Below are 72,089 nucleotides of genomic sequence, written 5' to 3' on the forward strand. Positions count from 1 at the left end.
ACTAAATGAATGAAGTGGAACTTGTGGAAATATCTTAGAAGCGTTCTTCAGTGTGTTCAGATTCGAGCTGTCAATTTGGAACGGGCGCTTGAAGTGGGCGTCCAACGTAACTTGAAGAGATGGTTCAAAAATACTTAGTGTCTAAGGATACTATCGATGTACCCAGTTCACTCTCATTGAAGGAAGGTATGGCGGACTTCACTAAAGGTTCAGGGTTAAAGTTACCTTCAGGGTATGCGCGTCATGCTGCTTTGTATACGCTCGTTCCCGCGAAGCGTGTGAAAGTTTTACACGCCACATTGTGCAAATGTGCAAAGCGAAGTTTGCCCATTCTTACATTTCGGCCTGTTCCTGAATCAATGCGTCGACGACGGAGCATGTCTAGCTCGTTCTATCGTCAGGCGAGGCGATCGAAGCTTTCGCATATATCAATTAGCTTTAAGCGGTAACATATTCGATAATATTCTTAATTGAAAAACAGCACAAAATAAATAAATTAATTAAAAATCCCTCGTGTCCCTTGGTTTCTGTGGCTGTTGGCTTCTCTCATATTTATAACGAGCCCCTCATCCTCCCTCTCTTGTTTGCTTAATTGCTTAGCGAGGGCCTCGGTTCTGGCAGCCTTGATGCCATAGGAAGCATAAGAGGGTTCTCACACAGCTTCCACTCTCGCCGTTCGATGACGTTCTACGTCACATCAACGGTAACTCAGGACGTGCTACGTCAGCCGTTTAAGAGCGTGGGTGGCGCTGGTGAACACTCTGAAGGTTAGGTTATTTGTAAACATAAATACCCCCGAAAGCAGAAGAATTGACAGCCGTCGCCGTAGCTCAGCGGTAGAGCACCGGACGCGTAATTCGGAGGTCGTGGGTTCGGATCCCACCGGCGGCATGTGGTTGTTTGCTTTTCGAATCAATTAGCTTTAAGCGGTAACATATTCGATAGTATTCTTAATCGCAAAACAGCACAAAATAAATAAATTAATTAAAAATCCCTCGTGTCCCTTGGTTTCTGTGGCTGTTGGCTTCTCATATATATATATATATATATATATATATAGGTTTGCGTTGCGAAAGCATGAAGTGCTTCACTGCTTACAAGAGTATATAGCGAAGTATACGCTTCGTTAAAGGAAACATATTTATTCGACTCTCGAATAAATATGTTTCCTTTAACGAAGCGTATACTTCGCTATATATATATATATATATATATATATACATATATATATATATATATATATATATATATATATATATATATATATATATATATATATATATATATATATATATATATATATATATATATATATATATATATATATATATATATATATATATATATATATATATGAGAGAAGCCAACAGCCACAGAAACCAAGGGGCACAGGGGATTTTTAATTAATTTATTTATTTTGTGGCGTTGATCCATTTATAATATTACTGAATATGTTATCGCTCAAAGCTAATTCATTAGAAAAGCAGAAGAAAAAACAACCACATGCCGCCGGTGGGATCCGATTTTTCACCATATATATATATATATATATATATATATATATATATATATATATATATATATATATATATATATATATATATATATATATATATATATATATATGGTTGGTTTATGGTTTATGGGGTTTAACGTCCCAAAGCGACTAAGGCTATGAGAGACGCCGTAGTGAAGGGCTCCGGAAATTTTGACCACCTGGGGTTCTTTAACGTGCACTGACATCGCACAGTACACGGGCCTCTAGAATTTCTCCTCCAAAGAAATTCCAGCCACCGCGGCCGGGATCGAACCCGCGTCTTTTGGGTCAGCAGCCGAGCACCATAGCCACTAAGCCACCGCGGCGGCATATATATATATATATATATATATATATATATATATATATATATATATATATATATATGAGAGAAGCCAACAGCCAGAGAAACCAAGGGGCACAGGGGATTTTTAATTCATTTATTTATTTTATGGTGTTGATCAATTTATATTACTGAATATGTTATCGCTTAAAGCTAATTGATTAAAATAGCAGAAGAAAAGCGATAACATATTCAGTAATATAAATTGATCAACACCACAAAATAAATAAATGAATTAAAAATCCCCTGTGCCCCTTGGTTTCTCTGGCTGTTGGCTTCTCTCATGTTTATAACGAGCCCCTCATTCCCCTTTCCTTGTCTGCTTAATTGCTTAACGAGGGCCTCGGTTCTGGCAGCCTTGATGCCTTAGGAAGCATAAGAGGGTTCTCACACAGCTTCCACCCTCGCCGTTCGATGGCGTTCTACGTCACACCAGCGGTAACTCAGGACGTTCCACGTCCGCCGCTTACGAACGTGGGTGGCGCTGATGAACACTCTCAAGGTTAGGTTATTTGTAAACATAAATACCCCTGAAAGCAGAAGGTTTGACAGCCGTCGCCGTAGCTCAGAGGTAGAGCACCGGACGCGTAATTCGGAGGTCGTGGGTTCGGATCCCACCGGCGGCATGTGGTTGTTTTTCTTCTGCTTTTCTAATCAATTAGCTTTAAGCGATAACATATTCAGTAATATAAATTGATCAACACCACAAAATAAATAAATAAATGAATTAAAAATCCCCTGTTCCCTTTGGTTTCTCTGGCTGTTGGCTTCTCTCATATTTATAACGAGCCCCTCATTCCCCTTTCCTTGTCTGCTTATACGAGGTCTGTTAGAAAAGTATCCGACCTTTGGCCGTTAAAAAAAAAACTTGCATAACTGGAGCGTTGCAAACCTAGTCATCTTTAAAGTAGTCTACTTGGGACTCCACACACTTCTCCCAGCGGTGCTAACATTGCAGGAAGTATTCCGAAAAGGCCCTTTTCGGAATGGAGTTTAGCTCAGCTGTCGTTGCAGCCATAATGTTCTTCCTTGTCTGAAATCGCGCTCCTTTCAATGGCCTTTTGATTTTGGGAACCAGCCAGAAATTGCAGGGGCCATATCAGGACAGTAAGGAGTCTGTTGAACTACAGGAGTCTGGTTTTTCACCAAAAAATCTGATTCGAGTGCGAGGAATGTGCAGGAGCATTGGCGCGATGGGTGCGCCAATTTCCTGTTGACCTCAGCTCCGGGTTCTTGCGCCTCACAGCATCACGTAGGCAACGGAGGACATCCCTGTAGTACTCTTTGGTCATTTTTTGACCCTGTAGAGTGTGTACTCGTGGTCTGCCACACAGAGGGTGTCAAAGAAAGCAGTCAGCATCACTTTCACATTGCTGCGCAATTGGCGGGCCTTCTTAAGTCTTGGTGACGTGGAATGCTTCCACTCTGACGACTGGGATCTGGTTTCCGGGTCGTACCTGTACACCCAAGACTCGTCACTAGTGATTATGATGTTGATGAAGTCGGGGTCAGTGTTTGCGGAATACAGCATGTCCTGTGAGACTTCAACACGAAGCTGCTTTTGCTCCACCGTGAGCAGCTTCGGCACGAATTTCGCCGCAACTCTCTCCATGGCCAAATCTTCTGTGATAATGGAATGTGCGGAGAAATTGCTCATGTCCACCTCTTCCTCAATTTCTCGGATAGTCACGCGACAGTCCCGCATCACCATGGCGTTCAGTTCGGCAATGACCTGGTCATTTTGGCATGTTGATGGCCGATTGGAGCGTGGCTCGTTCTCCACCAATGTGCGGCCATCTTTAAAACAATTGTAACACTGCTTAAACTGTGTGCTGCTCATAGCATCTTCACCGAAAGCCGTCTGAATATTTCGAATGGTTTCCACTCGGCTGTCGCCAAGTTTATGGCAAAATTTGTTGCAGTAGCGCTGCTCCTTTCACTCCGCCATTTTCCTTGCAATAAAAAACCGACGAGAGCACTGCACACTGCCTCACTCAAACGCTGCTTCCCAGCGACTGACGCTATCGGCAGGCGGGAAAAAATTCATGCATGCGCATGAAGGTTCAAGGTCGCCTGATGCAAGCGCGCTTGTCTCATACCCATCAGGTGTTCGCAAAAAAAAATAAAGTCGGATACTTTTCTAACAGACCTCGTATATATATATATATATATATATATATATATATATATATATATATATATATATATATATATATATATATATATATATATATATATATATATATATATATGGTGAAAAATCACTGCCCCGCGCGCAGAATCCGTGACAACAAACGTGCTCGTTTATGTCCAGGTGGGGAGAAACTCCCATAACTCCCAGAAATGACACAGATTAGTGTCCTCACGCCCAGCTGTGCGGTGTAAGCACCGCCGTCAGGTCTCTCACAAGCGACGCCGGTAGGCGACGTGACTTACACCAGCAGAGATAAGCGTTCGCTCGGTGCCCCCACTTCGCATTTAGCAAACGGTCTCGTAATATATCAGCTCGATCTGACCTTAACTTAAACAAGCTATCACGAGCATTACTGGGAGGCCATAGCCGCAACCACACTCTGTAAAACGTAAGAAATGTCATGGTAGATGTATGGGTTATGTGCTCACACTCAGTCTTTACCTCTCGTGAACGACATTTATAAGCGGCTCATTTGAGAGCACAGACGCATGTTTTTTTTTCGTATTTCATATGCTTACTTATGCAAACGAAAAAATTAATCTCTAATACAGACAGCGGAATGAATTAATTTTTTAATTGCGCGTTTTCTAGGATGCTGTACGGCTTCTAAGTAAAGGTTGTTCGCTAAATTGACGACTCTACAATTTAAGCATTTAATTAAACCTTTCGAGCTGAGTTCCCACAGTAAGTGGTCAACAACATGATTTAGTTGCGTACTGTTGTAGCGCAACGGCGTGTTTTTAAACCGCGGTTCTAGCTATGCGGAACACTGTATGTATTGATCAGTGGTCAGAGTCATATAAAATGCTTCCGTACAATATTGGAAAACACAGCAGAAGTATGGCCAGTAACGGGGTACTCGTTGGAGTATTTGCACTATAGGGTCATTCCACGCGAAAGTTCCAAGAGCCCAAAAGCAACCACCACCAATTTTTTTCAAAAATATTGGGCTAGTTAGCGATTGTATGAACTTAGTGTCGACGAGGTATTTTTCTCGAAAAAATGTTTTTGTTCACGTGAACACTCTTTGAAGTTTTCGCGAAGAAGCAAAAGTTGGTCGAAGTTAAAAAATTTTAAACGAAATGTGAAACAGGGCACAATGACACATTATTTTAGAACACTTCTCTTCGGTTATTTTTTAATCTAACTTCATTAATGAAGCCATGCAAGTATTTTAAAGGTTTTCTTAGTTCAGTAGAAAAGCACAACATCTGGCCTTTTCGGAATTTTATTTTTCTGTTTTCACCTGTTATTGCAATTTATGCTAAAGAACCTAACACTGTTAAACGGACTACATTTTAAGAATATTATTTCGAAAGTTCGCAAAAAGTGACATTTTGCTGAGATTCAGGCCTAAATTAAGGATCAAGGATCTTTAGATGAAAGTAATTGAGATGGCTCACAATACATACCAACTTTGTTGCTTGTAATCTAGAAATTTTAATTCGAGTAAATTTTGTTTAAGGTGAAAAAATTTTTAAATCTGGAACCAGCTTCACAGGTATACGTACTGCCGAACTGTGTCTTCAAATAATAAATAATGTATGCAATGTCTCATGCAATGCCAATCTAATTAGTGCAAAATAATTTATGTGCACGCGCTGATTATTATGATCCGGGTTCGGAGCAAAAAAGGTATGTCGTTTCTACGTCAAAGAATATTTGTCTTTGTCTTAGGTACACTCTCGCTGTTGCTATCTTCACTGTGTGCAGACGCCTGGAAGCTGGCCGTAGCGCACGTGCTGATGATAACTTGAAAAGGAATCGCTTTGTAGGGTTCCACCGCCCACTGTCACACTTGTGCGAGGTTCACCTTCTTTGAAACCGAGGTCCAGGAAATCGCTTTTGCCTTTCCACTCGAAACACTCCAAGCTGATAAAGCGAGGCCATGTGGCGTCTAGCTTTAAATAAGCCTTGACAAAGTCCTGTGATCATGTGACAGCTGTTTGTTTTGCGACGCAGGTCGGAGAAGCTGGGTTAATCCGGCTACCCAGCGGCTCTCTTGTAGGCTGCAGCGCAATCGCTTTTATAGAGGACGCAGAGACCCAGCTTTGATTCACGCCAGCCGGAACATCATCCCGAGAAAAACAAATGGTATGAGGTTATGTCCTACCAGCACAAAGTCTCGCATAACCTGAAGAAAAATTGCCGCCAAGTATGACGTACAGCTGGTGTCGTCTGCGCCATGTAAGCTCTCGCAGCTGTAGAGACTTGTAGAAGGAGGGCCACCTCACCGTGTTGGCTGCGACAAGCACCAAAACGCATATGTTCGTTGCAGCACAGTTGTCGTATATCGGAGAGCACCCAGCTGCGGTTACATTGGCTGTTCCTGTTCTCTTGTCTTTCGTCGTTACCCGCGCTTCCAAAATACGACGTGTTGTTCTTTTACCTATTCATAATGCGTTCTTAGCCTGTGTGCAAACTTCTCGGAACCAACGTTTAGACGTTGCTTGAAACTGTAAGTTCCTTACGAGTGGAGCTCCGACTGAAAAACCCAACCATGCTTTACTCAATATGGCGGTGATGTTCGTAATATTCAACCCAAATTTAATGAAACCACTAAAGCTAGGTACGCATTCGAAGTTTTGTTCAACCTTACGTTATGAAATCCTCATGTTGAAAGCGGCACAGTCACTTTAGTTACGTGCAGCGATTAGTTGAAATTGGCAGGGCATAATGCTCATCATTCCAGTAAGAGTGATCATGTTTTTTTTTTCCCCCTGCGCTTAGCCTCATATTTTTTAGAGCCTCATATTATCTTAATCAGCATCATCAAAACTCAAGAATCCCGGTAGTCCTGCAATGCTTTTTTTGTTCAGGCTTTCTTTACCTTTTTACTGTCTGGTCGGTTTTGACAATGAAGCGCAGCGACCGTTTGCCGGGAAGGGAGGTGTAAATTATCGGAGGAGGCCGCGGTCCTTTTGGAATCAAGGCCAGCCGACGTCCTTGAAATATTGGCCGGCCCATTTCCTTTTGTGCTATCCCCTCACAAATTATAACTGCTGGCCACAGGTAGGAATATAAATAGGCACATATATCTCCTCCCACTCTCCCACATCCCGGTGGACTGGCGACGCCAGTTGAAAAGAAACTTGCAGGCACTATAAACTGAGGGTTAAAAAAAGAAGAACCAGAGAATAGTTCGAAAGGAAGCATTCTCACTCCGTAACCGCAGTTTTCCGCACACCCGAGGGTAGGATGGGTAGAGAGGGGGAGGCAGGGAGGAAAGAAAAAAGGCATTGTGAACCGCTGAGTGACCGCTTGGCACCGTGCTCCCTCGTTTCACGTGCGGTTATTTCTTTCTAGAGGACCCCAATGTTGCATTACAGAACGATTTTGGAGTAGCACTCGCACGGCTCTCCCGATTTCTTGGCTCGACCGCAGCAGCGGCACGCTATCTTGTGGGGAGATAGAGACGATATATATATAGAGAGAGAGACCAAGGAACGCCGCCATTACGCTCGTTTCACGCCGGTGAACTACGGGAGCAACTTTTCCTTTCTGTGGTCGTACATAAAAAGCATAGCAAAAATATATATGAAGAGCGCGGGAAGGAGGAAGGGGCGGTTGGTTTTGTGATTGGTTGTTCCGTCTTCCTACGTTCTACTTCTTCCTTCCGGCGTCTGCTGCCGGGTCACTGGCGAAAGGTGGCAGTGAAAGGAAGGCAATCAAGGAATGCGAACGGCCAGTGCGGAGAGCGCAGACCACCGATGAACGCTCACCAAAAGGGACCGGACAAAGGGAGGGCATTCATTCACACGCCCAAATGTCCTGCCCCCTATACCCCCCCCCCCCCCCCCCCCCCCCTGCCATCGCCCAGGTTTGCCAGTGACACACGCCATAACGTTGAGGCAAGCGGAAATTTCACTTTGAACAGAGCAGAGAAATTCCAGCAATCGTGAGTACAAGGAACTTCCTGACTCACCGGCCCCTTTAGACGTGAGACATTGTGCCGACCTCGTCATTACATGCGCGTAAAGAAGAAGTAATGTGGGCGTCTGTCAGAGGGTATATTACACTCCTTCCCTCAAGGGGGGTCGTTTGCCTCGCTTCCGAATAGCGCCGTTTGTATCAGGGGACAGTGATGCAGCGTGCCTAACTATATCAATACGACAATTTTTTTTAATTGAATGAATGTTTATTTTTTGCAGCGAAATGCAGGAAATGGGCCTCGGACGAAAAACAATGAGGATAGTTTGAGATGTGCCCGAGGCCAAGTTGGGCAAGTTCAAAAATAAATATAAAAAGGCAGAGCAACACATCATGTGCACTCTCACAGGCAATCACATACCTGAACGAAGTCGTGACTTACAAGAGAGCAGCAAAATTTCACTTCATCAGAAATGTAAATCAGAATAAAAAGAAAAGCAGTGAACCACCAAAGACCATCGAACAGTATACCACACTCAGTGGCTTAAACTTAAAAAAATTAAGTGCTCATGGTAATGCTCCTCTGGGCAAAAAAAGAGAACGACGCAGCTGCATGAAAGAAATACATTTTAAAGTCGTACATGGGTGCTGTAAAAATTACTGGGTTGTTTATACAATGATGAATTAGCATGTAAGGTAAAGTGAACCAAAGGCTCTGGTTGCCTTATAATGTCTTGCTAACGCGAAAGCGTAAATGCTCCCGTTCTGCAGAAAATCCGGCGTCGTCTGCGTTGTGAGCGAAAACTCCCTCGAAAAGCAACACAGCTGGGCCCCCTAGGTCACATGACCTTGTGGCATCATCACACCCTGTCCACCGGATTGCGAGCGATCTGACCACCGCGGCAGGTGGCAAACCACCTGCCACGGTGGTCAGATCGCATCGCTTAACCGCTGCTCCACTGCGCCCGGAGTGGTACGAGGACTCACACGGATCTATGAATCTAAAGCCGATGATGACCAATTTCGCATGTATGGGAATTAACCCATTAACGGTATCGCGTCATACACTCCAGACGGAGCTTTTTAAAGCATGTTATGCGTGCACTACACCGCTTCTCGTCGAAGCACCGTCGGTAAAAATCAGCACTCAGTTTCAAAGTTTCAAAGCTTATTCGATGGTAATGCCTACTTCATACATTCTGATCCTAAGCACACTGTGCTTGTTGGCTAATCAGCCAACAAGAAGGTGAAGAATCCTTGGCAATGCGAAATAAAGCACAAAATTCTTGCCTAAATATACATTTCAGCGTCGATCAATCTGACAGCACAAAACAACATATATAAAAATAATCAACCTATCGTGACGCGTAAGTCTCCTTAAAAGTAGAATTCGATAGCATTAGATTTCACATTTGTTACAGCTTCTATTGCAACTTCTGCATGAGCAGGTGTGTGTCTTTGCGTCAGTTTCTATGCCCTTGTGGGTCCATCAGCCACCATATTCGGATTACCAGCTGCAGTAGCAGGTGTCCGCTAGCTGTGACGGTGACGACATTTGCATATATCATGTTTTCTAGTTTTTGATTTCTGAGAGGGGCCTTAATTTTCTGAGAGTGGTAGACGATGTGGTCGTTGCAAGTGAGTTGTTGGTTACAGTGGATGTCTACATATTTAACAGTTTTCTCTATTTGCATCGCTTCGCAGTCACGTGGGTAACAATGAGAACTGTGTATGCCACTGTATGGGGGGTTTTAATACTTGTCAGATTACCACTGCACAATACTATTATCCTTGCAGTGGCCAGCTTTTTGTCTACACTCTGAACAGAGAAGAGTTTTAGCGCACTCCCTTTTCTAAAAGGGAGCGTTCTACAGGACAGCCTTTTGCTGCTATGTAGACATATTCATTTTTAGAGTCTATGGAATTCTATCGTTTTTTTCGACGCCAGCATTTCAGATACCACATAACGGTGTCAGGAAAAAAAGAGACCATGGACAAAGATTAATTCCACTCCCACACCACGAAATGGTGCAAGTGCTGTGCAAATTTCCCCAAGTTGTCGGTCAAAAATTCTCAATGAGGTGTGTCTAGATTTGTACGCGTAACTATTCATGCGGAAGTAGCCCACTCCGTGAACTCTTACAAGGTGTAGTGTTTAAAAAGAAAACAAATTGCAGAAATGTCCGCGCCAACACCAGACTATGCACGTGTTCTGCACCGTGTTGTGTCTTCATGCATACGCACCCACCATTCTGCGAGGGGGTAGACGTTGGGCTTTGCGCGACAGTTAGTGTACCTTTGCATTGCACTCGTTATGGGAGCTTCCGAAGCAACCCATTTTGTTTGTTTGTTATTGTTGTCGTTGGCCTCTTCTGAAATAACCCGTGCCCACAAGGGCATGAGCTATTTCGAGTGTGAGCCAGTGTTTGTTGACGAGTGACATAGCATAAGCCTACTCAATTATCCTTAATTTGCGCTTGTCGACAGTCTCGCGCAACATGTCTACACACTGCATTTTCACATTACTATATAGGCTTCAGTGGACTGAAGACCTGTCGAATTTTGTACTTATTTATGTTTTTGGTTATCGGACGTGCAGCGAGCGAACGAAGACAAAATTGTCGCCAAGCGAATGGCTCTCACTTCGACGATCGAGATATATGGGAGAACCGAGGATAGATCTGTCGCTTTGTCCCTATTTTACTCGCGAAGAAAATTTGCCTTTGCCTTAGCCTGGGTAGTAAATTTGTTCTGCGAGCAGTTTTTCATGCAACCGGCTCCGTGAAGGTATACCCAAAGAAAGAAAGAACGAAAGAAAGGAAGAAAGAAGGAAAGAAATGAAGAGCAACAAGAGGGCAAGACGGGACAAGCAACCACAGAAAGGCGTGCGGACAGGAGCAGTTAGTGCAGGCATTGTTAACAACTTGCAAATGGCGGATGGCTGCCGAGCGGCGAAGAAACGAAAGGGCGCCTGACAGCTTGATCAGGGCACATTATGTTTACCCCAGCATGTCAGCAAGGAAGTGCATGGTCTTGTTCGTCCTGCAGCGTAGTCGGCAGCAGCTCCTGGGAGATAAGCGTCACGGGAAGCAGAAGGGTGGGGCGAATAATCCTTTCTTTGCCCCCGTGCCCAGCCCCGCCGTCCCGTTTGACACGCCGCGCCGTGAGGGATGTACCGCTGAGGAGGCAAGCAAACAAGCAAAAGCACCGGCGACGACGAGCCGCCCGGACACCGGCAATGCACGCAGGAAGACCAGCCATTATACCTAGACGAAGCCTACAATGAACTAACCGCAAACTCAGAGTACGGATTTGAAGGCGGCCATGTTCAACTGTCATGGCCGAGCGTCGCACTTTTGTGCTAGTCGCAGGGGCCGTTATTTTCGTCCGCGGGCCTTTTAGCTGCTCGTACAGGTTTGATTGGCGAAGAATGGGCCACGGTGGCGGAGCGACGCCCTTTCTGGCTCGGCTCTGCAGGGAGAGCTCGTGATGCGCGTCTGCTTGACGGACAGGCTCTATAGCTCGGCGTACTACATGATTTTGCTGCTCGCTCACGCCTTGGCGAGGCGTTCTACGATGTCTGTCCTCATCTGCCCTGCGGAGCACACTTTGTGATTATTTCTGGGCGCAACCGCTGCAGAGGTGTCGAGCGGTGAATGGCCGCCCTGCAGCGTTGTGGCTTAGCTGGCAAAAAAGATTCACGATGATTGCAGAACGGTTCACGCTTTTGACTTGTCGGCCGAGGCGTGAAAAGAAATCAGACGTCGTCTTCCGATTCAGCGCCTGAACAGAGGTGTTGACAGTGAGCGCATCTTTCCACCGTCTTTGCGCAAGAATGCGACAGGATGTCACGACGACGTGCCTACCTGCGCAGTGTCAAGTGACTGTGCGAGGGCTTGCGTTCAACCCCGTATTCGTTGGTCCCGTTTTCCTCGCACCTAGTGTATACAGACTTCCGCTCACGTCAACTGGCTTTAAAAATAGAAGAATGAATTAAGATTTTATAAAAACCAGTACATTTTGTTTTTTAACAGGGACGCAAGAAAATAGTAGTGTTGCGAAAAGATCAAGGTAGCACCTGGCAGCATACTGCAGAGGCAATATATTGCGCAAAAATTCTTTCCCGGTTGATTTTTTTGCTTCCTTGCCATTGGCAAGCCCCGCCGTATATACCACAGTCGGCAAATTATATTGCTTGCTTAGCTGCCCGTAGTATCAAGTGACAGGTCGCTACTACCAATGTTGGAAGGCCAAACATATGAAGGGGGAAAATAATCTTCACAAAATACACCTGTGGCGTGGGAGATATAACTGAGAAGTTTAAATAGAAGAATTGTCAGGTTGGCTGAGCTTCACATAAGACAGAGAGGGCCAAAAATACCAGAAACAAAAACAATTTGTTTCTTTCTGAAACATATGTACGAGGGCACCAGGCTACAGTCGAAAAACGATATCGATTAGGTTCAGGGACACAAGTGCCTATGTTGTTAAAGGCTGACGCTGGAAAGGCAAAAAGAAGGCATCTCGATATGAACGTGATATGCGGGACAAAGCGGACGCTGCATCAGAGTCCTGGAGTAAATGTAAAGTTCTGCGACGCATCTCTAGACGAATAGTTCAAGGTTGAACAAAAAGCCAGCAAAAGGTGGTAAAACACAAAAGGTAGGGCGGAGTGTTCATCTGTCGGGCAGTTTCGCATGGCACATGCGTTTGGTACCAATTAACAGAGAATACTTCGATGAAGAGTACTCTAGCCTTAGTGTAGCGAGCGGCTTTAGCTAACGGGTCGCAGGCCTGGTTAAACTAGCATCACTCGCAACTTTATCGAATGCCCCGGGCCCCGCACCACCGACGCGGCCCAAACAAGGGCTCCTAGCTGCCACCGTCGATATGTTGCAGTAAAAAACAGCCTGTCGTCTCTCAGCAATCTGCTAGAAGCGCCGCACCACCCCTGTTTTTAGTGGTCTCTGAAAATGGCCCAGGAAAGCTTACATTTCTGCTTTACTTCGTTCTTTTTACTGCAGCCAGTATCTTCACCTGCCCAGTATCGCTTCTCGCTCTGCCTGCGTTTTACCCCTCTCCGTCATCATCGCTTTGGTTACCTATCTTTGTTACCTACCGGTCGACCGACCGACCAGTCACTGATGAAGTATCACATACAGGCCTGTAAAAATAAAAAGGTCGAAAAAAAGAGCTACTTGTGCATCTTTTAGAAATTGCCCAAACCAGACAAAACACAAATAAATAACACTCACTTTACAGACAAGATTTGGATAAGACTGCTGTTTGCAGCCTTGGTTCTAGCCTTATTCAAATCTTTATTTTCTGTCTTGTTCCAGTTTCTTTCGTGCAAGAGACTTATCTTCAATTTCAATTCAGTTCCATTCACCTTTATTTTCGATATTTCACAATGTTGACGGTCTCCCAGGCAAAAAGCTGTAGCAACAGCTTGACGAGGAAGCCGGCGGCATGCAACAGTGACAGCAGTACAAAAAAAAAATGTATACAAGATATCAATTGCTACACTTAAACAACAGTCACATTTTATCATAAATTTACAAAAATAAAAGGTGTAGTAAATGAATAAAAAAGATATCGAGATCTTGTAAAGATTCTATTAAGGTTCATTTCAGCCTGACGGTTAGAATAAGACTAGACTAAAGGGCTTTGCGCAAGTGGGCCAAGCTCTTTCGTGTTTTCTTTTTTATTCGCTCCAATTCTGTCGTAAAATCTTTTTCTTTTTCTCCGGACAGGATTTTTCCTTATTATCTCTGGTCATTCGTTCAATAACAAGCCATCGCTCGAATTCCACTTTTTCTATTGTAGTTTTTTTTTTAGCTGGGCGGAAGTTATTGGCAGAGACAATTGCTATTACTCATGCAGGAAGTTCCAGTAACTAGTTTTCCTATTATAGGCCCACGCATGCCCCATCGTGAGTGAACTGCACTGGAAGAAACGCGAACCTCGGCTCGAATTACGGCGCAACAGTTACTTGTCAGGGCTGATAGTGGACTGTCCAAAGGCTGAACGGTAGCCGAAAGAAAACAGACCTGATTCTTCCACATCTGGGCCTAGCCGAGGCGGTGTATTCGGGGGGCTTTGCTGCTTTTGCACTGCGCATTCAGCACTTTTCGTTAAGGACTGTCTCGACAGATATCTCCAGGTCCATGATTTCATGAGTAATGCGAGAGATTTGGTTTTGAAATGACTGCGCTAATCTCTGACACTAAACCATTAGCCTGAACTAATTATTACTTTTTAGCTCTTTGTTCTTGTTCATGTTCTTCTGACTCTTGTAATGGAATTTAATGTCTTTATTTTCTTCGGTTGCTTGTTTCTTCGAAAGGCAGGCATAGTTCGTGGTTCTGTGCTTAAACACAGAGCAAGGTCATGTCCAACGTCAGAACATTGCGTCCTAGAAGGACATGGGGTTTAAACTTCAAATGGATGCGGAAGCAACTCTGAACAGGGCGGCACTTCGTAAAAACGAATTTTCATGTGCAGGGCTGTACTTCGATAACGACCAAGGACGCACATGCGCGGACGACCGACTTTAAACCTGTCCGTGAGATGTGGATACTCTGCACAGTGTACAAAAAAAAAAAAAAACATCAAGATGCTTACAGCCATCTCTTCGCACTAATTTAAAAGGAAGAAAAAGAAGAGCAGACTGCCGATAGTGAAGGGACGAGAAGCAGGCGGCGTCTTTTGCTTCTTTTTGCTGCTAGTACCGGACGAAGCGGAAAAACGTGAGCGCGTACACGCATATTTGCTGGAGACCGTGTCGTTCACGCCCCCCGCGTTGTTCGACGGCGCCGGACCCCTCTGGATGCTGGCTGCCACCGATCGTAAATTTCGAACGGGTACGGGGCCCCACACAAAGGAAGAGTCGTTCGAAACACGGTCGTACTTTTGCCACCAGAGACGCGAAGGAGGGATGAGGGAAAAAGGGAATCGCGAACGCAAAGCGGGATGCGTTGAGGGGAGAGGATCATTCAAAAACCCCTCGCTCGCTCTATACTGCCGGACGGTATATGCGCGGCTTTTAGCCCAGTGGCAGGGCGGCGATTCAAGCTTCCTCTTATTTGTATAGGCAGTGCATCTTCTAGTACAATCTTTCGCTGTCGCTTCTTCAACACGCAAAGGCCAGGGGTACGCGGATGCGTACAACTCCGGGGGAAAGCCCGCCGTGTGATGCGAATTGTCACCTTATCTTTTTTAAAGCATGCGCGTTCTCGCCAGTGTTGCAGGAAGTCCGCCGGGCAGCACGTGTGAAGGCACGAACACGGTCGTTTCGCGCGCCCCCAGCGCGGACATTTGCTGGCGCCTTCCGGCGTTCGCGTCGCGCTGTTTTGCTTTTCGACCAGGCGAGGCCTTTTCTTAAGGGTCCGTTCTATTTTTATATTTTAACCTTAGTAAATCTTTTTTTTCCCCTTTACTGCAGTGCAGCTTGTCTGTACTGTGGGCGTAAGGCACCCTCTCTCTTTCCCTTGTAGGCACACAAGGAGCATTGACGATTGGCGCTCGCTTTCTTTCCGTTTATAGCTTGTCGTGGGTCGAATCAAGCAGTTGAAGAGCGGGCGCGAAAATTGAGATGTCCGCTGTTGTATTGAGAATGCACACAGCGCGCACTTTTTTTTTGCTTCTGTGCAATGCACTTTCTGCTCCTTTCTTTCGCTCCAGTGAATTATGTGCATGGCGCAAAAAAGTTCTCAGTTTATGGTTCGTGGAAGGCGTGCATGACTTTCGTTTTATCGGAGTTCCGTGCAGATAGCAAAAAGAGAGGAAAGCACGGGAATTTATGCGTCCTGGAGTAGAAAGCCGCAACGAAGCTGTGGTTGTATGCGTACAAGCAAACCAGGTCAAGATGCACGACCTAGGTTTCTTTCCTTTTTTTTGTTACTCGCTACTACAATAACTCTGGCACACATTTACGTAGGTGCAAGTGCTTTTGACTGCGCCTAATCTTGGCAGCTGTATTTGCTTTTTGCCGGGAATTATTATCACGAATTCAATCGTATACGCTTGCGTATGCACGTAACATAAGATACCCGTGAGATCTTCGACTGCGCTGGAAAGAAAAAAAAGTATAGCCTTGGTTTCTTCAGATAATGCGGCATCCCTTTGATGATTTTCTTTTGGCCGTTTGAAGAAGCATTCCAAGATGACTAGAAGGTTTTGTCACTGCCGGTTCAAGGCGTGAAACATAGAAGGATTCCCTGTTCACCACTCCACCCAGTCGACTCTTACACGCAATGTAATAATGGTAAGCATGATTGTAGAAGTGCATTAATCCCATATTACAACGGCAGCCCCATTTTCTAAAAGAATGTCGAAGCACTTTGCTCGAAGGGCTTATACAGGGTCTTTCGCCTTAGATTTTACGCAATTTATAAAAGTAAGCTTTTTGAGTTAGTTGATCGCTTTCTCGGTGTAGCACTGTGAGCGGTCGTAAAGAAGATAAGACGTGCTAACAAGCAGGCTTGTTAACTAAAATTGAATAGTTAACCTTTAACCATCACTGAGAGGCGTGTAGTCCTCTGGAAGTAATATCCACATCAGTTTTTAAGATATAGAAAATGCGGTTACCCTCGGCACAGTGGCCAACAAATTTTGTCTACTTCGACAAGTTAGGTGCACTGGAGGGGTTGCTTTGCCTGAAAGCTCCTCGAAAGCACTTGTATTTTGGTGCGATGTATCCAAAATTTGTTCGGCTACAGCGCGGATGGTAACCGCGTTATCAAATTCATAAAAATTGATATCAATACTACTGACAGTGGGTTACACGCCTCTGAATAATTAAGGAGCCTAACAGCAATAGCTAAAAAGTTAACCATTCAGTAGTAGTTAACCATACAGCTAGTTAGCACCTCTTAGTTGAATATTGATGGACTACACCTCTGACCATGCTATGCCGAAAAAAGCGCTCTTATAATATAAATGCCTATTTAAAAAAAATGTGTAAAGTATAAGGTGAAGCACTTTGTATGTCAGTGAAGAAACTGGTAGGCTTCTCACCCCGCAACCGAACCGAAGTCAGTGAAGTATCCACAACTGCTGTGGATTCCGTGCGACCGAAATAAACTTTTGTCTTGAAGGAGAATTTTTCGAGTCACGAGAGCAGTGTCGTCAGTAATTCGTGAAGTAGAATAGCAAGCTGTCTGCCCTGCCGCTCGACCGAGGCAGCAGAGTGTGTAAGAATACGCAGGCGATCTCACAATAAGTGGCGAAATTTTGAAGAGTCCACTACCCTGTACCTACTGTAAGTTTCATGTAACGGTAATTTACAGTAGAAATTAGTCGAAGTAGCGTAGAGAGAATACTACAGAAAAACGACGAAAATAATGCTTAATGACACTAATATCTTTGCTAAAAGGTGCACGATTCCACTGACCTGCAACCAAAGATAGTTCGCCTTCGGTTGGCGAGCCAAGATGTTGCCTGCACTATATTCAACAAGAGTCTCTTCCACGCCCAGCTTCGCCTTGGTGTTCTAACACATCTTTACTTTTCTCACGCGATGGCACTAAGGTTAGGCGGCGGTAGTGGTCTACAAGGGCACACGATCGTCACAGTGAGCTAGTTAGTCGTTGTAGTTGTGGGACCTCTGCCATTTACTAATATAAAACAATGTTTGACTATGCGCCAACAATGAGCAGCAAATGTGGCGCCTACAGCATTCTACATCCACTGTAGCAGTCCTTATTCTTGGTATTTCTGCACGTGGGCCCTACTAGGTGCAAGAAAAGTAGGCGGTACGGGACGCAGTCGAATCCCAGCAAAGAGGACATGCTGGAGGGCTAGTTGATGCACATTCGTTACGTAAAGGCGCAAAAACAGGGCAGGGCGAATGGTCGTCCTCCCAGGTCTTAGTCGGTACGCTGCGCTTACAACAGTTCAATCATTTTCAGCAAATCTAGCCTGACAACATCACACTCCATCCATAGCGCTTCAGATTCGTGTAAGTCACGCCTTTTCATTATTTTTAAAAAATCTAATTTACCCTAAAGGTATATGAGGGCAATCACCCGTCCTAGTTGAAGTTACATTCCTCTTCCAGTGTCTGGCTGCTGAAGGTGCGGAATAAGTAAGGAAACGAGCCAACAAACGCCTGTCCTGCCATGCAAGTTTGTAACATCCGTTTTGCGACCTCGGGAGCTTGCGACGAAGAGGAATACGCTGCCTGTACGGGCGAGTGTATAAGCTCCGGGGCGAACACGGTTGCCCTGTTTCGCTCTTCGGCGCATCCACCTGGAGCGCTCGCGTAGTTGCGGCCAAAGCGGAGCGAAATCCAAATCTGGCCAGTATATAAAACCGCACGTGCCTCGGAATATGCCCCATTGTTCAGGGCCCTTTCTCCGCAAACCGCTAGAGCAGCTTTACTCACCCACGCGGTGCGCTTCGCGAATCCGATTAGAGGTGTGCACCCCCTGCGTGGTCGGGCTTTCCCGCAACGCCTTGCATCGAGTACCCCGCCGCCCCGAATGCGGCGAAACGCGCTCTCGTAACGCCATAAAATTTATTGGGCCACCACCACGGCGCCGGCCCCAGCGGAACGCTTATTCGCAATTAGAGGCTTTCAACCGCGGCCTCGCTCAGATCTGCGATCCCCTGCCCACCCTCTTAACCCGGCACCGTGGCTGTTTGCAAAGGGACCGGAAGCGCCGGGAGCGCGCTCCCTGACCACGCGTACTTCGCGCTTATTCCCGATCTTAACCGAACCGGGGATTAAATCACGCCCCGTACATAACCGTGGCGATCCCTTTTTATGCAGCCGGCTCCATTGCTTCGATTTAAGCGCTGCCTGGTGCCCTCACGCCTGCTTTCGTGGTTCTCAACTGGTTTCTCTGAATGGGCAGAAAGAGTGGCGCCGTAAGATCATGCCATTTGAACTACAGCTCATAAAGTGCTTTTTCGCTTTTCTTTTTCTGAATGATTGGTGCAGATTACACCCACAAGTGGTCCTTGAGAGCGTCGTCTGGAAACTGAATGCTTCCTATGTCTACACATGAGGCAAAAGTCAGGTGTTCAGGAGGTCGGTTCACACACACACAAAAAAAAATGTGACAGGTAACTCGTGGATCTGTAATTAGGTGCACCACTTTACAACTTTACGACAAATCGCAGGAGCGCTTCCACTTTCCTGAATTTACGCATCCCTCTGACATACATTACGCATGAAATTGAGAAGCCAGGTCTTTCTCGGCGGAAAGCGCTTTCAGCTGACAAAATGTGTTGAGAGAGCAGACGTTGATGCAACTCGTTTTGCATGCGAATCGAAAAGTCTAGTGTGTGACGTGGGAGCTCTGCGTGAACTAAGAAGACAGCAAGATGACGGGGACGACTGCCGCTGGCCTGGCCTGCCGCCCGGTCCTGGCAATCTCCGACAGCTGCGCGCCCAGTCTCAGCTGTAATGCGTTCGGTGCATCCGTTTGATGCATCAGTTCTCCTGCTTAGGAAAGAGAGCTGCGGCGATTTGCTCGTAATTGGATAACCCAGTACCAAACACCTCCACCACGACTGAGGAGTGGCGTCTCACACCAGCCGATTGTTCTCACCGCGGAAAGGGTGGTCGGATGAACACGAGAAAGATATCCCCTTACCGTATAGTGTGCATTCTAGCCGGCGCGCTGACTCAGTGGTTATGGCACTCGGCTGCTGACCCGAAAGACGCGGGTTCGATCCCGGTCGCGGTGGTCGAATCTTGATGGAGGCGAAATTCTAGAGGCACATGTGCTGTGCGATGTTAGTGCACGGTAAACAACTGCAGGTGGTCGAAATTTCCGGAGGTCTTCACTACGGCGTCCCTCAGTCGCTTTGGGACGTTAAACCCCGATAAACCAGTAGTGTGCATTCTCGTGGCCTTGCGTCAGATCATGTTCGCCTTTCGCAAACGACCGAACAGAAAGGTTATTTTCAAACTTTTGCAACTCTTCTCATAGCTAAAGCCAAAGGGAGAGTTCTGGATTTTATGCTCAGGATGGTGAAGCGGGGATGAGCTGCTCGATGCGATTGCCGATGGCAGAGACATGCACCAACTTCAACTACGGGCAACAAGAGATTGCATGTCCGAAGAGGCACGCTGGGCCAACCTGTGCTTGACTGGCTCTCCGTCCCAGCAGCCTCTGGGTGACAGGCTTCGTTTTCTGATAAATCAGAACAAAGTTGAGACGGCACCGGGCTGCTCCCGTTACGGTTCAACCTGCAAACCTGCAAGGGGTGCTCTTCCCTGCGATACTAGTTCTTCAGAAAGAGTAAAGGCAGCCGCACCTTAATGTAGTAGGGCGGGTTGAATGAATAATGGTTTCGGAGTTTATCATCGATAAGATTTAATTTGTTGCTCTTTCCTTATCAAGAGAAACTCAAAACTGCAGAATCAGCGAGGCTTCCCCTTGAAGTCTGCGTTGAAAAGCGACTGAAAACCAGTTCCATGGATATTTTACCCAAATTTATGCGTTGGTACTAAACAACAAATTCCTATTAGTTACGAGTTCTCAATGACTTTCCACAGTAAAAAAAAATAAGAGCAACAAAAAATGGAGGAGTGGAATACGGAGCCCTCGAGTTCATGAAAAATTGAACGGCGGAAAGAAAGCATGTTAGAATCGAGAAAGCTGCTCTAACGCCGACCGCACAAGCACACAGAAAAAGTAAACCTGAGCTGCGGCGAGGATCGTAAACCATCTACCAGTCGGCTCGCACTGCTGCCTGCGGCAAGCCGGACGGACCACGGGGGAATTACGCGACAATGGCGTTGATGCGGATCAAAAGACTGCGTGGTGGGCACCGGGGCCAGACGCGGAGGTGCTATGACTGCATCATGGCCTCTTGCTCTCCCTGCCTCCGATCTGGGGTTTTCTTCCTACTCCGTCCCCAGCAGTACGGCACCCCGTAGTTAGTTCGCAACAAGAGCATTGTCTCCGACAAAGCGGCCCCGAACTTTGCGTTCGCTGCTATGGGGGAGCGAAACAAGCGGGAGAGGGCAGGAGACGGGCGAACGCCGGCAGGTCGTAGCCGGAGGAGAGGGAACGTTTCAGCTGTCCGGGCGAACACCATAGTTTCTGCGCCGCTGCGCTACTGTTCCAAAGCGACCGCGCTTTGTAGCTGCCGTGTGCTGGGACCCTGATGGGGAGAGCATTGGGGGATGATCGAGCCACACGTGTGGGGAGGGCTGGATGTACGAGCCCTGGTTCAAGCCGGAATCCGGGACCTCCCATCAATCTGTATCAAGCGGCTTTGGGGGTGTCCTGGACGGGGGGGAGGAGGGGGAGATGAAGTGACGGGTGGTGTTGGAAGCGAGCATTTTTTTTCGCAACATGCGTATTTTTATTCTCCTTAACGCGGCACCTGGCACTGCTTACGTCGCGCCGTTCAGCGGAAAGCTTACCGCAAATGTACTCCGCTGCACGCGGGGCCGCGTGTCAGTCCTCGAGAAGTTGTTAGCCAGCGGCCACCATTGCACTTTGGTTGGACGCGTGGATGGTAGTGGAGTGCTCTCCTAGCGCTGTCGTACTGCATCGTACGCTACACCGTGTCGGAAAGCCAAGCAACTATGTCTCGTGAATGGCATCCCAAGAGGAGTGAAAAATTGTCTTCTGCAATGTTTGGAATTGGCTTTTTTGGTAGGTTTCTGTTTTCCTGGTTAAAGATTGCGAAAGAGGTTTTGGTGTAACGTACTAGTAGTAGTTTAGAAGGAAAACAGTTTTAGTGCGAGAGCACTATTCGATGGGCAAATGCCGAGCAAGATCTTGCGATGTTTGTGAATTTGTGCCAAGTGAAATAAGCAAATAAAAGAAATCAAATAAACAACTGCGACTGGGACTCGAATCCGCGGCGGCGCGAACATATCAGCTTCGCAAGCCACTGTGCTAGAGCACTAAGCTACCACCGCTTTTTTTTCTTTCATGGTATTTATTTACATGGTTTTGTACAGACAGGATATATATATATACATATGTGTGTACACACCCACACAAAAAAAAAAACTATTTACAGAGTACCTCACGAACCGGCCTATGTTAAAACTGCAACTCACTCTCGCATTGTGCATAGCACATCGTCTTCGTCAGCAACTAATACTACTATCAAAGTAATATTCGCGCTTAGCGCTATGTGGCGGTGATGACACAGAGATGTGCGCTGCATGCGTTGGCGTGCACAGCGCTGTGGTAGAAACAGGGCACTAGATCAGTACGTGTTGGTGTCGACAAAATTGCTGCAGAAACACGGCAGTGAGGCATAGGCCGCCGGCGTACATTGGGTAAATCGGCATTGACGATGAAAAAGTTGAAGACGCGCATAACTGGCTCCCTATGTCAGTGGATATCTCAAGCACGCTTTCAGGTAGAACGTGGCGGTGCCGTCCGCTTGCAAAAACACTGCGCTTTCGAACAATAGTTCGTGCTTAGCAATGCTAAACCGCCAGAATTTTTTTCTTCAGTTCATTTAGCTGGGTTGCAGTTTAGAAGTGGGGATAGGAGCGGCCACGCTTGCCTCTGATATGCACGAAAGTTCCTCGTTTACCAACTATTTTTTCTTTAAAATCATACAACGTAGCACTCTGATGAGCGCGATATGAACTGCGGGTGAGGACCTCGTATATACATTTAGGTGATGTTACAATAGCGTTGCATTGATTGTATTTTAATGATATGACACAGAGTGTACAAACCTTATTATAAGTGGGCCTTATTATAATGTATATTTAGAAGCGTTATGCTTAAGTAATTATGAGGCGGGTATCTTTTCTTAACTTTTGCATAGATTTTTATAAGTCGCTCTTGTTAGTGTTCTACAATTTAGAATAAATAGAATGGAATGACTATTTCTATTCCGGTGTTATTGCGTTTGTGCGAAATCCGTACTGTTTTAATCGTCCAGTAGTCTTACAGAGGCTGCAAAAGGCAAAAATGAGTTAGTTAAGAAACTACTAGTGCTGACGCTCTCCAGGAAGTGGTTTGACAGATTACAGACTAAGTGTGCGAAATATGTGACTAACTATAATGCAGATAATCTGTTGATGTTCATTCAGGTACAGCCAATTTTGTTTCATCAACCGCAGTTGTTTAGAACAGAGTACTTTTTATTCTTGCAGGTCCTGCACACTACCCCTACAAGGTGAAGTTAGATGAGATAGAAAGCATGGCTTCCGAGTGGGCCTTTACTTACACACAGTGATACCGGTGACAATCAGTAGCACACATTCTCATACAGAGCTGTTAGTAAACTAAAACAATATACACACTACAGCAACAATTCTCAAGACACACATAAACAACGAAGCCTTTCCTACACTCACAACATTTTTGCGCTGTTGAACAGAGAACCCTATGCGAAATTCCACGAACAGGCTTTGCCACATATTGCTCAAACAACGTGACCGACTATCCGCTTCAAGCGTTCACAGCAATTTTTTAAGAAAATTATTATCCCTGCAAAATATGGTTCCTATATACTTGTCGTCTGCATCCATGACGCTCTCCTGTGGCCTTCACTAGCAAGAGTTCCACCCTCCTATTTTGGCCAACTGCAAAATGTGGGTAAGTTCACTTGCGGAATTTTGCACAAGACCCTCACAAAAATTAGTAATTTGTAATTTTATTATTTCATCGAATAGCACATCACAGTCTGTACTTATCCGCTTAAGCATATAGCTTGTATGCGGACATACAAGGTACCTGTATACACAAGGCACATATGCAGAAATACAGCAGATATAAATCTTTCAAAAAAACATTGGTTCATTCAAACACTTCAAACCGAAGCGCCTTTAGCATTCCCTGCAAAAGAAAGTAACAAAGCAAATAAACAAACAAAACGAGAAAAATGTACTTTCTACGTATATAACTAGTAAGAAGCTTAGGTCCTCTGCTGCTAAGCACGTAAAGAGCAATCACATCCACTCGTCGTAGAAATATCGAAAGAGAAAAAGTATGAAAACTATGTCTGACATGCATTAACTTTTTTTAACGATTGTTTTCACGATTACTATCTTTTTCTTTCATGCCAGTGGCTTTGATTCCGGGGCTGGGGGCTGCCAAAGCTTGTAAGCGGTCTGGCTTCATGCCCCAAACGGCAGCTGCCAAAGGTAAAAGAATGGATAGGTAAAAGAATTGTCGAGAAACTAAGCACTTTCTCAATTTTTCAAGAAATTTATTTTGCCAAAAGTATGTGTAAGAAATGAAAAAATAGCAGACGTAAAAAATATGAAAATCCTTTTTTTTTATAGCTGGCTTGGTTCGTACCCAACGCACGCACGACTATTTTCTCAATAAAAAACCGTTTCAATCAATTTCGTTGCAGACACCCTATGCTATTTGCAATATGCAATGTGAAGGTGGACAAGCCCAAAGCATAATTGTTCCTGAAACTCTTGCGGGAGGAATTATGACTTACGTAGTATATTATGCAAATAGATACAAAACATTTAATTTACGTCCGTTATAACATAATTTATTTCCATCGATTTTTTTGCCGTTCATACCGTTTACCGAGCTGGTGACAGCGGGGGCGTGGTGTTGGACCGGCAGCGAAGTGAAACAAAAATAAAAATGGCACAAAACTGGCATAATCGATATATTATCCCTGCTGTGAAAATGTTCACACGGTACTGCAATATCCATATGATCCACCTGACATCAGCGCACACCACCAAAATGGCAACTATGAACTTGGTCAACTTCCGAGGCATGAGATGGCAATTTGATATGATAATCTAATTTTTTGTTTGTGCGCGCAAAAGCATAATCTTTGTTTCAAAAACATTTAATTGATGTTGACTGACAACGCTCCAAGTATTTAAATGATTAAGCCGGGTGTTTGACCGCTGTTTGAATAGTTGAAGTTTAGAGTCGGCAAGGAAGACTTACCGTTGGGTTGTAACATGATTAGTTGAGAGAACGTTTGCGATACCATTATGTAAACTTTGAAAACAATGCCCCAAAATAAAATTTTGAGAGACGCAGAGATTATTCATAGTGACGTTCAATTTTAGCTCACTCATGGATCTAAAAATTCAGGGGAGCACTTCGTTGACCTAAAGTGCGGTGAGGCGGAAGCCTTAGGCGCGGGGTTGCTGCTTGTGTCACTGATGTGTGGTTAAGATGTTAAGCTTCCCCTATGAGTGGAACGCGACAGCGTCTTGCAACGCTGCCAGGGAGTCCACAGAACGCCATCACCCGTTCGGTTCTACGCCTTGCTCGTCGGTAAATTGGTTTTTGAGGAAAGGAAATGCATCTGTCTCGCGTATATCGGTGGACACCTCAACCTCGCCGTAAGAGAAGGGAGGAAGATGGGAGTGAACGAAGACACCGTATTCACTAGACGCGCCTTTGTTCATTCTGAACTATCGAGCTGGCATGGCGGAGTGGTAGCGTGCTCGTCTCGCACTGTGGAGACCCAGGTTCAATTCCCCACCTCGACCAAATTCCTACTCGATTTTATGTATTTATCTGGTCGGACTAGAAAGGTTAATTAATATAACTTGTTAATTAACTAATTAACTAAACTCAGACGCTCCAAGTAAATTGGTTGCATGGTTACTAGCCAAAGTACAATTGGCCCCGTTTGAAATTCGCGCACTGTGACGTCACGACCATTTCGACCAATTGAAAAGCGTGACATTTCTGTCGACAACTTCTGCTTACAAAGATGAGGCATTAAAGGCTTCCGCCTTAATGCATCCTCTTCGCCTAGCTAATGCAGCTACTTATTAGCGTGCCGGCACCTCTGCGGTTTTCGTAAAATTAAGTTGTTTTTTTTTTTGCTGCGCGATTACTGGCGTCTACTGATTTACAGAATCTAGAAAAATTGCGACAGCGAGAGTTCTATGTTCGAAGCTATTAAGGCATTTTTAACGTTGCACAGTGCAGTTTGAGTTTACTTCGATGATTATTATTCAGGGCATTTTTGCTTCTTGTTGAAGCAACACGGTAAGACGCGCAGTTTTTATTTTCTGGAAACACTACCGTGAGCAATGGGAGAGAGCAGATATAAATCAACCTATTTACCCACTAAAACTTGATCAATGGCGCTCTAAGCGCTTGAATCTAGCAAACGATCGTTAAATGTACCAGCGAATAAGACACCAGCATAACTGGTCCCGGTAATTTGTTCTTAAGAAGGAACGTTCCTGTCATGACATTCTATGATTGCATCAAGACCTGCCGAAAGTAATTTAGGGTTGAGTGAGATAAAAAAAAAGTGATAGGATTTTGACGTAGTTAAACCGAACAGACGTGCGAAAGCATGTGTTTAGCCTGGTTGTCCGGCACGTCTGGCGACGATGTTAGACCCAGGTTAGCCCTGATCGAGCTTAAGCTGCAATCTGATATGTTCGCGCCGCAGATAGAAGTAGATGAAGACGACGATGTGCAATGCACAGTGCGAGTGTGCGCTGCAGTTTAACAGGAGTCGTGATCGGCTGCGTCGATATATCAAAGTGTCTCGTACAGAGGCCAGCGAAGCTGATCTGCTTATTTTATTTATGCATGGGCTGTTGCTATGCTAGGTTTGCCAAGGTAACCCTCAAGGTCACCCTCCCATTGCCTACAGCTGCCTCGACGCTCCTCCGAACTAACCCGAGCTTACCCGAGTTACTCCGAGGCTTCACGCAAGATGATTGCTTGGTTGGGACCCTGTTAAGTAGTGCTTTCACACTAAAACGAATCTCAATAAGTAAAGAATTTCCTTTTAAGGTCTGTGTTCGCTTCTTAACTCTTATCGCGAATAACGTCTTCCATGCAGTTTTTGTAAAAAAAAAAAATGAAATGAGAAGGAACCATATAACGGCTACAATCGCTGTTCTTACTTAGTGCAAACATAATTTTTACACCGGACTTCAGGTCCAAACTTTGTCTAGTATTAGACGGGTAAATAAAAAACAAAAAGAAAATACGTCAGAAAATTATGTTGCAAAAGAAGGTATTTTTTACTTCGTTTTCTCTTCAAGAAGAAAAGTTCTTAAAATTTTTGAGATTGCAGCCCTTACTTACCTGGTATGTTGCGAGTTTGTAGACCATCTGTCTTTACATTTTTGTTTTGATTATGCGCCAGTGCGCCCCGACAGACATAGAGATACTCAGCCACGAAATGGCTGCTTGCACATATCTCACACCGGGGCCTGCAGAGTTAATGGTGGTACTTTGCACTCCCCTCACACAGCAGCCTTGACGTTGCCCTCTTTGTGAGGCTGTGCTGGGAATGTGAACGCGCTCAGCAATGACGCCTCTGTGTGAAAGGCAAACACTGGTTGCCGATCCTCCTGGGTTGCTGCAAATGAAAAAAAAATAAATAAAAATAATTGAACAAACACGAAACTATTATTGAAGAAAGAAAAAAACAATGTCATGTCACAACGCAAAGCATGTGGTTGAGTATCTCGAGAGGGTAAAGGGGCGCTTTATATTTCTTACAAATACCGACTACCGAGTGGCCACTTGGTCACAAGTTGACCTGTATCGTGGGAATTCGCAGCGTGTACATTCGCTGCTGCAGGCTTTCAAACGCAGCGTCACGGGCAGCGACGCTTTCAAATTGCTATAAAAGGTCGCCGTGGAGGATAAGTCTCCCATTAATTTCACTTTCGGTGTTGCAGTACGTGCTGAGGATGTTTGGTTAAGTTGTGTCGTCATCGTTTTGAGAAGGACGATGAGTTACTGGCGTTAGTAAACCGGTCTCACGTGGCCATCCTTTCAAGCAACTCAACACAAAAAGGAGCGATACGACTGCAGTTTGTGACTCCGTGGTCGGTCGTAAAGCCGTGGCTGTTGGCGACACGATGACACGTCCACCATCGCACGCTCTGCCTACCTTCAGGCTGCTTATACATACCTCATTCAATTCAACTTCAGAAGAAGCGCAAAGAACGGAGCCTTCCTTAGGCAAAACGTCGTCATTGATTTAGCGCCCCCTGTAGAGTTGAGATACACGCACTTTTACTTTGTATAAATTTTCATTCATCATCACCCTGCTCTCCGGGAGACTTGTTTGAGCAGTGTTTACGGGGCTCAGTCGGAAGTGTTTGCGTTTGATGTTTGCTTTTGTGAGGTCCATGGGAGAAGTCAGCCCCAACAGTGGCTGTATGTGTTTTAGCAGTTGGTTGCGTTGGAGTACTTGACGGGGATACGAGTGCTTGCGCATGCGTAAAGGGCTCCCTTCATGGGAAGCGCTGGAATATTGCCATTTCGAGCAATATTCTCACGCTGGCGTCAAGTTTGCCGCGAAGTAATAGATCAAGGGAGCGCGCTACGCTCCTCTTCTTTAGCGGAAGTGAATACATTCGGCTACGATAAGTAAGTTGAGGCCTTTCAGACTATCACAGCAGGTGTGCATCTCCGCCACGTTCGTGCAGTTGAAGCTAATATTTTGTATCCTTTTATATGGCGATGTGAACTAACCATCAGCGCTTGTCTCTCGTCGGTAGTACCACCATCCGTATTGTGATCGAAAGGCACAATTAAACTTCGCTCAAGGAGAAACAACCTGCCCTTAACAGCCTCCTCTCCACCTTTCCCCTTCTACTCTTGGAAATCATGCGGTCGGCCCGCTCTAGTACAGTGTTATTGACGCCGAAAATATTCATATTGGTTTTCCTTCCAGAGCGATTTTCTGTGAAATGTTTTGTATAGAGCCTGTTCAGATAAAATTGAGCGATTTACGGCCCTCATGTTTGGTACAATGTCAAATTCAGAGATGACGCCTTTTTTTTTTTTTAGAGAGTGCTTTGCACGACAAGAGGTATTCACAACGCCAGAAATGAGCGCCAAGGCGTGGCGGATTGATTTGATTAAAAACTTCTTTATTTGTTCAGTATTCTCAGAACATGTGGGTGGGCCGCCTAGTCCGGTAGTCCATTGGCTGCTGCTGCTGCGCTGGCCCTCCCCACCAGCCAGTGCTGACGGTCAGGATCATCGCTGAGCAGAATAGCCTCCCACTGCTCCTCCGAGGGGTTGGGAATGGGGTCAACTAAGGGATTAAATTGGCATGCCCAAAGGCGTGGCGGAATGACGTGGAACACAAAACGAAGAGCCTGACATAGAGAAATGTAGTTCAGTAAGATGAATTCTTGGGGTAACTTGTGAAGATAAGCGATTTTATCCCTTTTTATGTATCAATTTAGGCATACCTACAAAATGTTGATAACGCGAAGCCCTAAGCTTAAACAAAAACGATGTTCCGTCAAAAATACAAAATGTTTAATTTCCCCATAAAAAGCGCTGAGGAATTAAAAACGGCCGCAACACAAAACACAACTTGCAAAACGAGAATGCTGCTGCATTTGCTTGTTTCAAGAACAAAATGAATTTTCGTTGCGCTTATCGCGTTGCCAGGAATCTAGAAAATTTACAAAAGAAAAACCTAGCGGAAAAAGAAGGCGTATGCAAGACGAGGCTCCACACGAGTACAACTGAGGGAAGGCATAGCAAGCCACGCTTTTCTAAATTTTCGCATCGGTTGCACTCGGTGATCAGCACCTACTAAACCATACTATTTGACAAAAGCAAGAAACCACTGAGTATTGGCTTTGCTCATGGTGCTGAATACTTTTGTGGAGTGAGCGTTGCTGAGCTTTAACTTTGGAATTTCCAACATAAATCACGAAAGCTCCTAGTTATTGAAAGTACTTCAAACATAGTGAAGATAATCGACCACACACCACTGCTCAGCAGTGATGCTTCGTCCACAGAATTTTTCCTTTTCAGGAAATTTCGGGTCCGTCATTGGCCCTAAAGGTAGAAAGGTAATCATCACGAATTTTCAACGAATTTTAAGAATTCGCCGAAAAACGAGGAGAGTTTTTTTTTCGGGGGGGGGGGGGGGGGGGTGGATAAAGTAAATTTCCGCTAACGGTAACGATCTCAGCCATAGACAGTCGCAACCAGGCTACAGACACAGAAAAAAAGGAGAGAACAGCGCAATCGAAGATAGTGCGGAAAGCCTTACTTACGGCCGCCTTACAGGCCGTAATACGGCAGTTGCTAACCGCTGCCACTGTACCACGGCCGCTAGATACAAAGCGCAAACCTCGCTTTGCGCTTTGCATCAAGCGGCCGTGACTGTACATTCCCAAAAGTAGGGTTAACAAGAAGGTTTTGCACAAGGTTTCGTGATCAGCACGAAGTTCCCCCATGCCGTCACCTGGCTGGTTCCTTGGTTGTTCGATAAACTGCTGCTCTCAACGTACGGCATTACTGAAGGTTCGGGCGCCTAGGTTGCCTGCGAACAGAACGAAACGCAGGCGGCTCCATCTCGTGTATTTCCTCGTGTATGCACCCAGTGTGTTTCCTTAAGGTGCAGTTGCTTTGAAATAATTGCTCACTGGCATTGACCCAAGCACACCCACACGGCTCTGAAGGGAGGCCTTCGCAGCCTTCGCAAAAACTTCGTAATTGAAGGATCAATTCAGCCTCTCATTATCATATGGTAGCCTTCCTGGTTATCTGAGTTGATAGAGCGACTGCCTCGGACAAGTGGTGGTCCCGCTTTCGATTCCCAGAGCAGTGTGAATCTTTCAACTACGAAGTTAGCTGCATAGCCTTACTTCGTTGTCGTGTAGCTGCGCTTGGGTTGGTGATAATAAATGATTACTTCTTTGTTTCTCTCATATACCGGGTGTTCAGCGAAAACTTTCAAAAATTTTCAAAAATAGGCTTTTTGGGGTAAAAATACGGCTTAGGTGACATAGTATTACCGGTGTTGGCGGACACCAGAAAACCGATGAACCGTCTTCAGTAGCAAGATGGTTAACTAATTTTTATTAATTCACTTTTTAACTATTAGAGTTAGGCGCCTAGTTGCAGTTAGATTTTGTAGCCGGTCGTTAATAATAGCCGTATCAGTTTTTAGAATTTCGAAAACGCGATTACTCTTGCTGCTGTGGCTTGACAAAATTTGGCTCATCGTGCGAAAGATGCATGAGCATTCGAAAGCATGCAGGCAAAGCAACCCCTCCAGTGTACGTAACTAGTCGAAAAAGCCAACCTTTGTCGAGCCACAGCGCCAATGATAATCACGTTTTCGAAATCATAGAAACTGATATGGCTATTACTAACGACTGACTACAAATATCCAATTGAAACTAAATGGCTAACTCTAATAGTTAGAGAGTTCATTATTAAAAATGACTGAACCAGATTACTACTTAATACGATTCACTGGGTTTCTGGTGTCTGCCAACACTGGTATTACTATGCCACAAACGCCATATTTTTACCCTAAAAAGCCTCTTTATGATAATTTTTGAAAGTGTTTGTTGAAACACCCGGTATATTGTGTATTTACTCTCGTCTTCGCTCGGAGCGCAAATGCAGCGCTGTTTCCTGTTCACGCGCTTCTCACGATGCCATTGCATCCGAGCTCTCATTGGGCGACCTATACGACAGTCCAACTTCGATTTTTTTTTTTAAGTTCCCGAAGTTAGCGTGTCAACCTGTACAACTAATCGATAAATTTGGGAGTAAATACGGTAGTCCTGTAGGGCTGACATTAGCTTTGTAGCCAAAGTTACATGCGGGATACGAGTTAATGCTATCGCTATTCACGGGTTTGTTTCCGTTTTTTTTTTGTTTGGAATTCAGTTAAAGGCATCCTGACTGAATATAGCTTAAAACAGGATTCTCAACAACATTTCTGTTTGGTTTGGTTTGGTTTGGTTTATGGGGTTTAACGTCCCAAAGCGTCTGAGGCTATGAGAGACGCCGTAGTGAAGGGCTCCGGAAATTTCTACCACCCGGGGTTCTTTAACGTGCACTGACATCGCACAGTACACGGGCCTCTAGAATTTCTCCTCCAAAGAAATTCCAGCCGCCGCGGCCGGGATCGAACCCGCGTCTTTCGGGTCAGCAGCCGAGCACCATAACCGCTGAGCCACCGCGGCGGCATTTCTGTTTAACATGTAGCTTTACGGATGGTCATGGCGGCCTAGTCTTCTCCTTGAAATAGGTAGGGGAGCACCGAAAAGAAAACATCACGCCAGCAACTATAAAAAATTCCTGCTCTCTGGCCCTATTAATGCGTAGAGCAAGCAAGTATGAAAGAAATACTATAAAACACCTGAGGCAAAACAAAAATTCAGGGATTTTATGAAGGGATGCAGTAAAAAGGGGCCAAAACAGGAATTTTTATTTCTAATTCAGGGAATTTTCACTGACGGTATGAAGCATCTCTTTTCCTTATTTATTCATCCCAGAATGGTTATTTCAGCCTGAAGATCATTTAAATGCCTGACGAGATTCGCTCCTCACAACACAAATGATAGCCTGCTTTTTAATTGGCAAACATGTGACTGATATTCGCGTGTTTTCGATTAATGTTTCGAAGTTCAGGTTCTGGTAGTTATGCCTGCGGTTAAAACTTGTTTTTCGAACAGAAAGTAACTGCTGCTAGTAATCAATTACTAAAACACATAATTGTATTACCGAGAACTTTAGCCCTTGAAAAAAGCAATGACTACATTACAAATTCGAGGAAAATGTAATTTATCACAAGTAAACAATTGCTCGTAACGTGTTACGTACAGCTATGATATAAGCTGAAAATTGGTCTGGTTTCCTGCATGCTATTGTACTGATTTCGTGTACGTAAGAGCTCAGAGGCCCAATTTATATATCTCAAGACCAGCCCCCCCCCCCCCCCCCCCACACACACACACGCACGCACACACACTGGGGTCCGCGATCGCACTAACAAACTTGAACTTGACAAGGACTTCACAAGCACATACGATGTGAGAAAACGCGTCCGAAAGTAGAAGTGGTCATCAATGGAGAGTAGTGCGCCTTTTGAACTCCAGGCTATCAGGTCTATCAGTCTCTATTGCGTCTTCAGCAGGTAAGCACATGGGCAAATACAGCGGCTTATCCTTCCACTAGTGCGAGCCCTAAAAGGACATCTTTCTGTGAGCGCCTCGTGGCGCGCAGTACTGAGATGGTGCAGAACGCAGTCCACGTGGGCAGTTCAGCTGTGACTGCTGCTGGCACGAGAGATCGCGAAACCAGGTGTTCCCATTCGGCCGTGTCCCATGCGGGTTTCTTTTCCTTCTCAAAGAGCACACGCATAATCCCGTGTTTACATCGCTTATCCCGAGATTTCGCCCTAACAAAATTCCTTTTCTTTACATATTTGTGCTACAAGCAAGAACGACACGGCTATGGGCAAGCACGCGCTCACGGAACGCTCCCTCATTTCGGCGCGCGGGGGAGCGGTCAGCGGCCGCTGGACGATGCCGGCCCACGCAAAGGCGTTGCCAACGGGATGATCCGTCCGCGTGTCTGGCTATTGTGTCTGGGGCATGATCGATTCTCGTCTTCTCCTTTTTGCATCTATCCCGATCTCTCCCTTCTTTCGCCGTTTCTGATCGCCATCCACACCCACGCCTCGTCCCAGACAGTGAAGCTGTGCGATTACTTTTTCGAGCATGTTTTACGGCAGCGTCGGCTTACTGGCTTCGCCCGTGCAGCGGGCATTGTATGCCCGGAACCCCATTGTGCGTGATGCGCGACGGAACGTTTTTACTGACAGCCGGTCTTCATGGCGTGCCCACCAGCGTGTCTTTGCATGCACCGCGATCATCTACGGCGTTGCACGCTTTCCGCAGAGTCGTTCTCATGCGTGCACCGGTATTGAAAAGCAGACGCACCCGTCACACAAAATTTTTATGCATGAATTCTCGCAATCGGAGAACATGTGTTTCTGTTTTGTTTGTTTGCTCTTCTGTATCTTATCTGTGGATACTGAACATCGTGGGCGGACGTATGAATTCTCAGCGCTTGCCTAGAGGAATTTGTTCGCTCATTTATTTTTCACGACTGCTATGGGTTGATGCAATCAAGCAGACGACGACCAGTGCCCGTTGACAGGGAGTTTGCATTTCTCTTTTCTGTTTCGCTTTGATAATTATCGGCTTAAAATGTAGACAGATTCTTCCTTGAATCAGACGACAGGAGACGACAGAACACTTACGGCTGTTTTCTTCTCAGCTGTTTTGACTTTTGAGTCGAATAAAATTTAATTTCTTTCTCCTGTATTGGTTACGTGTCTTGTGGCTCATGCGCGATTTTTCTGCGCCTGGGCGTGCGCGAAATAAGCCTGAAAGGCGTATTAACCAATCTTTCTAAAAAAAAAAAACAAAAACAAAAAAACGAATGCATACCATGCAGTGTGGTAACTGCAGACATTTCGTATTTCTCAGCTAAGTTGAACAGGCGTTGTACGCTACGTAAAGACACGTGACTTCCGAATACTATGATAGGTTCATCGTCCTCGAAACAGGACTTTATTTCCATAAGCGTGTTTAATTTGCGACTGAAAACGCCTCTTCAGTGTACTTCAGTGTGCAGTGTACTGAAAGAAATCACGTGCACGATCAAAACATTTCATCAAAGCCGAAAAACATAACCGCGCTGGTGGCGTTGCTCTGCTTACGTAGTTCGCACAGAGCTACAAACGCGCGTTCTGTATGCGGCACAGTTTGAGCGTGGTATTATCGCTCTTCTGTTTATTATTTCACGCGCCACTGAATGACTACCAAATCAGCACCTTTCTTTAGTTTCTCGTCACAATTGGTTTGTGCAGTTGTGGTTGCGTGGGAAGAGAAGCATTTCGTTTATCTATTTCTACAGAGGCAACAATTTCTTAATATTACGCCCAGGCAAAGAAACTAACGGACGTATACAAGAAGGCGTAAACATCTCGCGAGAACAAAAATAAAAACGAGAGAAGTAACTAACTTGGTGCCCCACAGGATGTTTTGACGTATAGAGATGAGGGTATATGTTAGGTACAATACAGCCACGAGGCCACTTGCTGGGCCGTTTCGCTATGGAGATGTATGAGCTGCCGCTCCTCTGGGATCGCAAAAGCGTAAAATGAGCTCCTGTACTGGTGCATTTCCAATGACCAGGTGCAATTGAAGGTGAAATTGCAACAACTCGATATCAGTGCATTTGTCAGCGGCAGCCCCTGCACACGCGCGCACGCACACGCGCACGCACGCACGCACGCACGCGCGCACACACACAAACACACACACACACACGCACGCACACACACACACACACACACACACACACACACACACACACACACACACACACACACACACGCACGCGCACACACACACACACACACACGGACACGCACGCACGCACGCACAGACACACACACATTCTGGTGCAAACGCCCCTACAGTTTTGCGCATACACGCGCGCGCATTCCCTCGGTGATCTTTTATTAAGGCGAAAGCCTTATATAGCCCATTAGCAACGAAACCCGGTGTCATTGTTGGCGTCCTGTGAAAGTGGTCCAAAAAACTCCCAACGACGTCATCAGCAACGAAAAAAATATCTTCCCAAGGTGCGGGGGATTGAACGATTGAACATTGAGAGGCGAGCATGCAACCCAGAGGACAGAAAACCCCGTTGCCTTTTGGCGAATAAAGGTGAACCTATAGCGTATGCGTTGCCCTACGACTGTACGCTATTGAGCAGGTGTGTCATTAGAAAGGAGGGGAGAAATACAAAATTAAAAAATTAAAGCTTTTGCTTTCAAAGCACGTGAGTAGTCTTAAGTATCCTCTGTAATTTTCATTCTCTCGCATTCTCTTTCACTGCTAATCTCAGCACTGAAAGTGTAAAAAAAAATCATATGCGATGAAGAGCTTAGCGAAGACTACAAAATACAAGTCGGTTCGACGCGGAGGGTGCATGGCCCGGACAGAGAGCCTGTGACGCACCTGAGGCTTCGTTTTCGGCGGTCGCTGTTTTGATCAGTGTACTGAACAGTTAGGCTCTCTCACTTGACGGTACAAAAGGAGGCGAGAAGGCTCAAAAGCGAGGAGCGCACTTTCAACAATTGATCAAAGCCGCTGGCACCTCGAAGCAGCCCTGCTTGATGGTAGCATGCTTACAGCTTGCGCCAAAAACGGGGAGGAGAAGCCTTAGGAGGCACAGCCGGGTCACGCGGGAGGTCAAGCGTTTGTTTGGGTGCACGCCCCCGCGTCCCCAACCCCATCTTTATCCCCCCTAAACTGGGTGGACTGTTTACCTCTGTGTGCACCTTCGTCTCCGTTCTCCGCAAGGGTGGCGTAAGGCCAATACACGGAACCATGATAACTAAAAAAAGAGAAATAAAAAAGGAACGGTCGGGCTCTTGTGGAGACGCTGACTGCCCTTAGGCTATAGCGGGCATTGTCACCGGCAGACGATGCAAGGAGGGCTGATTTGTGGAGGATAAGAGAGAGGGTAGCCTGCGGGAAAAGCTGCTTAGGTAAGGTAAATAATGCGACGCCAAACAACGAACAAGCAGCGTTACGCTCAAGAACGAAAATATATGTCCAGAAGCGAGACGGGGCCCGTGGGGATTCGGGCGGGGAGAAGCGACAGAGAGATCGAGCCTTTGCCTGCCTTTGCTTAGACCGGGACAGACAGTACGGAGCCGCGGGGTCGCCCGAAGGAGTGGAGATTGCGGCCCCATCGTTTAGAGCTAAGTGACCGAAGCTTTGGCGTTGCTGGAGGCGTCTATGACGAGAATGGAGGACCCCCTGAAAAGGGAGGCCGATTTCATAGCGAGGGAGTCATGCTCTTCCGCGTGCACTTTCACCCTCTCTTATTCGCCTCCCTCTCCCATTCCTGTGTCTTCGTAGCCCCTTGGGCATTTCTTTTTGTTGTAGGCGTGTGGGTGGGTGCGGTCTCGACTCGAGAAGCCTAGGGCTTGGATGCCGGGTCAGCAGCGGCATTTAGGCGTCAAGGAGACGGCCCGCCTTAGGCTCTGTGAAAAACGAGCTTCTTTCTCCCTGGCCGAGTTCTTTGCCATTCTTTCGCGTTGTGCTGGGACGTTGCGGGCTGCCGTCGCCCCCGCTCCAGCCGATGCGTTCCGACGCCGCACCTCACGCGGCGTGAACGGAGAATAAAGCTACTGCGCCGCGACGGACGGAACAAGAAAACGGTCTCAGCGGGAAGGTAGAGGGAAAGCAAAGAAGCAGGTTCTCGGTGAAATGCTGGATGGTTTGAATTTGTTTAAAGAATTTTTGTACGTCGACGCGACGGAGACATCCTTTAAGTTTTTTGAGAAAGTTCCTGTACAGTGCTTTTATGTTTCTGCTGTTGTTTGCTGTTTTTGAATGTTTCCTTAATCTTCTAGGCGCAGGGGTCTGGAAACAAAATAAGAGAATAAGTCTTTTTTAATTTCTTTTTCTTCTCTAAACCAAATGACATTCCAGAACTCTGTAGCTTATCTAAAAAAACATGAGGCTTAGTAAAGCCTCATTCTGTCTAGAAGTCTCTAAATTTCTGCCACGTAGTCATGATGACAAGTATACCGCTGAAGCCTCTAATTCAAGTAAAGCTGCTATTACGACTGGAAAAATGAAAGGAGGAGCTGTCGCAAGTAATGCAATTAAATGCTTCGCTTGAGCCCCTGGCAGCTTCAAATCACGAACTGAAATGCGGCGCGAAGGTTGTTTTCAACAAAGTACTCAGAAATATTAACAAGTTGAACACGGTGATCTAACGACCACAACAAGCTGCAGTAAAACACTTGTTACGGCATATCATGTCCATAGTTCTTGGCGGCTGAACCATGCTGTTATGGTAAGGAAAGGAAGCATTTGACTCCTTATTGGAAAAAAGGGGGAAAAATGTATGTATTTGCTCTGGGCAGTTCTCTTTGCACACGTTTGGACTCGTTACAATGTCTGAATTGACAAAAGGCATGACAAACTGCCCTGCCAAATTTAGTGGTGGTGGTCGTGTGCAGGAGCCACAGAAGGAAGACGACATGGCGTCGTTGATGCTCCCTGTAGAGCGGCCTCATATCATTGGACTAATTCGCGTAAGGCCCGTTCCAGTTAATTGGCGAAACCATTTAATGAAAACAACTACCGTGGGCTCTTAAGCGAAGTATATTCCTGAGAGCAGACCAATGATCCTGCGCCATCGCAGTAGTGTCAGAGCGAAGCAAGCGTACTCGACGATGGTCTTAGTCTTGCTCAAGTCGATGTTGAACAAGGTACTCATGTGGGCAGCCTGTAAGCATCCGGAAGAAGGGATTAAAAAAACCTAATGTTTGAAGGGAAAACATGAGACAGAGCAGAAGAAACCTGGTGGGATTCCCATGCACGCGATTTACTATGGCGGTGCCTGTCTCTCCCAGCCAACACACAGAATGATGCTGTATAGGCATGTAAAAAAACAACAGCGAGCTCTGACAGGCTGCAAATTTCTTAATATTCTATGAGGTTTATAATGTCCTGAGTGCGTACAAGAGTCATTCCTGTAACTGTTCACCTTACGTATAATTGAACTTATGTACGCACTTTGACTAAAGTTTATAGAGCCCAGGGGTATTTGCTTCTGGGCCGTACCGTGTGGCCCCTTAAGAATTTCGAGCATTTAAAATCCCTGGAAGGTAAGATAACTACTAGTCCTTACGACTTCCACGAATGCTATACAAGGGACACATTACACGGCTTAGAAGCAACCCTCCCTCCCTCCCTCCCTCCCTCCCTCCCTCCCTCCCTCCCTCCCTCCCTCCCTCCCTCCCTCCCTCCCTCCCTCCCTCCCTCCTGTACTCTAAGCTCTTGACAACTTCGTCTTCTTTCTGTCTGCAGAGATATACAGTAACATCAAGGTGCTCTGTGAGCTGACGTACTTGAGCTGGGCAGGCGTTTGCGCCTGTTGATGAGCACCCTGACGTTACTGTAGCTGTGCACGGGGAACGAACAGACAGCAAGAAGACCAAGCGCTTGTGGCCGTCTTTTGTATCTTCTTTGTTCCTGGTGCGGCGCTACGCTAGCATCTAGCTGCTTGCATATTTTCCAGCTTATATTCTTTCTTTTAGCTTGTACTTCGTTATCCAGCATATGTTTTTTCCCCAATAGCACTGGCGTGAATGCTCACAGTTTTCCAGCACTGTTATTTCATAAAGACAAAGCGACAATCGCTTGGGTCATGATCGCACTTCAAACCAACTTTTGCGCCCATTCGACTTAGCGGCTGTAGTGATACATCGCCGGTGGTAACGAGAGAAGGATGAGATTAAGCTTGCTTCACAACCGTTGAAGGCGAAATATCTGCATGCTAACATCAAAGGCGTGATCTGGCTCACACTTCTCCAGTGTCAGCACACACTGCTTTTTTCTTGCTTTATGTTTTAATGCTTTATGTTTAATGCTTAGAACTGATTATTCGCTACAATACATCAGTGTTGATCGGCCAAATATTGGCGCTGTCAGAGCGGATGCAAAAATTCGCACCAAGCATTAAACAATAAAAGATAAGATTGCAGCGTGGTTGTGGTCGACTTCACCAGAGAATTCATGCTGTCGATTTATTGCATCCTTTCCATCTCCGGCGCTGCCACTCTTAGCGAAACAACGAATTTTTATGGCACGAAAAAGGTCGTATTTGTGACGGATTGAAGCAAGTCGGAAAGCAAAAATTGTTAGCCAAATTCTTGCCTTCCGCTCCCGGAAGTCTGCGGCCTTCTCGATACTCGTCTGTAAATTGAAACACGCATTCACTCGCCGACAAAGGAAAGGTTGAAAACGGCGGCCCGAACATGGGGCTCTCTGCTTTCGTCCGCGCTGTGTCAACGCTTCAAAACGTGCATCCGGATGCTCCTGCACGTGACGGCCCATTCTCAGCTGACGGAGAATAGGCCGTCACTGTGCTCTTTTCACGACCGTAGTTATCTTCCTCTATACAAGCGTCACTCGTGTCGTCGCGACACTCGGAACTAGCCAATGAAGAGTTGTCATTTTTGGGTTCAAAAGATTTCACACGTTTCCCGAGCGCATGCATAAAAGCCGCCGAGAAAGATGTATTTGTCGGCGTCTTGAATAAGGGCAATATTGTGCGTTTTGAATGTATTTTCGTGTTTCTTTTTTGCTTTTTTTTTCCTTCTGTATCAAAAAATTTGACCCATGTCTTCGTTTTTCTTTTCTATTCCGAGGAGAAGCGTAAAAACGGAGCTATTGAAGTCACTTGGATTGGTGAAAGGGAAGAGCGCTGACCATTTGGGAAAACTGGTCTCGCATTACACCTGACAGAAGTGGTCGCGCGTGAAGCGTACACTACGAATCCATTTCTCATTGAGTCGCTTCAAGTGTTCGTGATGCAGTTCCGCGATGTAGAACGCCGATGTATGGAGGGGTTCTCGAGACAGAATAAAAGGAAGAAAAAGGCCTGTTTTTTTTTTTTTTTCCATTCAACGGAAGTCGTCACTGCAATGAAGCGCGGGCATTCTCCACATGTCGCTCCGTATATGAGTGAGTCTAGTGGTTGGACTTTTCGGTTTGAACCGAAAAACACCGAAAAAGAGTGCCCAATCCACTTTTTAAAATTCCGTTTTAACCGAAAAGGTCAGCATTTCTGGAATGCACATCACAGCTAACTGGCTACACAGTACCAGTTGCAGTAAGTCACAGGAGAAAATGATAAATGTGCTTTAACCAGGAACGCGGTGAGACAATGATATATTTGGAATTCATTCCCGTGATTCGATGGTTATGAGTTTTGAGGCATTGATACGCGAACTCATACAGGCCGTCGCAGATCGGGAGTCTCCTCGTCCTAGCAAAGTGTGACAGCTAAAGAAGTGCAGCAATTTGAGCAGATGGAATATACGCGAGCCTGTCGGCTAGCGTATATTCCATCTGCTCAAACTTATCACTGCCTTAGGGCCATCGCTTGGTTAAGTAGGTTTTCCACTGCATGCAAGTACACTGACAACTTATCGAACCACTGTCAAAGCGAAACTATGCATAAACATCGCAGAAGTTCCATGTCATGGCTTCCGCAAAGGTTAAATGGCAGTCTCATCGCTGCCGTCAGCACGTGGACCGTATGATGCGGGCCCACTTACATTTTTCTCTCACGACGCGACCGTTCAACTCCGACGTTTTTACATTTTATTACGACTGTACACATTCCTTCTGCGAGGACATAACTCTTAATAAACTCATCTTGGAAAAAAATTGTCGAGGACACTTATGCACCGCCTTAACGGTATGACGCGATAGCTTTAGTGGGTTAACGCCCATATACGCTAACTGGTCACTCTCAACTTTACATTCACAGATCTCTGCACCACTCCTGGCGCAGTGGTGCATTCGGAGTTCGGGTATACAAGAACATGAGGCTGTGAGAAAGTCCCACCACTTTTATTTCCTTTATCCTCGGAGGGATTCGGAAGACGGAATATGAGCAGGGCAGCTCACTTTTCTTACTCGTGCTGACAAGCGAGTGGTTGCTCAAACGCTGCATGTTTATTTAATCATATTGATCAGAACGTTCCTTGCGTTAAAGAGTTGGTCCATTGAAGACAAGATGTCCTTTTAGCTATTGACAAACAGCAGCTTCTTTGTAACTGGGAAAAACTTCTGTAGGACAAAGCACTTCAACATGAAAAAGTGTGTCTATGACCGATGTTTTTTTTTTGGTGCTTCCCACAAAAGTCGTTTTTGCTATTTCCTTCTGCTTATACATGATAATGTGGGGTGTGAACAAGGCGCTCTATTTCTAGAAAAGCGGCTGCATGGTTTGTTTGCTGTTTTTATTTCCACCTTTGAGGACAGGCGGTTAGGAAATCAGCAATCTCGGGTTGTCTTTTCCTCAGTGTAACCAGACGCAGCAATTATTTAAGTATTGTACCGCAAAGACTCAAGCTTGTTTTGCAGAAAGGAGGCACATCTTAAATACTGCCGTTTGGTCGCTGTTCTCATCGTCGAAGCACAAAACTGTAGCTGCAGAGGTGTTGAGATATACGCAGGTTTATCTGCGGTTATTGGGGAAACGATTTAAATATTGATTCCCTCTGGTGATTGGGCGACTGATATGATGCGCCATTGGGTAAAAGCCCCTAAGCCATGACCATAATGAGCACGCAGCCGGACGATGACGCAGTGATCGTTGCCACTTGTTGGTATATCAAGGAGAAACTGCGCTTTCGCTCGCAAGATGGAGCCAAGAAATTATGGGAGCCGTTTCTAAAACACGATGAACACTAACATATTCCGGCCGTGGCACGTTGGCCCGGAAACGTTTATAATATGGCGATACGAGTGGGCGCCTTCTGGTTCGCGGTCTGGAAATGACAAGTGGCCCTAGAAAGCGCGACTCTTGTCAGCAGTCTCTTGGTAACCTCTCGAGAAGTGCGAGGAGTGACTACAAAGCAGTCTGCGGCCGAGCACATTTCTTGGTGTGTGTAACGCCCATCAACATTTCAAGTGAGATACCTCCAAGCTCATTCGCCGACCACAGGATCGCCCGAACAAGTGCCGACACCCAACCTTCGCGCCGCAACGGCTCCTGTGACACATTGAAGTCGCATGGAGTAGTGAACGTTGGCTTCTCCGTCAAGCCCACGATTCTTGTATGCAGCGCACCGAGAGCACTCCAGGACGCATTCGAGCATTATGAATATGAAAGGCCCCGCATTCTCTCGCCTCTTCTTTGGCTTCGCCCAGGAGCCTTTTTCTTTGAAGTTTCCAAGGGCCGTCCTTTGAGGTTTTAGCGAACATGTATTGCACGCACCGGGCACGACAAAGAAGAAGTCCTTGACGCAACAAGGCGTGCCCAATGAACTGAGCGAATGAATGGGGCGGAACCAAAGGGGCGCTGTGGGTGCCCGCAGCAGCAGCTCCGAGTCATGTTTGGCGGCCGTGCAAGTAGCAGATCTCGAGGCGAACATGCCGCTGAGAGCGCAAGGCCGAGCGCGTAAGGAACGAGTGGGTGCCTTCTTTTAGATGGCATGCGCTTCGAGAGCGGCGAGAGCTGGGACCTGCCACTCAGCCGCTCCGATATCGATCGCCCGACCAGTCAACCCCTCGACAGCCGGGGTCGCCCACCGTCTTTGCTCTACTACACGGCCGCCCTTTCCAGTGATCGCTATCAGACTTATAAATCAGCGGCTGCCTGTCGGACGTCTGTTGCTTGCATCGCCTGTTCTCCGTTCATTCTTGGGGCTTCTGATCCTCCTTGAGAGGGTACGGCGCCAAGAAGCTCGACACGCCTGCCCTATAGCTAGCGACGAAAGTCCACTTTTTGCTTGAGGGCTGGGAAATTTAAAGAAAGAAAGATAAAACGCAATATACCTCCCCTGCATGATTCCTTCTAGAATATGGCATATTTGAGCACAAGGCCTGGGAAGGAGCTTTGTATTGTCGCGCTTCGTTTTATTTCTCGCTTTTTGTTTGTCCGCTGCCGAATGTTTTGGTGCTGTCCATTTTCTTTTTTTGCGTTGACATTACTGACCTCCCCGTATGACCACCTCTTAAGGGCTTTCTCCACCTCCTAAGCGTGCAGAAGGAAACTGTCACAATATCAAACCCCACATCGCCCGAGAGCTATCAGTGACAGTTCTCTTTGTCCCGAAACGACAGCTATACGTACATGTATAGGTTATCCTGGGTCACATCCGGCATATTTTTTTTTTTCTCCCACATTAACATCCTAGACGCTCAATATCAAAAGGCCTGCCTGTCGGGTAAGCAGCATATACGTAAAGAAAAACCGAATGGCTGCAGTTATGAGCTTCTGCCTGAGCGATGGTACTTATATCGCTTGTGTGGTTTGTTTATTTATTCATTCAAAGTTACTTGCAGTGCCATAAAGGCAGTATTGAAGGAGGGACGCACAACGAAATTAAATATTACAAGTGCCATAGTGAGATGATGAGGCAATCGAACACGGAATAGCGATGTTACACAAGAAAAACTCCAGCACACCCTCGCGTACATTGTATAACATAATGTTAAGGTGAAATCAGTTTAAGAAAAAATGCACGAAACGTTTCCACAGATGCGCTGTCAACCAAGTTTTTTGGCACTTTGTTCCAGACGCATATGGCAAGCGGAAAGGAACTGTAGCGAAAAGCATTAATTCAACATTTGATTTCTTGCCTCTAGAAGACGTGATCACAAGTACAAAGCGTGGCAGCTGAACACACAGAGCTTTATAAATGCCGGATTCATTGAAATAGATACGATACAACTTTTATAGTTTACTGCGCAGGCGTCTGCTACTGGGTAGTTCTCACCCAAAAGATAGCGTTATTGCTGAAACGCTGCGTCGAAAATCTAATCCACTGGCGACAAACCGAACTGCACGGTTCCGTGCGTGTTCTAAAGTATCCGAAAACGTAGCGGTGCGTGGATCACGCAGTGCAAATGGCGCATTCAAGAATGGTTCTTACGGGTGTGAGGTGCAGCAGTTATTTTATATTTGCTGAGACGTTATGAAAATTTCGTCTGGAGGCATTCAACATTCAGGATGCTTTACCTATTATGCAGGGTGAGATTTTTTAAAGTTTACAGATTCCTATTCTGAAACCCGTGAGAGCTACGTCAGTGCGGTTTGTGTAGATGGATTGTATCGCATGGCGGACATTATGTACGTGAAAGAGCTCGACTGAAAGAGAAATAATCAGCTAAAATTAACTAATCAGTTCTCACTTTTTGTTTAAACGCACAAGATTATATTGCGAACTCGAAGCAGTCAGCATCGGAGCTGAGCCCAGCTTGTAAAATTTCTGAATCGGCATGGTGGTTCTGCTTCTGAATCCCCGCTGAGTTGTCTTTCATGCGTTGCGAATTTATATAAAGGCGTTGCTTCTCGTGTCATCGTCACCGAAATCAAGCTAAGTTCTTCTGAATCATAAGATACGCAAACCGCGTCAGTATTTTCTGCATTTGAATTGCGAATTGAAGCTCTTATATAAATTCGCTGTGAAGGAAAGGCAGCTAACGAGCCCCGCCGCGGTGGCTCAGTGGTTACGGTGCTCGGCTGCTGACCCGAAAGACGCGGGTTCGATGCCGGCCGCGGCGGCCGAATTTCGATGGAGGCGAAATTCTAGAGGCCCGTGTACTGTCCGATGTCAGTGCACGTTAAAGAACCCCAGGTGGTCGAAATTTCCGGAGCCCTTCACTACAGCGTCCCTCATAGCCTGAGTCGCTTTGGGATGTTAAACCCCAATAAATCAAACCAAACCAAGCAACTAACGAGATTTGAAAGCCAATTTTTCGCCTTCCATATTTCTAACCACAATGCCGATTTAGACAATATGAAAACTGTGTTCGCTTTCGATGTTCACAGCCTTCAATTACTCAATACAGGTAATCTTGCACCCTGAAACCTAGAATTAGAAAGTCGATTAGCTATGTTTAGTTAATTAATCTCCATTTAATCGAGCTACTAAGGCACCTCAAACTTTTTTTTAAAATATAAATGTGTAATGGTTAAAAAAATCACCCTTTATATTCAATATGGGTGGTGGTTACAAAATTTTATTTGGAAAAGCTTAACGAAGGGATGGTGAACATAAAAAGGCGGTGGAGGATGCGAAAGTGAAAGACAGAAAGGCGGAAGCGTAAGGCGGAAAGTGGAGGTGCAGAGTACGGCGGGGGCAGTTTGCACCGGTGGATGCGTACTGTCTTTCTAAACGCACCTTTCGATAAACGTCCTACTCAGAGCGTGCACTGCAATCGGTGCCCACAAACGACTACGGTGGATGCGCTAGAAAGCAGAAACCCCGGCAACCCATCTGTTACAGGCGGCTCACATTGGGGGGTTTATAAAAAACAACGCACTGACTTGCCCAACAGAGACGATTTCTTGCTCAAAGGTTGTGGACCCCTTAATTGTTGCACAGGAGCACGGATGCTTGTCTTCGAATCGGCTTAAGATCTACCGCGAAACTGCTCGTCGCCGTTTACCGTGGGAATGGGCACACGCTGCTCTGAATGTGCGCGCCACGCGCCTCTTCGCCCGCTCCGTACGAAGGCGCACCCTTCGTGGCTTCAGCGTTCCTCTTTGAAGCAATGAGACAAGTACGTTGCAACGCGTTCTCCCAGGGAGCAGCAAACGCGGGATAGGACGCCGCAACCAGGCGAGGGCTGCAGCGCGCCTCTCGACACCACTGAGGAGCGTTCGTTCAGTGCGATAGTTTAGTGGCCTCGTGGGACAAAGCGGAAATGATTCGCATCATACTCTTAAGGGCAGCTTAAGCATCGTCCTTTTTTTTTTGCCTCAGTATATCGCAGAATCAAGCTGCGCTCAAATTTCGAATTCGGGAATACCGTAATTGTTGGTCAATTTTTCTAAAAGGAGCGGAATTCGAACAGTACACTGAGTTTATTGAGTTACGTTTACTCGTAAAACAAAACATATTGGCATTTGCTTGGCTTTAGTGCCATTTTCAACGCGATATGCCATTTCTGGATGCTGTCTAGACTTTCGTTATAAAGCGCAAACATCGTATTCGCTGTTTTTCAGGCTGTACACGGCGCAGTTGTCTGCGTACAAGCGGGTTTTGTATGAAATTTTCTGAACAATACCGTCATTATAAAATGAAAAAAAAAAAAAAAAATTCGAGACCACTGCGGTAACCCGCATTGGAATAATGCGAAGCAATGAAGCCTCCTCATTTCAAGTTGTTTTTTGTCTTGAATTGGTTCCTTAATTACCCAATCCATTCGAAAATAAAGCATTCTAATTCACATTAATTCGCAACCAATTCACAATTATTTCACAGTTGATTAACTTTAAATCGACGTTAATTCATCTGAATGTAGCATTAATTCACATTTAAATCACATAATTCACCTTAATTAATAAATAAATCACCTTTATTCACTATCATCCGCCTTAATCCACTCTTGATGCTTTTTTGTAATCATAATTGGTTCCTTAATTACCCAATTTAATCAAAATTTAATATTTTAATCACCTAATGTGCAATTTATTCGCAATTAATTCACAAATAATTAACTTTAATTTACCCTAAATTCACGTTAATGTGCCATTAATTCAAATTTAAAGCATATTAATTCACTCTAATTCATAATTAAATCACCTTTATTCACAACTGATGCACATTAATTAACCTTAATTCACTCTTGACACTTTCTTTAATCATTGATTATTGATTGGATTTCGATTACCTGCACATTTCGCTCGTTTCATCTCAGTATTCATTCCAGAGTTTCAATATGACGCCACGAGTTCGCTCCGCTCACACTTCCGATCACGTGGTACCACACTTCCTCCTTTTTCAAATTTGGCGCCAATTTTGCTCTAGCCCCACCCACTTTTTGAACATTTTTGGCTCAACTAAATAACTATTCTTCCGATTTCGATTTTTTTTGCGCAGCGTCCTCACATCACCCTCTTTCGATTACAACCACTCGTTTTACGCTACCTCTTCCACAACTGCTGCCGACACATTTTGCGGACACGACTCCGCCGCCGTAGCCTAGTAATGCTTTCGCATTAATAAAGGTCCCAATAGAGACCCTGTTTTATTGTTAGAGCACCCGGCAACTGAACCGGAGGACCCGAGTTGAAATCCCGGCCGCGTTTCTATGGAGGCGAAACGCAAACGGCACTCGCGTGCTGTGCGATGTAAGAGCGCGTTAAAGAACACCAAGTTGTCTAAATCCGGAGCCCTTCACTATGGCGTCCTCCCGCATAACCCATGTGTCGCTTCGGGACGTTAAAGTCAGCAATTTACGATTTACAAATCCATGGCACTATAGTATCTCGCTTTTACTTCATGAACAAACGTTACATTTAGCGTCATTCAAGGACAAATGAAATCGAAGGCGGTCGAGCGCCAAATCTGGTCATTAAAAAAGGTTTGGTTTAGTTTATGGGGTTTAACGTCCCAAAGCGACTAAGGCTATGAGAGACGCCGTAGTGGAGGGCTCCGGAAATTTCGACCACCTGGGGTTCTTTAATGTGCACTGACATCGCACAGTACACGGGCCTCTAGAATTTCTCCTCCAAAGAAATTCCAGCCGCCGCGACCGGGATCGAACCCGCGTCTTTTGGGTCAGCAGCCGAGCACCATAACCACTGAGCCACCGCGGCGGTCATGGTACATGGTATTACGGAGGTAAACACTCTCGCAGCCTACTTTTGTCGACAGCATTTTTTTTCGTGCCCTGACCACCATCTAAGTCCGAAAATGACCGCAAAACAAGAAAAAGAAACAAAAACTAAAAAATTGTTAAACACTATTTTTTTCACACATAAATATAAAATCGTTTTCACATAAATAAATGCGCATTCATGTGCATTTATAAGAAACGATTTGTTATGAATACCTTTGATTTGTCCTTAAATATGAAACATCGGAAGAGGCACAAAACCATGGTACTTTGAATTTCTTGATTACTTTATGTTCTCACAAAAGACATTCCAAATATTTTCTAATTTTCAGAAGAACTCATGGAAGCCTATAAAACCACTTCGCAGCGTATGGAAGGTAAGCTATGTCAGAAACAAAAAATTCAGGGGGCACTTTGATTGTCGAAAGTGCGTAGAGGGGAAAGCAGTTTCCGCACCACTTTGACTGCCTCTGTGCTGTGGCACTGATGACGTCACCACTGGATGACGTCCCACATGATTAATGACTAATTACTAAGTAATTAAATTACTAATTAATGGCTAATTTCAGATTAATGACTGAATACTAATCAACTGCTAATTAATGATGCTTAACCTTCGCCTTTAGGAGCGGAACGCGACAGCATGTTGTAGCGCTGCCAGGGAGTCCACGAAAGGCCACCACCCGTTCGGCGCGATTCCTTGCCCTTTGAACGCAATGCTTTTTGAGGGAAGGAAATGGCGTAGTAATTCTCTGTCATCTCGGTGGACACCTGAACCGCACCGTACAGGAAGGGAGAAAGTGGGAGTGAAAGAAGAAAGAGGGGCCGTAATGAAAAAAATGAAAATTGTATTTGAGGAAAGGAAATTACGCAGTAACTGTCTCACATATCTCGGTGGACACCCGTCAAAAGCGTGACACCTCTGCTGACAAGCTTCTGCTGACAGCCTTCTGTCGACGGCGGTGGGGCAGTAAAGGCTTTCGCCTTATAAACTGCATTTCTGAGGACCCGCCGCGGTGGTTTAGGCTTAGTGACTGGGGTATCCGGGTTCGAATCCGACCGCGGCGGCCGCGTTTCGATGGAAGCGGAACGCAAAGGCGCCTGTGTGCTGTGCGATGTCAGTGCACGTTAAAGATCCCCGGGAGGTCGAAATTATTCCGGAGCCCTCCACTACGGTACCTCTTTCTCTCTTTCACTCTCACCTTCCTCCCTTCCCTTACGACGCGGTCCAGGTGTCCACCGAGATATGGCAGACAGATACTGCTCCATTTCTTTTCCTAAAAAAAAAATAAATTTACCAATTTTGCGGCATATTTAGCTGCCAGTTGGAGTATGAGGTGGCCCAAGTAAATATATAAAAGCTTACTTTGCACAATAACCCTCAATGACATCTATTTCAAGAATTTATTCGGAACACTCCTATGTTTAAATCGAGAAAATAATTTTGTAAGGTTACGGCACGACCCCTCGGCTCGGTTTTCACTTCGCAATTGCTATCTTGCCGCAAAGTTAGCTTCTCGGCGGGGCAGGTTCGGATGTTGACATTACGAGTTTTATGCTGTTCACGTGGAGGAACACTGGCCCCAGTGGTGGTGCTCAGACTGAAAGCAGCACTTCAACTTGATAGCTCTTACGGTAGGCGAGGGATGCGAATCGAGGCTACAGAGGTCTTCTGTCGACCCCTATGCAGTTACCCTGAAAGGTGTCATGGCGCATTTCAGCCTTGAAGTGCTGGGTTTCCATAGCTCCGGCGGAAGCGTGCAGTGAAGTGAAGAGCGAGTACCATGTATCACAGGAGTAGGACACGGGCACTCTACGAAATTATTTTTTCGCTTGAAACAAAAAGTGCTCCGATTAAACTTCGAGAAATAAATGCCATTGAATGCCACAGTGTAACACACTATCTTCCATATTTTTCTTCAACATGCCGGTAGGCAACTGACGGCTGAATACAGACGAAAAAAACAAAACATTTTTTTACATGTTTAGAATTTTTTTTTTACGTCATTTACATTTCTTACGCTTGGGAGCATTTTTCTCGCCTTTTGTGAGCTCTGCAGTAAGTGAGAAACTTCTTGGAATGACTCCTGTGAGAACATAAAAATCAATAAAAGAATTAGAAGTATCATCGTTCGGTACTTTTTTAGTATATGTTTGATATTTAGGGAAAAATGAAATAAATACATGCAGTTCATCGTATATAAAGCGCATTGTCTTTTATGCACGTCAAATAAATTTCATTGCCATGCGTAAAAAACTTAATATTTGGCAACTTTTGTGTTAGCTATCATTCGCGAACTTAAGTTGGCGGACAGGGTGCGAAAAAATTTGTTCCACCAAAAACCATCTGGGAGAGTGTTTACTATAGTAACGCCATGTTTCTTTCTTTTTTTTTTTCAAGCAGCTGAAGATGGTCGAAATCAAAGCCTTGGCCAATGAGCTTGGAATGACCCCTTAGAGCCTTTAGGCCGATGGAACTTTCGGCGTGTTTGTCAGGTTTTCGTTTACTGAAACTTGCCCTTCGCAAAGCTACGAGGTCGCAGGACGACGCATACGATTGTTAGTAAGCTTAGATATACCCACCCAGTGCTTTAGAACCTGCCTCGGCCGCCTTAGTTAAAGCTTCTCCTGCAGCCCAACACGCATATTTTTAGTTCCGAGACCCGCATCCAGCCTCTTTTGCACCTAGCTCGTTGAGACTGCATGACGGCAGCAAAATGACTTCGTACTTATACAATATGCCTACTTACAGAATTATACAAGTATGAGTTGATACATATACACCACTCACATGAGATGTCTCTGCCTTCCATCAGCAAGGCGGCAAGAAAATGATGTCTCCGCAAACTGCACACCTTTCTGCAGAAAATGTCGAGCTGTCGTTTCGCAACACGACGTAGTAACAGCGATCAGCGATTTTGATAAAGCCCGCCGACTGTTAAAATTGCTGTGGAGAGTTTATTATACTTTTTCCGGAGGATGAAATTTACTACATGAGATGCTTCTGACTACACGTTAGGCTCTGTTTTAACTACCGCCAGTTATTGTGACGATGGCTTATCATTTAGCATCCCAGCGTGGCCGCGCATTTGCAGCCCTTCGCATTCTTCCCTCTCCTTTCTTGCTTATAACTACGCCTCGCATACCGCAGTCCACGTTATTTTTGTTTCAACGCCTTTCCCATGTAGCTCAGTCATCTGGGCACGCACTGGGCGCCTGATTAGAATGAAAGAGACTTGAGAATGCGTCCTACTAGTAATCAAGTTTGAACCTTGCAGCAGGTTTCAAACGCATTAAAAGTGGCAGCATTGCTGCTAACTAGTTGAGTTATGAGATCTTTAAAGAAAGCGGATCCAGTTGGGAGGCGTCGATCGGTTCCTCATTTTCTTGCACGCAACTGTGAGGCCTATAGGGACAGCTATTAAGAAGCAAATAAGAGAATGACACACTTGGAACCAAACCAAACCACTTGTTATCTTAGTGTTCCGGCATGCCACCTATAGTCGCCGCTTACGCGATGCGCGTTCATAGACTGAAATAGGCGTAATAGCAACAACACAGTCGGCGAAGTTGATTTGTGTGAAAAAATAGAGAATAGAAATGATGCGTAGAACGATGGGTGAAGGAATATTCTGTAGAGAGCCTAAAATTTTTTGCCTCTTGCTTGCACACACGCCGGAAAATGAAGAAGCTCAGAACGTCGGATGCTGGCCAAAGTGCTCGGTGCTAACCAAAGTAGCAGCCCAAATATATCCACGTGCTTTTGCATAAGAGGCAGGCGTTAGAGGGCACGGGCAGTGAATGCTAAAAACATTTCCTATTTAGAAAGGAGGCACGGTATGCTGCAACGCAGTGGAGTGGGCGGGCTATTCCCTAAGTTCTTCGCCTGCAGTATATGTAGCGCCGCTGAAAGGCGCGTGCGCGAGGAAGGCCCAGTCGTACGGCCCGCTATACATTTCATCGGCGCGTGCGCACTACACAAAGCTGGCGCGTGCGCGCGCGGTCGCGCGGCAGGAGGTTCATTGCCGCCGGCGGTCCTCCCCCGCCGCATGCGTCGCGCCTGCGGCGCAGTGGCGGCCGTGCACGGGCGACAGATGGCCGCAGCGGAGACACGGGCCGCGTGCTGCCACGTGCCCACTTGGGTCGGCCCGCGACCATCGCCACCTCTCGCAGCGAGGATCCGGGGTGGTCCTCAGCCATCGCTCCATTTGACTCTGACGGGCCTCAAAACGCGGCCGTTATGGGCGCCCTTTCTTAGAAGGGGCTCGGGCCGGAGGTACTTCACAGTGAACTTAAGTATTTACCCAACGAGAGGAAGCGAGACAGAAGGACGTTTGTATTTAAAACCAGCTTAAACACCAACGAGGTAACGATATCCTATAGGAATAAATGGGTGCGTTTGGACGGGACATAAAAAGCCGAGATGCGATGACCGCTGAAGTAATAGAGACTTTCATGGTAGCGGAGATGGACTAGCATAAACGTATACCAGATTGTTGGACGCTGGGTGCGCATGCGCAATAGCCAAACCTGGGCCGTGCTTGCACTGCCCGTGCCCAGGTGGCTTTTGGTAAACCGGTATACGTCTACGTTAGTATACGTGTCCGCTATGCTAAATATGTCTAATAGGTGGATTCTAAATGAAGGAAAACGTGTACAGGCGGGGACGTAGGCAAAAGAGTCACACGTAGGGGGGATTGGATAGCCCCTTCAGGCACACAAGAAATATGGCAATGAGACAGCTGGTCCAATGGCTTTCCCCCTTTATTTGAGTCCCCACATAGACGCTAAAACAAACAGACAAAAATTCTTGATGCACACAAGTAGAGATATGCTCCGGCACACATATGTCCCTATGTCCGCTAACGGTGCAATGGCTGCGGCTGGTAACTACTTCTCACAGTGAAAAGTCTTGAAATAGTTTTTCTGCGTTTTCAACCACAGGTGCACTTCGCAGACTGTGCAATAGTTGCCTGTGCCGTTTTCGAACTTGCTTTTGGCCCAGCTTACGCAGCGTTTCCTCTGGGTGGTCATAGCAGTTTGTCGCTCAGGAGCTCCTGGGTTCGTTGAAGTCAAAATACTGTTAGCTGTCTGCACGGTAGTTGAAGCACTCTTGGGCTGGCACTGTTTGTCCGTGAAGCGCAAAGGACTTCGGATTTCTTCAAATCGATGCAGTAGCATAGCATTGCCGCCCCAAGGTCTCCTGATAGTAGGGAGTGTGTGGCAGTTCATCACGAAGTTCATCCCAAGGAATGCTCTCATTTCTTCCCTATTTATTGTAAATACCTTTCCTTTCTGCTCGCAGTAGCGGATACCTTCCTTGATTAGCACATCACAAACTAGGCTGCCAAAGTTTACCACCACCGAAAAAAATATCGAGTGGTGTAACGCCGTCAGCTTCTCCTAAAGTAGGAAGTAGCAGTTCACCGTTCCGGAAATCAGGATCAGTAGTGAAATCTCTGGAGTCATGTAGCTTTCCCTATGTCCAGGAGATTTGCTGAGAGTCTCCTCTGTGCTTTTTTTCGGGCGGAATTGGCAAAGAGGACTCTGCCGCCCCTCGTTACACTCGCTTCCGTGGTGGTTCGGAGGAAACTTTTTCTCAGGATGTTCAATGGTAATTTGTGTTCAGATGTTAACAACGTCTCCCTCTAACAACATAACGTCCTCTTCATCCAAAGCCAACGCCGTTTCCACATTCTCATTAGCAAAACAGAAACAGAATCTCCTCTTCAGACCCGAGGGATCGGCCATGTCTTACCGACATTCACCTGCAATGCGAAATAAGCTTGAAAATAAGGAAGTCACCTCTGAAAGCTTTTGTTATGAAAGAAAAGACATCATCTTACTGTTTCTGCAACTCGCGCACATTTTCCAAAAGTTAAGAAGGCAAGCACCGACAGATCAGCTCGACGAAATGGGCTCCGCTTATGCACATAGAGACGAATAAGTCCCAGGACACAAAATGCGTCTAAATCCGCCTTGGCATGATTATTCATTTATATTAAATGCGCGGTGGTTTATTAACGGTTTAGCAGTATATGTTAGCAAAACAGTGCTAAAGAAACCGGGATTGCTGTCCAAAATAGTACTTACGTGATTGCAGAAACGCAGCTCTCCGACCTCAGCAACTTCTTCCGCTTTTGGTGCCCTTTCTACAAAACTGTTGCCAACCCATGCGCTATATATGACAGATCTAGCATGTAGCTGCCGATAACAGCAGCGGTTGCTTCAAAACTAACACCACTGCTCCCGATAAGAAATGGTTAACTTCGGGGACATATATGTCCTTTGTACCTAAATGGGATAAGATGTTATTGCCGCGCAAGACAAAGAGAAGGGCGATTGGAGATCAATGGGCGAGAAAAGCACCTTTTCTGCATTAGATGCATCCCGCCTGATCATGATGATGATGATTCGCGCGCCCAGTAACCAAATGCGTGCAACTGTACCGCTCTCCAGTGAGCGCCACGAGAGGTGCATGCAGGCCAGAGTTCTACTGGCGTCATGTCATTGATCTTCTTTCCTGCCTTCAACATAGCCTTTCTCTGTATGATGACGCTGGTCTATAAGGAAGCTGCAATATAAATTATCTGGATGACCGGCGGCTGAATGTACGTGTGTACGAGCACACGAGGGCTGTCGTCCTCTTCGACCTGTGTATACTGAAGATATTTGATTTCAGCAGATCTTTACGTTGCGTAGCTACCATTTTTCTACTGAAGGCTGTATACGAGAGCCTACCTGGAAGTTTCTTCGGCGGTCCAGCTTTGAAACGATGACGTAGCAGTTATGTCCATCTTAGACATGGGTCGTAGCGTCGTGCACTCATTGAGCATCCTCAATAAGATACCGCTCAGTTCAACTATTGTCTGTTTAATAACTGTTATGAAATAAATTGCATTATTTAGCTGCAGAATGTTGTGTAAAACTAAGAACGCTATTGATCACTGAAATCTGAGATTTCACTGGCTTGCCGTGGCAGATACTTGTACAATTAGCGCTACCACCAAAACAAAAAAAAATCCAGCAACGAAAACTATACTGTGAATTTTAACACTGATAGCATGTTTACTACCTGTCTAACTACAGCTGAGCTCATTTCCTTCAGAATTACCCGATGTAATAAATTTTTCTGGGCAGTTAAATATCATTCGCAACCGCAAGCTTCATGGTTCAAATGGAGAACTAAATGCGACGGACCTTTCTGACAGTACAAACTGAAGACGGCTGGGGGTCGAAATTACGCACATAAAAAAAAAAAAAACTGAGAAAAATATGGCGATCGAAGCATTTCAAATAGGTTACAGGAAACAATAACAAATGAGAAAAGTGTTAAAAGATGCATTTTAAAAAAGTAAAACAATAACTCGCTTCGATTTACAGTTCTACATGCATCGTTGGTTTTACGGACTAGCAAGCAATGTGCTGCACTTTCTTGTGGTCAGCATGCGCCTGAGAATTTGAACCCATACCCGCACGCTTTCTTCTCGGCAGCACTGGCCTCTTTTAGGGTGGCTAACCTTTCATCTCTTTCACTTGATTGCATCTGGCAGTGTCCGCTTCCTTTTCGACTTCTCTGCTCACGGGCTGGAGATCGCCTTGTTCTTATTCTTTAGATTCTTCACAATTACTATTCGCATGAAAGAAGTAGAGGTACAACTCTGCTCTAACAGATTCCTGTCAGTCTTCCCCAGTATACTTCCCGAGCTGACCATCGGTATGAAAAGCTGCGCCGAAAGTGGACACTGCGCTGAGTTCCGCTTTCGACTTTCCCAACGCGCGAAAAGCGAGCTCAAAAAATGCCGGTAGCTCTCGATACCTTTTGGTAACAAACACCTGCTTCTTTCGCTATGGCTGCTATGTCCTGGATCAGTTCTGCGACGGTAACGGTGCTAGTGTCCTGCTCGGTTAAGCTACGCGGTTTCTTCAATGGACATCAGATTTTTTTCCACAGCGAGAACCTTATTCGAACCCACCCCCGGTCGTCGTGTAAGTGAAGCACGTTGTAGTAGTTGTAGTTGTCGTAGAAATCAGCAAGCCAAGGCAAACCAAGCCCATAAAGAGAGAAGGAGAGAAAGGGGAAAAAGAAACGATACAAGGAGGTAAGAAGAGGAGGCGAAAGAAGAAGAATCGAAGAGGAAGAACATGAAGGCCAGGCCGAGAGATCAGAAAAATTGAAGAGAACACTTAAGCTCCGCCTGAAGTGTATAATAGTGTATAATAGGTTAATTCGCATTTATGCAGCAAGGTCTTATGTACTTTACTTTCATAGATCTCTGGGAGTCCTCCTACCCCTCCTGGTGCAGTGGTGCAGCGGTTAAGCGTTGCGTCACTACCCTGCTATGGCAGGTGCTCCCAGGAGTGAGCCTCGTGCGGCCCAAGTTGCTCTTCCCTAGCGACCAATCATTAATTTAACTGCCACCTGCCACGCTGGGCAGTTTGCTGACTATCCGGCGGGCATGCAGGTTGTGAAGACGTCGCCAGGTCGCGTTACCTAGGTGTCCTACCAGCCTCCTAGGTTGCTCTCTGGGGACCACCTGCCGCAGCCATGCCCGTGATTTTTCGCTCACAGCGCCGACACTGGAGTTCCTGGTGAACGGGGTCATAACTATCACGTTAATGCAGAACCCAACTCACGAGACAGAAGAAGAGAAGAAAGAAGAGAAAGAGGAAGAAGAAAAAGAAGATAGGAGAAGAGAAGACAGAAACCACGCGAAGAGACGGAAGAGAGAAAGAAGAGCAGAGGAAGCAGAAAAGAAGGGGGGGTGGGGAGACAGCTTTCGCCGAAGGTTTTAACAAAGCCTAGCGTACGTAGATTACCCACGATTTTTTTAGAGCGAAAGTTATAATAGCTTAGCTCAAGGCGAACACAAGTTAGGGAGTACAAAGAAAGCCGTGTGACACATCAGTCTAGTAGGCGGTATTTTCTCTCAGTGTGTGGTTCAAGTGCCCAGCTACAAAGTGAGCCAGTTATGCGCCTTTCCTTCCGTCAAAACCAGGAAAGTGTTTAAACCAAGAATAAGATAAGACAGTCTAGTTACCAGACTAGCTTTATTCGCTGTCTATATAATCGTTCCGCTGGATTTGAGGAAAGGAAAGATGCATAATTGGCACACTTTGTCGATAGACAACTGAACCGCGCAGTGAAAAGAAAACACGAACGCAGACTGAAAGCTTGTTTCCATCTAGCGTTCGTGTTTTACGCGATGTCGGTAGTACCCCCATGTCAGAAAAAATTGTCCGGCATCGGCGTTGGCGACCGTTTCAAGCCTCGCAGCCGGAGCAACAATTGCAACCAGATGCTCTGGCAACCTAGGCGGGTAACTTAGGTGACATCACCGTGTGGCGTGATGTCATCACAATCCGCCTACCAGATTGTGAGCGAATTGACTATCGTGGCAGGTGGCAATTAAATTTATGATTCGCCACGAAAGGTTGCTCGGGAAGAGCAACCTGAGTTTCAGAAACCTCACCGGTGGCAGCACCTGCCATCGCTGGGCAGTGGCGCATCGCTTCACCGCTGCACCACTGCGCCAGGAGTGGAAGGAGGACTCCCAGGGATCTACGAATGTAAAGTACAAAATGACCAATTATGCATATATGGGCATTAACGCTATCGCTTCATATCTTTAAGGCGGAGCTTAAGTGTACCCTGCAGTTTTTTTTTTTTCTCGCACGGCACGATTGAGGCGTCTCCCGCCAAAATGAACCAGTTATGCACATTTTCTTTCCTCACATGCAGTGGAGGGTCTAGACCATTTCTAGCACCACGTGGTCTAAACTGCGAATAAGGCTAGACTGGGAACTAGTCTGGCTAATTTGTTTCGTGCAAGCGGGCGCTGAACTGCGCCTGGAATGAAAGATTGAAAAGGGCAGCCCATGATGCAGAACAACACAATTAATCAGGCATGGATCTCTCGTCGTGCACAGCGCTTTCTATCGGCGTCCTGCACTCCACCCGCACGCAGCGCTAGATCAGTCTCGGTCGCGGCAGGAGCGTTTTAAAGCGAAGTGTGATCAAACTAACCGGCTCCAGTTCATGTTGCCGGCCGTGCGTTCGGTGTAGGTTAAGAATTACTTAATCACCCCGTTTTTTTTTTCATTCCTCCTAGCGCCTCCCTATAACGTATGGAAATGTTTTCCCGGTACATTTCGCAATCATAATAGAGTTCTGCATTTTTGGTGGTGTATCAGGTTTGACGTCCCGAAGCAGCACATGGGCTGCCGTAGTGAAGAAAAGGAAGAAATGAAGAAAGAGGTGCCGTAGTGGAGGGCTCCGGAATATTGTCGACCACCTGGGGATCTTTAACGTGCACTGACGTCGCACAGCGCACGGCCGCTTTTGTGTTTCACCTCCATCGAAACGCGGCCGCCGCGGTCGGGGAACTCCCGCTAAGTAGCCGAGCGCCCTAACCACTGAGCCACCGCGGCGGGCAATGAAGGTTAAACGCAAAGGCGTCCGTGTGCTGTGCGATCTGAATGCACGTTAAATATCCCCAGGTGGTCGACATTATTCCGGAGACCTCCACTACGACAAATCTTCGTTCCTTTTTTCTCTCACTCCCTCCTTCCCCCTTTCCCTTACGGCGCGGTTCAGGTGTCCACCGAGATATGTGAAAGAGATACTGTGTCATTTCCTTTCCTCAAAAATTCTATTTCAATTTAGACACCTTTAGTATATCTTGCACAATTCAAGACAAGAGTGTCCTTAATCGAATCGCCATCTGTCACTAACCTTTTCAGAACTGCTTTCCCAAATGGCTGACCGGTTTAATTGCTTGTCTAATAATTTCCATCGTTGCGCGAAAATGATAGCTCCTTGAATGAGGCAAGATTTAGCGTTAATAAACGACCTCCTTCATCTTAATACGTCGGATTTATTTCATCAATTCCAGCCAAAATTCCCTTCCGATAGTGTCCGTGTAGCATGCGGTGATTAAACTTTTAAGAAGTCCCATGCTATCTAGCTTTTCAGTGCTCCATTATTAGTACACGCTAGATATTTAAGTGTCATCCTAGAATATACGCCCTTGAATATACGACGAAACCCACCAGAAGAGCGAGACTTATAGGAGGTTCCTCTAGCGAGCGTTGTAAGTCAACCTACGCATCACTTACAGGGTTGGCAATTTTATTTTTCGTTTCAGTTTTCTTTTCTTTTGGAGGGGTGGGGGTGGCATTTTGTAGCACCAGTGTCATCGCCACTTTTGGATTTTACAGCAAGGCAACGTTATTTTTTTTTTACGCCGGTGCGGCCACATGACGCGGCCACTCGTGGAACAAATGATGGAATTAATACTCCTGTTCGGGCGAGTTAGTTCATTTTTGATAAGATGCGTACTTGCGCGAAGAAGACAGGACGTAACATAGAAACACAGACGACATGTACAGAGAGCTCTGTACAGAGAGCTCTGTACATGTCGTATGTGTTTCTTCGTTTTGTCCTCTCTTATTGCGCAGGTACGTACCTTATCAAACATGATTGAAGCAGATGCAAGGAGCAGAACATCCAGACGACAAAACGTGTTTTGTGACGTCATAGACACTCAGCCAGAGTATAGATGCGCGACTGCGCGTGCGCGGCTCACGCGTGGGTCACCTCCGGGCCCCAAAAGTGGTGGACGCCAGCGGTGGAGAACAGTGGCGGCCCCCTGTGGAGAAGACACGCGGTGCGTCGTGGGGGTACACGGGTGCGTTGCTTCACGCCGCAGCCGCCGGCGACGAATACAGAAGAGGAGCAAGAAGGACGTGATGGGGAAGGGCCGCAGCGGGAGCCCGGCGGGGCTTTTCGCATTGTCCCAAAGCCTCTGCGGTGTCCCTTTCACCTCTGTGTCGCACCGCTTCTATTGCGTGGTGGCCGCGGATGCCCCGAGGCAACCCGCAGGGGTAGGGTCAAGGTACACGCGTCAATGGCCGCCACAAGAGGTCTCAGTGCCATAGCGCTGCGTTTGGAACGTTGGGCCAGCTTAACCCACATACCAACATATCAAATATATGCGCGCACAAATTCAAACCGTGCTGCAATTACTACTCATGAAATTGCAGTTTTGTAAGTTTCTATTGCAACTGTAAGTTTCGAGCTCGCGTGTCCTTTATTCCCGGGAATAGCGCGAAACAGTGAGGGAAAACTCTTGGGGCACATAGCGCGCAGCATTAAATAGCTCAGTTAATTTTCATTTACTGGGAATTATCACCAAATTGACGGCACACTGGTACAGTAGCTCAGGGTACACTTACGCTACGAACTAATCCAAGAAATCAAAACACATCGTGCATGCAAAAGAAGTCTATGAATGATTGGCCACCAGTGACCACCACCCGTCCATTTGCTATCAGTGAATAGTGAACGTCCATTACCACCGATGATTTGTTCACATACAGGAGCATACTGAAAGCTTTGTGCCACTCCTTGGCTACATTGCCGCGAGGCAAAAGCGGAAATAACTTCCTTTCTTTATTTGTGGGATTCCCGAACGCGTGAGAATGACATCAGTGCTGTTGCGTTGACTAATTTTGTTCAATTCAATTTAATTAAATTTTAATTCAGTTTATTGGTTTCCGCTGGAAGTATACGGCTACCGCTGCGCACGTGGCGTGGCCTGTGTTAGAGCTACGTTTCACTCTAGCTGAAAGTTTGGTGGAGTTTTCTCGGCATCCAGAGCTCTGGAGTGCGCGGAGCGAACCCACTATACCTGCTTGGGCGAGACTTTCATTGATATTCGCGCGGTGGACCCGCTCTATGTTTGACAAAGATATGCGCTTGCCGACGAAGCACAAAGAAAATGATGCGTTTAAACTACCAACGCTTCTTATAACACAATGGTTGAGAACTGCCCCTTCCCCTTCCCGTCTTGCATTATTGGCATTAAAATGGCAGTTCCTTTTTTTTAAGGCGCTTAACATGTTTGCTCGCGGAGAACACAAAAATGGACTGAGCCCTAAATGTTGCGAGAGCTTCGTGGATGTAGCAAGGCCGCTGGCACAAATGTAGTGGAGGCTAAAATATGTGCTTATAGAAGACACGTACGAGTGCTTGTAAACAGCATTCTGAAAGAGGTTCTGCGACAGCGGTGGAACATGTACAGCGGCGTTCGTACGGCGTCTAGCAGTCACGCGGTTCGCGCCACTGGTGCTGCAGCTGGGCCTCTCGCCACCCGTCGGCGCCGGGACAATGAATAAAAGTGCGCGGAGAATGAAATAGTGGCGTCGCCACCCGCGGGGCGCCCGCTTCCAAATTCCCGCCACGCGTGCTCACGGCGACCCCCCCCCCACCTTCCCCCCTTTCGGCCGCCTCGTTTGAATCGCTGAAATGGTCCCGCTGGTCGCTGTACATATGCAGCGCGCTCAACTGCTTCCCTGCAGCGCTTTGCTCTTCCGGCGGGTGCACGTGCCAGTTTGAGTGGTCTGCTTTCCAGTAACACAGCGTGGCAGAAATCAAAATCGAATTACCAGCCCGCAGCAGAGTCCACCGGTTTTGATTGCCGAGGTTTGCAATGACTGGGCGTGCCGAGAGACGCGCGATGTACTCAGATGCGACCACTTTGCGTGCGGTCTTGCGACTGCCTTGTTTTTTCTTGCTTTCTGCGGGGAGTGATTGGCGCACGTGCCATGGACAACGCAAAGGGTGGCTCATTGCCCTTTCATGTGCATGTCGAGTTCGATTTACTACGCCTTGTTTTCAGCTCGGCAGTGGCTGAGTATGCGGGGTGCGAATGACGTTGATATTTTGGTGACGCATGTGTTTGTGACACATGCAAATCCAGGCATTAAAACGCAGTAACTTTTGCTGCAAACCGGAGTATACGGCTGATATTCAAAGGTTAAGTCGTAGAGGGTAGTTGAATTACATTTCGCTTTGGGTTAATTTTGCTTTACAAAATGAACCTGGGCGAACGGACGGACGGAAATGAGCGAACATATGAGGAGCGGACGCCTTTGAACCGTACAGAGCGAGTACTGACACGGGGAAGTCAAAATGCAACCGCATATTGCACTTCGTGCATTAAAAACCGCTGATGGCACCGTTTCAAAAAGCATGCGCTATTTTATGTCCGGAGCACTAGTCATCCCCAAACAATTAAAACTGCTCAGATTTGTCTAGAAATTTTTACTAGTAGAGTGCTGGAAGAAAGGCGGCTTCTTTCACCTCGTAATTTGTGGGACGAATTGTTTCACCACAGCTTAATTTCATTTGCAATTTTTGAAAGCGGTAATTTCGAATCTGGTCTGTAACAATTACTAATGCATATTAAGTGACCAAGGAAGCCTAAACAAAGCTCTATTCTTGCAAAAGGCTCCGCAGCGGTTACTACGCCGTTGATAAAGACTGAAAGCAACAATACACTAAGCCGAGACCCTCGCGGAACCCCCGAGTACACACTGAAGAAACCAGATTCAATGCCGTCAATACATAGAACATGCTTACGTCTGGGAACACACACCTGTATTGATTTCAAAGCAACATAACTGATTCGTGTCTTACACAGTAAGTTGCGTTGTCATCGAAATGAGCTCGGCATAATTTGGGAGCCTCTCCTGCAAACATGTGTCTTATGTCTCCTTTCTAGTTAAGATAAAAAAAATATAGTGATGGCCTTCACCAGCGGCAACAACCAAAGACTTCATACAGAGGCTGATGGGCGTCAGTGTCAGCAGTGACGTTGCAGTAGGTTAAGTGACCTTGTCAGCGGTGAGAAATGCCTTATTTGCAAGGAGTGAACAGGGCTACTGATGGTCTGACTTCACGCTCTCAATTTCAATATCTTTTCTGAACGCTGATTTGGTGTACCGTGCAGGAATTACTGTCAGTGGCACTAGGTTTTGGAGTTAGTCTGCGCACTCGTTTCCGTGTCTCGGCAGCCCTTGCGCAAATGACATTTAGATGTGAAAACTTTTCTCCGTCTTTTCGACCACGCCTGTATTTGCCACTGACGGCCCCAGAGATACATTTAACATCCGTTCGTGGCCGTAGAGTCTTTAGTGTGACCTGTACACATTGTAATGTCGGCAGCTACGCAACCCCACAATTCCAATCTGCTTCTGAATAGAGCACGCGCCTGTTGCATAGATATCGGGATGCACGTATACCGCTTGCCCTCTGCCCTCCGCATGTACAAAAGGGGAGCATTGGAGCGACCGCCGCGGCGAATTCGGGGCAAAGTGCATTACATACACGCTGCGAGCTCACAAAGAAGGGGACGATTCGGAAACCCATTCGTCTCGCGAAGCGCTTCCCATTGAAGATCCGCAGTCCCGGCAGGGGACCAGCAAGGGAACCGACGGGCCGTTGAATATTTCACGGCAGCGCTACTGCGTGTCTTGTAGGCTCGCCGTACGCAAAACTATACACGCCACGGTTCTCGGTCGGTCTCTTTTGTCACGCCTCACCGGCAGTGGTAGGCTTTGCGGGGAGAGCGGAAGCCAGGATCGTTTGCATACTTATGTAGATACGGCACAATGGCACTGTTAATGCGTGTAAATGCCAGTGCGCATGTTCTATATGCGTTTTTGTGGCAACGGCCTGTCTTTTGCTTGCCTGTTTGCGTACTTCGTCTTAGCCGGCTGCCATCGTGTGTATTTTAGCACCCACCGCTGACCTCCTCAGGATACGGACCTGTGGCGCCCTCTGCAGCCAACCTCTCTTTAGCAACGGAAGATAACTCAGACTGTGAATGGCGGTGCTGAGTCAGTCCGCAAGTTCACCAAGGATATTAGACCTATTTTGTCTCAAAGAAAAAAACTACAGCTGCGCGGCGCCTCGTACCGGGCTGTTTATAATTATGTAATGTGGGGCCGAAACACTGTCGTTGATACAGCGCCAACGTTCTGGGAAAATCTTTTGAATCAAAAAGTGACCAGCGCTCATCCAGCGATGCGGCGATGAGGGAGGGTGAGTTGTTGACTGACTGAGTGAGTGAGTGAGTGAGTGAGTGAGTGAGTGAGTGAGTGAGTGAGTGAGTGAGTGAGTGAGTGAGTGAGTGAGTGAGTGAGTGAGTGAGTGAGTGAGTGAGTGAGTGAGTGAGTGAGTGAGTGAGTGAGTGAGTGAGTGAGTGAGTGAGTGAGTGTTTCTTTTCCAAGACTTCAAGCCAAAGTAATTGACCTGCGAAGCGAATAAAATGTCTGCCCATGAGAAACTTGCGGCGGCCTCGATGAACCTTAAAAAGCTGTGATTGCTTGCCATAGTTGAACATATAAATAAAATGTGGTAAAGTTTTGGTTATTGGCAGTTATAAGGGTTAATTTTCACGACCGCAAAGCCAATAAAGGAGACTGAAGAAGGTTTAGAATTCGATCTGCGTAAAGGGGTAGAATGTGTGAAACTTGCAGGTAAGGCATGCGAAATCTTTTACGCCTAGCATTTGGAGCAATGTCTTTATCGCCGATTGAGTCCACGAGGGCTTTTATGCTGATTCAGCGTACAGCGCTCGGTGGGGGGGCGCATAATGACATCATCTTCGGCGACGATACATTTTCAAGGCAAAAACGCTTGCTTTCAAGGAGAAAAATCAACCCCAGCGAAGGAAAATCTTGCGGTGCGTTGTTTGGTGGCGTCAGACGACGTACGGCAGAGTGTGGGCAAAAGCAGCGGAAACTTGAAATCCCACCCTTCGTGAAGTCATAATCGAGCTTGTCCGCACTTCTCCGACGGTGTGAGGAGAAGCCTAAGCTTTATTCAGCGATTTCGTGGCCCTTTTAAGTGCTATAGCAAAAATACTTGTCATGCCCAGGCATACCACGGAAATCTCAATAAACGGTTCGGCTGCTCTTTAGGTACCAGACACAGGACCAGTTGCCCGTGGTGTAAACATAAAGCTCTCCAACGTTGTCGTGCGCTGGGGTGTAACCACATATAGGGGACCCAAACACGAGTTTACGAAAATTACATCCACACTTTTTATTGTCTACATTACTATTTTAAACATGCAAAAAATTACAACCGTGTTTTAAAATTGTACAAGTTTCCGATTTTTATGTGTAAAGCATGTATTGGCCAACTGGGTTGATTTTCTTGAAGATGATTTCGTGGGCTTACGTTCTGAGCCCAGCATAAAAATGCGCCAAGTTGGCAGCTTTCTGCCACGTTATTATTTTCTGGTCTTCCTTCGCGGTGCCATATTTCGTAAAGAAAGTTTCTCTCTGATATATCAACTTGAAATGAATACACAATACACTCATGTATTAAAAAATTCAGCTTTTCCGTATGTCTTGACTAACTAACCTGATAGACAAGGATACAAGCGCTTTTGCTTTTGAAATGTAAAAACAAATAACTGAAAAACTCGAGAAGAACTCGAGAAAAACAACAGGAATGCAAAAGAAGACCGCTCCGTTTGAAAAAAACCATCGTTAGCAGGGAATTTTATATTATTTTTTTAATGTAAATATTCGAAGAAAACAGCCCGTAGGAGAGGACTCCGACGCGGACTGCTTCCTGCGCGCAGCTTTCACTCACCTCTTGACCTTTCGTCTCATGTGCGCGACCCCTGTCGAGGGCGGGTCTGCCGAATGAATAGCGGCTGATGAAAGTCACCGTAATCGGAGACGGAGCACGGCGCTCAATGGAACCCCGTGCTGCTTGTTGGTCGTCTTTGGTAGGTTGTATTCAGTTCGGGTGTTTCGGAAATATGCACGCGAGTTATCGTTTCGCTGCGCGCCGCCAGAATGCTTCATGCTACCCGGCTGCCAAAGTTACATTACGAAATTTATGCAGCGAGCAGTAACAGCAAAGGGTATAAACTTGAAAACAGTGCTGTACCAGTGGAATGCTTGTAGTGCTGCAGTCGAGCAATAAGCCTGAAATGCAAACTTATCAAAAGTTTTTGTATTTGTTGCATCATGCGCTTTATCCTGCATGCAAATAGAATGAAAGAACAGCTGCTGCTCAGAAGAGGACTGTTGGAGGCGAGGTCCCTTTATCAAATACTTCATTATTCTGAAATATTTCTACACAAATTGAACTTTATTCCCACTGGTCTGAAGTTTGTTTTACATTGTTTATCTTGAGATAACAACAACAAGAACAACAAAGTAATAATGACGCAGCCCTGCTGCTAAGGGCTCCTAAGACGGCTTCGTTAGGCAGTCTTCATTCGGGAAATGATTGTGTCGGAGGCTAGCCGCACAAGGGCCCTATCCACCTCCCCATATTTAGGCTATGAAGTGCGTAGTGTATGATGCGACGTGTCTTTACGCCAGCATCGTGAAGTAAGCTGCAAATAATTTGTCGCCTTGGTACTACCGATTACAGCTATTCGCTTTCACCAATCCACTGTGTCTCGACTAACATTATGCGCCCGTCACGGTGGCTCGTGGCTATGACATTCGGCTGCGGAGCTTAAGGTCGCGGGTTCGATCCCGGTCGTTGCGGTGGTATTTCGATGGAGGCGAGACATGAAAACGGCGCTGTGCTGTGCGATGTCAATGAAACTAATGTGGCCCAAATTAATTCGTATCCTTTGAGTACTGCATCTCTCGAAGTCCATGCGTTGATTCGAGAGATGAAATTCCACATACTTCATATCACTGCCTTTATGTATGTGTATGCATTATTACCGTGATAGCGTCAAAGGTCCCGTTCGACAGAAAAACCGGCGTCGGCGTCGTTGTGACTGGAAATACCCTGATTGGTCGAGAGGGTAGTGACGTCGGAAATCAGTTTCACTGAAAATAAAGAAAGGGTCGGGTGGTGGGCCCGCCACCTCTACACCAATCAGAAACGTTCGTTCAGTGAGATAAATGGAGGCCTTGTACGAGCACCTCAGACTGCACAGTAGGCGATTTACACTAAAGGAACACTTAGTTAATTAGAGTCACTAATTAGCGTCACCGATTAGTATGGACACTGATGCGCAATAAAACAGCATGTGATGACAACGAGCGTGTGTGTCGATGTCTGCGAAAGGGTGCGCCAGGGGAACCCCAAGGGACCGCAGGGACCCTTTAACGCTAACGCCTCATACCCTTGAGGTGAACTTAAGAGTCCCCCAAGTTAATTTATTATATCCTCAAGGTACATGGTATACATTAGAAAAAGGAGGGGCAGAAGCAAAGGTAAATCGCACAAAATTCAACCAAAAATACCAAATATAGAACGCAAATAGGAAAAGCATTCGAGGAAAAGATCAAAATTCAAACAAAGAAAAATACATACACAAAATTATTGTCCTGGAAGTGTCACGTGATAGCGCAAATAGCAATAAAAAAAAATAAGGAAGCGCGAATATAAGCAAATTTCAAATAGCGAATCGAATATCCTTCCATTCGATTATTCGAACTAATCATTTAGTGTGGTTTGAAAATTATCCCAGACGAATGGAATATGTTCTCAACTTTTGCAATAGTTTTCGGATAATTGCAGGAGGTTCGAGTAAGGCCCGCCGTATTTTTCTTCGCCGAATGTTTCCAAAAGTGGCTCGCACCGACGCCGCGCACCCTCCTTCCGCGAAAAGTATGACGGAGATTAAGGATTCAGCGCCACGACGCGTTCGGTTTGTGTGGTGGCGTTCAAAATGCTTGTACATGGCCTCTAAGACTGGACGACGCGGCAAAACTCTGGTAAATTCAGGAAAACCCTGTCTGATGCTCGATCTCGGAGGTCATACCTCATACGTAGGTGCCACCACTCATTTCCTGCGGTGGGGTTCTAGTGCCACCAGGAACCCACCAATTTTCTAAAGGGTCCGCAGAAAAAATATCGCCGATGTCTTTTCATCAAATATTTTGTCACAACTCATATTTAGGTTTTCTTTGGGTTCAACCGTCACCATATCAGTTCATCTCGCCTTAACCACCGCCAAAATGTAAACATTCCACATATTCCTTCAGCCGCCTCGATGGCGCTGTGGTTATGGTGCTCGGCTGCTGACCCGAAATACACGGGTTTGTTCCCGGCCGCAGCGGTCGCAGTTCGATGGAGGCGAATACTAGAGGCCCGTCTACTGTGATGTCAGTGCACGTTAAACCCCGGGTGGTTGAAATTCCCCCGAGCCCTCAACTACGGCGCCCCTTATAACTTGAGTCGCTTTGGGACATGGAATCCATAACTAAACCAAACCTTCATATTCATTCCTGCCCCAAACTAGCAATGGGTGAAATAACTTACCCGCATCACTTACTACCATAACGGGAACTGATATCTTGAAACCGGCTGCTCAAGGTTTTATTTCATTAATTACTGTAACGACCGCCATGTAGCGTGTTATAACTGTGTTCGTTATGGATAGTATTTTTGTAGGGGTGTGCGAATAGTACTTTCTCCGAACCGAATCTAAAACGATAAGCTAGCTTCACTTCCGAATAAAATAGGAATAGTGTAGCTTGAAACCGAGTAGAATATTAGTTGTGATATTTTCTGTGTGTGCGAATATTCGTACAAAACGAGCAACCATGCGAAATATTGAAGCGACAGTGGTGGCACTGTTGTACGCTGCTATAAGTTTGAAACTTGTGAAGTCAGAGCTATAGCTGCTGAAAGACACAACACTAATATCCACTAATCACGAAGTGAACAATTAACTCTAAGACCATCAAATTATTGGTACAGGAAAATTAACATTTGATTGGTTTGGTCAAAGTCTCTTTACCCAAGCATTGCACCCCAGAAAAGCCGAGCACCAGGCCAGGGGAAGCCCTATATATATGGATAACAGCGAGAGGTGTATGAATGCATTCATGTTCGTAACGGTGGCAGTCGTTTGGTAATTGTTTAGGATGTATTGAGCTGAGCGATTTTGTATTCCTTTTAGGGACCATACGAGTGTGACATGCCTGAGATTTTCAATTTATGATGTGTATTGAAGCTATGGACGAATGTAATTTGTGTGCAACAATATTTTAGCAGTGATGGCGCCAGTGAATTGCTCTGGGGAATGTATCCCATTATATGACTTGCCTTAGTGGCTGTGGGATTAGTGTGTGTTTTACAGAGTAGATTACTGGTAATGTGAACATCCAGGTGTCGAAATGATACCGCAAATTCTAATGAAATGTTATTGAGCGAATAGGTGAGACACTTCCCGTTAGTACGGTTTATCCTCATACGCGTACGCTTGTTAATGTTTAATTCCATGCGCTATGTAGGACACCATTCTAGAACGTTATTAAGATCGGGCTGAATGTCTGACTGGGTAATTATTTTACGATATACGTGAGTGGACAAGTCATTAATATAAATTAGGAATAATAAAGGACCATGGACTGAGCCTTGCAGGACACCGGAGTCAACTTGAGCTGAAGGCGAGTTAGCATATTTCGTGGTTACGAATTGAACGCGTGATGTAAAGAAGGCGTAGATCCAGTTTTTAAGGGCAGGGTCTATGTTTCGGATGCTTAGTTAGTGAAGAAACAGTGCATGGTTTACTTTGTCAAATGCTTTGGAAAAAAACCCGCCGGTACACAAAACACATAATTTATTTATTTATTTCGATACCCGCAGGGCGCAATTCGTTAGAGAGGGGATGGATACAAAGAAAATAGAAAACACATAGAAAAGTACAAAGTGCAGATTTGTTGCAAGTAATAATGGTGCGTTTATTCTAATGATTATGCGAACTTGGTTGGACGACCTTGCATGCACATTTAGTGTGTCCAAGATGTGTTCGCGCTTGGTGCCCACAGCGTTCATACCTGAAATGGAAGAAAAAGTGGAGCACTCTCATGAGCCATGATTGAGGCAATGACAGCTGCTTGGATGCCTGGTTGGTGGGTTGGGATGAAACATGAATCCGTACCTGGGACGCAGACAGCGAGCAAGAGAACATGGTCTGGAAGAGCAAGAATTCTCCGCTGTCCTTCAAAGTCAAGACAGCCTTCGCGCGAGATACATGGGGACTGTTTTTGGGAACAGTGTTCTGCTGATTGGTTACCTAGTAGCAAAGACAGCGGCCTAATATGCCACCGTGCTGCTACGGTTGCATGGGGCCATCAAAGAAAAGTGCCGAGTAAAATTGAGCAAAACATTTTGCTGTCACAAGAATGAAAACCACTGTCCAAGATGCTGGACTCCGGGACAGCGAGTCCGGAGTACCCGACCAGTCTGAGACTTCCTTCGGTTTCGACTTGTGAAGAACATTCGCGGATATAACTTTCTAGACGACGATGAGCCCAAAGAGGTCGCTGAGCACCACTTCCTAAGGTGCTGCAAAAGTTTATTCTCTTCAGCAATCGGATAACCTCGAAAGCGGCACGCGTAAGCTGCAGGGGTTTGGCTGAAAACAAAAATATGTTCTTGATCCTTACAAGCTTTTGTTTTTATAGGCTTATTACTGAACACCCCTCGTACACTCTAAACACGAATACGCCTCTATGGGAGGAAAAGTGAAGTGAGCTGTCCTCTGGCGCACTCCTTTTTATGAAAAGGAGTTTGCTAGAGGATAGCTTACTCACTTTTTACTCATTTTTGTTTAAAGTGTGTGATGCACATTACAGGTTTACTTTTACTCCCCTTGATGACAGGGTCCGCGCATTGTCTTCTGTGACGCTCGCGCTGTCAAGGCTTCCTTCGGTGCAAAAGAGTCAGCATAGAGGCATGTGTGGGTATAGCGATACTCTTTGCTCTCAGCATGAACTTGGTCACATTAAACGCATTATTGCAAAATCACGGTTTCTGGCTTATAGAGGATGCTCATTTTGCGTCCTCTCAAACGTAACTTTTCAATCACGCGACCCAAGCCTACATCTTAACCTCGCGTGCTGGAATTTTGTCGACAAGCACACATTTACGGCGCGTGCTGCTGTCAACGCATATTCGGGCTCACTCTGCCATTTATGTGCGACAGACAGATTCGCTTTACCCGTCATTGACAAAGGTGCGTCCCATGTCGTGAACTCCCGCGCCGCGTTAATTTCATGGGGCCGCCGCCGGCCCATTGGATTATTCACGGAGTTTCAGGGAAGTGCAGCCAACACACCGCTTTCCCTCCTGAGGCTGAGCGTCAAAGTGGGGAAGAAAACAAGCCTCGGGAGAGGGAAAATGGTGGCTGGCAATCATGACGAAGCAACTATCGAATTACCCGCAGCCTATGCGGGGAGAAACACACGCACTCCCCTTGTGACATGCATCAATTTGCGCACGCGACAGCGAGCGGGAGCCCGCGAGGGCCGCGTGGGCCTTGTGCGGGCATCGGCGGCGGAGCGGTGGGACACACTGAAAGGACGCAGTACTGCCCACAGCAGCGTCAGCGCCAAGCTCGTTGATGCGCACACGCGCGCATCGAGCCCATGTATATTTAGTGGAAAGAAGGCGCCGCAGGCGTCCTTGCGCTCCCCGCCGCCCTAAAAGGCAGGTGCGAATCCGCGGTGGACTATTCACGCGTGAAAGAGCACGGCCCAGTGCGCACCGCGGCCTCGGCTTGGGCTCGGGCCTCGGCTAGAGGCCCGGCGGCTTGGTGGCCCTTTGTGGTGTGTGGCACACGGAGGTATACAGGGAATAGAGGGGGGAGCTGGTACAGCGGTACGGGCACCCGACCGCTCCGCTCATTACCATTCGCTTTCGCGATGCGCAAGCGCACCCAGGCGAGTACAGTCAGCGAAGTATGCCTTGCGAATGAGTCGGTGCAAAGGCCGGGTCAAAAGTATGCCATGCTGGGGAGCTGGCGCCTTCTAGCTAGCTGAAGTTCTGGCGTTGCTCTTCTCTCCATCCGTACCGAAATTGGCTGCTCACTTGGCGACTGCTGCTACACGCGGTCGCACTGCGAAAACCTCGTTGGCAAGATTGGTTTTGTAGTGTGGTCCACAGTGCTACCGAGGGTCATAAGCAAGGGTACATTAGGCGGGCAGGTTTAACTTGGTATGCGTGCAGAGATCGGCTATGTAATGCGAACGCAGCACTTTGAAAACATATGAGCGTTGAAGACTGAGGGAGGTGACACGCTCTGTTTCGACCGGTACATTTTGGGAAGCGCTAATGATTATGGAGCTTTACAGGACGAGAGACCTATCAAACTTAATGTTTTCATAGGAAAAATGTGGTTTGGCGCTATGTTGAACCAACTATGTTCTGCTTTGAAGACTTGGGCTTTATGGAGAGGAATGTTTTTAAAGAAGGAATCTACAAAACTGGTTTTAGACGAGAGGAGCGACTACGAAAGTGTTTCTGAAGAAACACCTAGGCGCTCACCTCTGGGAAGGGACGATTCTTGCGTATGAAAATATCTGTTTAGCTGGGGTCGATAACCAGATAAAAAAAAATAAAAGCAGCAGTGGTATAGGGAAGAGTGAGGTACCGCGTAATTCTGTATCTACGGAATGTGGCTATGTGCACGAT

This window comes from Amblyomma mixtum, chromosome 3 (assembly GCF_055824585.1).
Source record: "Amblyomma mixtum isolate Tamu chromosome 3, ASM5582458v1, whole genome shotgun sequence".
NCBI classification, from domain to species: domain Eukaryota; kingdom Metazoa; phylum Arthropoda; class Arachnida; order Ixodida; family Ixodidae; genus Amblyomma; species Amblyomma mixtum.